This window comes from Marmota flaviventris, chromosome 13, assembly GCF_047511675.1.
Source record: "Marmota flaviventris isolate mMarFla1 chromosome 13, mMarFla1.hap1, whole genome shotgun sequence".
Lineage (NCBI taxonomy): Eukaryota > Metazoa > Chordata > Mammalia > Rodentia > Sciuridae > Marmota > Marmota flaviventris.
In genome coordinates this window covers 47,412,237-47,484,325 of record NC_092510.1, presented here as the reverse complement: position 1 = coordinate 47,484,325, position 72,089 = coordinate 47,412,237, and positions in this window count along the sequence as shown.

The window sequence follows — 72,089 nt, the reverse complement described above, 5'->3', positions numbered from 1 at the left end:
CATCATACTAAATAGTAAAAAGCTAAAATTTTTTACATAAAATGACTGAAAGAGAAGACAAGAATGCTCACTTTCATTTTTTTCTATTCAGTTTAGTACTGGCAGTACTAGCCAGAGCAATTTGGCAAGAAAAAGAAATAAAAAGGCATCTCAAATGGGAAGAAAGTAGTAAACAGTTATATTTGTGGATGGCAGGATCATATATAAAGAAAACACTAAGGACACACCATTAATCTATTTTAACTTATAGAAGAAATCACCATAGTTTCAGGCAGGATACAAAATCTACACACAAAAATAAGATTTTTCTATGTACTAACAATGAAGTATCTGAAAAATAAGGAAACAATCCCATTGTCTATATAAAAAATAATTAATCAAGGAAGTGAATTTGAACTACATACTTGAAAAGATTTTTTTAATTGTGAAATAAATTGAAGGCATAATAAGAAGGAAATATGTATATAAATTGGAAAAATGATATTGCCAATATGTCCATAGAACCAAAAGCAATTTACAGATACAATGCAATGCCAATCAAACCATAAATGGCATTCTTCAAAGAAATAGGGAGAAATTATAAAATTCATGTAGAATCACAAATAACCCTGAATTCTTCAAATCTCATTGAATAAGAAGAGAAAAAAACTGTAAGCTTTTACTAACAAAAACTATATGATACTGGCATAAAGACATATATTTAGACAAATGAAGCAGAATAGAAACCTCAGAAATTAATTCTTGTATTGTGGTTAACTGATTTTTTATAAAGATGCTAAGAAAGGAATTAGGGTAACATAATTTCTTTAATAGATAATATTGGAAATTAAGGCTCAAACCAATATACAAAAATCTATTCAAAATGGATTAAAAACTTAAATATAATACCTGAAACTGTAACATTACTTGAAGAAAATAAGGCAATGCTTCATGATATTGGTCATGGTGATGATATTTTTTTATGACATCAAACATACAGGCAACAAAAATGAAAATAGTAGAAGGATTTACATCAAGCCAAAAACCTTCTGTACAGCAAAGTAATCATCAAACTGAAAAGACTACCTACTAATGCAGAAAATGTTTGCAAGCTATACATTTGACAAGGAGTTAATATACAAAATATATCAGAAACTCAAAATACTCCATAGCAAAATATGAATTCAATTAAAAATGAGCAATAGATAAACTTATCTATCTACTTAAACATTTGTCATTTATGGAGAAACTGTCAAAATCTTTTCCTTTAGCTTTTAAAAATAAAAAGTACATTATCATTTCTACAATAACCCTAAGGGGCAAAAAACCCAAGACCTTTTTACTAATTTTTATTTAATAAAAATTTCTAAATGAAAATTTCTTAGACACTAATGTTCTACATTACTGATTATCAAGGAAATGCAAATCAAAACCTTGAGGAGAATTTGCCTCACTCCATTAAGAATGGCTATGATTGAAAAAGAAAAGACAACAAGCACTTGCCAGGGTGTAGGGAAAAGGAAATCCTTGCACACTGTTGGTGGGAATGTAAAGTAATAGAACCATTATTGTTGTTAATACAGCAATCCCTCAAATAGTTAAAAATAGAGCTACAATATGATCCAGTAATTCCAGTCATTGGTATAGATCTAAAGGAAATGAAATCAATATGTCAGTAACACATCTGTATGCCTATGTTTAATTGCAGTACTCATAACAGTTGAGAAATGAAAATAATTAAGAATCCATCAATTGATGAATGGATAAAGAAAATATGGTACATAGTCACAATGGAACACTATTCATGCATAAAAGAGGATAAAATACTGCCATTTGTGACAATCTGCATAGAACTGGAGATTATTACATTTTGTGAAATAAGTTAGGCATAGAAAAATATAGAAGAGAGAAGTACCACATGATCTCACTTGTACATGGAATACAGAAAAGGTTGATGTCTTAAGAAGGTGAGAGTAAAATCCTGGTTACACAGGCTGGGGAAGAATGAGAAGAGAGAAAAACATAGAACGGAGGACTAGTGGATTCCTAAACTGTAGTTAGATAGAAGTAAAAAAGTCTTAGGTTTTTTTGCCCCTTGCTTAGGATTACTATAGAAATGATAATGTACTTTTTATTTTAAAAAGCTAGAGGAAAGGATATTGACAGTTTCTCCATAAATGACAAATGTTTAAGTAGATAAATAAGTTTATATTGAATTGAATATACATATATTTAAATATCACATAGTAAATCATTAATACATTGATTCTTTTCCTATCTCTCCTCACTCTATCAGATACTTGAGTGTTTTCCAGGTTACTACTTGGTAATTACACCCACCCAGTTGCTTAGGATAAAACCCTATGACTCATCCTTACTTCATTCTCTAGACCCTATCTGCAAAATCAATTTCTTCATTATCTCAATTTCACCTTTCATTCACCCACCATTTCTAGACCTATCCATCCTCACCTCCACCAAGATTAACATAAAAGTTTCCTCGCTGATTTCTTTTATATACTCCTGCAATTCAATCTTTGTCAAGCAATCATTGATATCTTTTACAAAGGTAAGTCACATCACAATTCCCTACTTAAATTCTTCTGTAATATCCAACTACACTTAGAATATAACACTTAGAATTCCATCTAGAATGAAATACAATTAGCTTTGTTAATGGATTGTATGCACTGCTGTATTTGGACCTCATTTTATATGATCTGGGCAGTGTAAAATTTCTTTTCCTTCTCCCAAAAGTTTAACATCTAATTTTCCTCAAAGTAGCTTGGCCACCTCTTTTGCATTATTCCCTCAAATTCTAAATTTCTATCCCTTCTTGTCAGGAAATTTGGTCTTCTTAATCTTTTTTTTTTTTTTTTTTAATTTCCATTTATTTATTTGGTACTAGGGATTGAACCTAAGGGTTCTTAATCACTGGAGTCACATCCCCAGTCCCCTTTTGTCTATAATATATTTTTTATCTAGAGATGGGGTCTCTTGCTAAATTGCTAAGGCTGGCTTCAAACTCATGATCCTCCTGCCTCATGATCCATTTTGAGCTGCTGGGATTACAGGTATGTGCCACCATTAATCTTTTTAAATCATAATCCCATACTTTTCCTTTTCATCTAGGGATCAGACCCAAGATTGTTTAGCTTATCTCTTTATTTTCCATTTTTATAGTATTTATTCCATTTTGTTTTTTAAAAAGTATTACAATTAAAATTCTGGTTTTTGCCAGTGCAGTGGCCAATTCTTATAATCCCAGTGATTTGGGAAACTGAGACAGGAGAATAACAATTTCAATACCAGCCTCAGCAACTTAGTAAGGCCTTAAGCAACTTAGAAAGATCCTGTCTCAAAATAAAAAACAAAACAAACTCAGGGTTAAGGGACCCTGGGTTTAATCTCCAGTACCAAAGAAATAAAAAAATCTGGTTTGTCAGGTACTTACCACACAAAAAATTCAAGTTGTTATATTTCTAAATTATATGAGGATGTATTACATTTCCTACTGTTCTTAATAGAATATGAACTATGAATTTTGAGTAATTAAAATAATTCAGAATTTTTTATTCTAATGACAAAGCATTTTAGAAAAACTTGCATTTTTTAAAAAAATTTCTGTGAAATAACCTATATGTTCTTTATATTTGGTGATTATCCCTTATAACCTTTACTATGCAGTTAATTCTGACTTGGCCTCATTAAAAATGCTAATGTCACCTACTCTCATGTGTATCCAAACAGAACAAATTTTAAAAATGCCATTATCTGAAAGCACTTATATTTTCAAATAAAAATTAAAACCATAGAAATATGTGAGTGTGTCATTAAATGATCATCTGTTTAATACTTTTGGATATCTGACAAAAACTAAAAATAAATTATCCCAGAAACATATCTATCTGGAGCTTCTTCAAATATCAAAGAATAACTAACTCTGTCATCTGAAGAGTAACATTCCCTCTTATGTCAATTCAGTAAGTTCCTCTTGATTTATAAATTGAACTTCCCCACTGTTTGTTTATATTTTCCTTGTTTCAAAAAAAAATATCTGTAGTTCCTTTAGTCACTGATAATAGAAAACACATTTACATTTGAATACCACTATATTTTGTCCTTAAGATTTTAGTTTGCTTCAAAAAGTTAAGTTGCAAGGATCCAGATTAAATAAGCGGTCTTTCACAACTCTGATATAATGTAATTCTTAAGATTCTTCATGATTATAATCACAAACATCCAAAGGAGACAAATTATTCTATGTGAAATTCAGACTTAATGCAGCTAAGGGTCAATAAGGGCTAAGTAAAAATCAATTTTTAAAGGCTATAATTATTTTCAGGAAAAAGAGGAAACTTGATTTGTAGTCAATTGTTTTGGGCAAACATTTTCTCCACAACATGACTTAATTATCACTTATTGTTTCCATGATTCACTTTTATGCCTAGGTAATGAGCAGAAATTTCTAAACTGCCTCTCACTGTTATTAGGATCAAAGGGATATAGTATTCAGTAGTATTTGATGGTGTTTATTAAAAGAGGGCCTTGGAATTATAAAGAAAACAAATCTAAAGAATATTTCATGCCTCTATTACAAGTGTGACCTTACTAAGCTCACCAAGTCTCAGTCTTCTCTTTGTAAAAATGGGGATAATTAAACCAATGTCATTAAAGATTTTAATTTTATAAAATATCATAATACCTAGCAGGGATTTAATAATTGTATTTATATAAAAGTACCTTATAAACTTGTAAAGAGCTATAAGAATTGACAATTACTATAATTTCATAAAAGTACTCAGATGGAGGTTAATTTAAAGATTATTGTTAACATATTTAAAAAATGACAGTTCTAATGGTTCAGTCTATTTTCACTTGATATCATTTTTCTGTTTGGAGAAAAGATGTACAATTGTCTGTACTGTACTTTATTTATAATAACTTTTAAAAATCTTTGATGATAATTATGATTAAAGAAGCCACAAATGCTATAAAGAAAGTTCTATAATTCTAAGAAGTCTTTTCATGAGCACAGGTGACCCACTTAAAGAAAGATATTATGTGCAAATGTTTTAAATGTATTATAGCTCATGATTAAATTTTATGCTCTGAATTAATTGCCTAGTTCTGAACTTTGTCAAAACAATATCTGTTTTTCAATAATTTGGCTTCTTTAAAGCTTACAGAATTGGGCCATATTAGAAATCTTAATTTAATATTTGCAAGAGTAATTATGATATAAATGATACCAGCATGTTTTAAATGTCATAATTATACTCAAAACCAAATACATCTTGAGTATGGTTTTTACATTTTAATAAAATGATTTTTTAAAATAACTAAATGATTTTTCAAATAACTGTACATTTCATAATTATAGTAATTATATTTTATTTTGAGAAAAAAATTGATTCTAAGTTTTTCTTGAGATTTTCTTTTTAAAATGTTCTTGATGATAACACCATTACTATTTTAAAGATCTTGGTAGCTAACAACAGAATCTGTATCAAATCTAAAGCTCCTTCTATAGTCTGGTTTTTGTTCTTTTATTTTAGTGCTTTCGATTTTAAAGGAAAAGTTAACTCTTCAGTAACTTTTAAACTATATAGGCTCCAAGGAATGCTATGTCTTACACTATAGCATATATTTGACAAAAGTGAATCATAACTTAAATGTGAGGCAAAGGGTAGTAGTCTTGCTTTCTGCTGCCTGATCATCATGTGAGTTACTTTCTTTCACTCTTCAGCAATGAATTTTTACCTCACTTGGGCCCCGAGGAATGGAGCCAGCTGTCTTATGAACTGAGACCTCCAAAACTGTGAAGCCACAAAAAACACTTTTCTTCCTTAAAATTGTTCTTGTCAGGTCTTTTAGTCACAGTAGAAAAAAGAGCTGACTAACACAGTTGGTTTTATGTAAATGAAGAATGCAACCATTCCCTTTCCAGGTTGACATTTACTTATGGCTGTAAGTTGTAGTTTATTGGTCAGTGAGGGGCGGCTCCTTATTTTGGTAGTTGAAGCAGGATTATGCCAGGACAAGGGCTGTAAGTTTACCTTGTTGTCTTTTTTCCTGAACACAGCGTTCATGTATGGCCCTACAATGATTAAATGACAATCAGGATCCATTCGGAAGTTTAGACTAATTAACCACTTGAAACTCTTAGCTGCTTTTCTTAGAGCTTACAGTAGAGTTTCTCAAATAGAGTTTCTCAATTTTATACTACTAAAGAGTTTCAGAATTTTGAATCAAACTCACTTTTCTCATTTTGAAACTGGTATATGTTGCTATTGACAGACATATTCAAATATATATGCCTACATAATTTAATTTCTATTAATACAGTATGGTCATAAGCATAATAATAAAAGAAAATTATGTTTTATGCTGTTCCCCCAAATTAGTAATTTTATCTCTTTAAATTTCCTTTGCTTTAATTTTTTTGAAATTGAGTTCATATTCTTCAATATATATTTTTCAGTATTCAAGATATTTAACTATCTCAAAGTTAGAAAGATTTATATTTCCTTGCCTATAAATGCCTGAGTTCAAGTAATAAGGAAACTGTCTTCAATAATATGCAGAATAATTAATATAACTTAATGGAAAGTAATTTTTAAACTCTCATGTATTTCTCAGAATTTCAGTAATGAAATTAGTTTCTAAAGGTCACAATAATGTGATTTTTGGAAAGCAGGAATGAATTATGAGTCATATTTTCTTATGCAACTAATTATAAAAAATAATATCTATTACTTTAAACAAAGTTTATTTGTGCATTAATGTTCACATTATTGTTAACATTTAACTTTTGTAAGTCAGAAGACAATCCTTCTTGAAAAAAGATAATAAAATATGTGATTCCCTATTCTGCTAAACAAGGATCAGATCCAAGATAATGCCTCTAACAGATTATCCAAATAATTAGATTTATAAATATGTTCAAAAGAGACATGACAGAAAAAAAGACCTTTACCAGAGAATTAGATATTTAAAATACAATCAAATGAAAGCTATAAAATTGACAAGTACAACAATCAAGAATCCAATATATGTATGATTGTATATACAGTCATAGGAAATGAAGATTTCTAATTGAAAGAGATAACAATAGAAACTTCCAGTTTGAATTATGGAAAGCAAAAAAAAAAAAAAAAAAGATGAAATGAAAGGTGTGGGGAATGTCAGAAACATTGGGACACAGTGGAAGGGTGAAGAAATTGGAAAGGAGAAGAGGAGAGAGGGGAGGGGAGGGGGAGGGAGAAACCAAATATTTGGAGAAAGGACTCTACCATTTTTCACTCATGCCCCACACCATTTCTATTCTGTTCAAGTACCCTTCACCTCTTTCATCTAGTGGTTAATTCACATCAATAACTCTCCTTACCACCAGGTGTGCAGTAACATATCCATAATACTTAGCAAGGAGGTTCTTAGAATTCCCTTTTCAACTGAATAATTAAATATATAAAGATTACCACTCTGGGGAACAGATTTTTATTTCTTTATGAACTTCTTTTGCTGTAAAAAGTTAATATTTCATTCCAGCCATATGTTTTCTAAGGTAATTGGGCAGAAGAAATAAAAACAAAGATTCTGTGTTACATATCAATTGATCTAATTTGAGAAAGTAGATAATATTTTTTGAAGAGAATTAGTAAGTGATAAAGTAAACAAAATCTCTTAGGAGCAAGAAAGGAATCACATTTTGAACCATTTATTTCTTGGCAGACTACAGCATTATATTATTCCTCTCTCTCAATCTGTCTGTCTCTCTCTTCCTCCCATTTGCCAAGATATGAATTTTGAGGTTTTATATACTTTCACAAAAGTTATGGTCTGTCATCAAGGCAGAATTAAACAACCATGTTAAGAGTAAAGCACTGTTTATCTTTTTCAGAATTAAACAATTTAAAAATATCATCAATAGCATCATCGCTTTGAACAGGAAAGCCAGTGGTAGACTTTCAAAGTGAAATGAAAACAATTAGCTGTTTACTTTCATGAGGTTTTTTAAAGCCTTAAAGAAAACATAATGATTGTTAGGGTGTTCAAACTTAAATCCACTCTTAGCTCCACACAATTGAATTAGAGAACAGGAATAAATAGGCTTTGTCCTCTCTTTCATACTGAAAACTGCCCTTAAACTCACAGACCCAGTGGGTCAACTGTGAAGGTAAGCCTATGACATGTCTTTGGTTTATAGACGATTCTAACAGACACAATCAATAAAGTTGTAATGAACATGTACCCAGAATGAAAGGGCACTTGGCACATCCTACATAATTGATTTTAAAACTGATTTAAAACTGTGTGATCCATACTTTTGAATTTTGAAAACACAAAGCCATAAACAAAAGTTTTACGTTAACACTAAAGATTCTAATTTGCAGTATATTTCTCTGTCACACATAGCAGACAATTCTGTCTTTGTTATGGCATAAATTAGAAGGAGCAGGAGCAAAATTGATTATTAATTGTCCAGAGAGTAGCAGAACAAAATGAATAGTGTCACGCCTTTATACTTGAATCAGTAGTTTCTTAACACAGAAAAATAGCTTGAACTATAATCAATTTTATCTGGATTAGAAGATATTACTGGCAATTAATGACGATGTAACTTTGAAAATCAATGAAGTCTGCTAAAAGAAATTATGGCATCCACACCATTTTAACTATTTGGTTAATTTGGTTCAGGAATTTTATGAAAAGGAGCTCAGGTAATTGGAAGATAATGATGAATATATGCATGAACATGGAGAAGAAACTAGAGAATGCTATATGTAATGTATGACTTGTTTCTACTGAATTGATTTATTTTGTTTCATTACTAGAAAAATTAACTTGTAACACTGTTATATTTTCAAACATTTAAGAATCACTAGTCTTAATGGGTCTATCATAATATTTCTACTTATAATTTATAATATTTCATTATATTTTCATTTCTATCATAACTTTTGCCAAGATGAACTTTCATTGATTACATTTATTACAGCATTTTTTCAGAATAAAATAATTTTCACAGTATGACTGTTTCCTCTGAATTCAGGGTTTATAAGAACTACTGTAGCCTGAGAATAGGATTTCCTACAAAAATCAGTAAATACACATTCATTCTGACATTACAACAAAATATAGACATTTATATATTTCCTTATGCTAGGATTTTCCTCATTAGTTAAATAAAAATATTGTTACTCATTTCATTAGTTGTATTTCAGATCGATAGCCATGATTATAGGCTTGAATCTAAAAAACCCAATTAAACTTTCGTGAAGTAATGCACCTGCTATTAGGCTTACAAGTTGTCACTCATTCACAGGAAATGGAAGTTTCTTTCAGGCTATCAGTCAAAATCATGAGTCTATCTCAACTGATCACTTTTCATATAAAATCAAGCATCTGATGCAATTATGATCCAGAGTGTCTTATATCACTGTTGTGGTGAGATTGCAATAAATCACCAAGTCGATCTTAAAGCAGGAGACAGAACCTTTATTCACCAGTAAGCGGTCCAGATCCATTAGCTGGCAGGCCATCGGGCAGGCTGCAAGTCTATACCCTTCGATCCCCTCCAGGGGTTTAAGTACACCTTTACAGTCCAAAACTATATTAATCATAAGTGACTGTTGCTATGATTTAAAACCATAAACAAATGTCATGAGATCCAAAATCATAAGGAAAAGGGGAAGTGGGTCAAAAAGACCCTAGTTGAATACAAGTTAAAGAAGGGTTACTAATGTCTAGACAATCACTCTCTGACAGGGTACATTGTCCAAGAAAAATGCTAACCAAAGAGAGAACAATTTTACATTGTATAAGAATTGCCATTTTGTGTTGCCAAGCATGGTGTGCTAAGCAACTGTTGATGGGTACAGAGGCAGGGCTTTCCCACGAGAGAAGCATTCCCTACAAGGCATGGAGTCTCAGGGTAAAATGGAGTCTGTTTGGTCATTGCCCATATAGCTAGGCCCATAACATCCCCTCCCTCTAAATGAAAGTGATCTTATGTTTTTTTTCCAAATCATATCTTTGTAAATGCAGAGACAAAACATTTACTTCAAGTAACAAAATAAGTAATAAAATGTTTCTTGGACAGGGAGACACTGAGAACATGGTTTGATAATTATGTCTTAGGAAAAAAACCTGTTAACTGAGAAATGACAGAAGAAATGAGTCTTGGAGTTTATAAAAAGAGCTGTGGCATTAGTACATTTGGCAAAGGCATATTCCTTAGAAAATTATAAATATTTTGAATTAGCTTCAATTGATTATATCAGTGCCCCCAACACCAATAGGTAAAATGATATAGAAATAGAAATGCATATTTTCAAACCTCAATCTGTTGACCTCAGGATGAGAAATTTACTTGGATAGGTAGACGTTATCCATGGTTATCTATTTGTCTGATGGGAAGCAGAATAAAACATCTGGTCCTCACAGAACAAGAGGAAGCATTAACTACTTCAAGGTCATAAAGTTTCTCAGTGGCAGAGCCAGAATTAGAACGAATAGATTAGACACTACTTTTGTTATTTTCAACAGCTGACTTTTTTTTTTTACTAAAATATTAGAACCAAATTAAAGCACATTAAACATTGAACTGTATTAGTTGACAATGCGTAAAAAATAGTCTGCTTATTTCAGTTTCCAAACCAACCCATGTTTCTATTCTTCAATAAATTCTACTGTTACACTCACTCATCTTGGTCTGTGGATTTCATTCTCCAAATTCACAAACCAAGAACACTTAAAGAATAAATTGATGATGAGCTCGCGGAGTCTGCTGCAACACTAGAGGGTCTGCCATTAAAAGTTGCAACATTTATAGGCTGCAGAGACCTGCAGCTTGTGCAGACCCCACCTGCGAGCAAAAGCAATGAATTGAGTTTCATCTCAAAACTCTGGTTTCAATTATAAAATATAAAAACTTAGAAGTGGGTGATAAAACTTTTCCAGCTAATCTCATTGGACAGGTATTCACAGATGTAGTGGTACTCCACCTGTACTAACTAGACCTGAGGAAAAACTGGAGGAAATGGGACTTAGCCATATATAATAAGATGCCACAGATTACTCTTACTCTCACTTCACACAGCCTTTGAGATATTCCTATAAAACAGTGATATTCACTTAAGATAATAGTATTTGTGTGTGTGTGTGTGTGTGTGTGTGTATGTGTTGCTGAGGATTGAACCCAGGGACTTCATGCATGCAAAGCAAGCACTCTACCAACTGAGCTATATCCCCAGCATTAGATAATATTTCTTAATATCTCCATCACTGTTTTTACCACACACACACACACACACACACACACACACACACACGCAAAGAGCTTAATTAATGATCTTACTATTTCCTCCAATAATTTTTTCATAAAATTTCCTTAAATTTTATCAAAAAAAATATTGTTGATACTCTGATTCTTAAAGCAGAAAAGTTTTAGGATGGTTCAGTGTTTAAAAAGTTCACAGGGTAACATCTTTGAAAATCTGTTCCTACTCTCGTGGAGTTCCTACTCTCTTAGAATGAGAAACCACCCGAGAAAGAAGTCCCCAAGATTGTGACCATGCAAAAAGCAAGATGATACATATATTACAGATAAACTGCAATGAGACTCGTCAGGCACATGTCACTGGAGTCACTACTGCAACTACCATACTCTCCTAACTAGGCAATTTGGTTGTCTTCAATATTTAGCTTCTGAAAATCACAGATGGATCATTTTCTGGTGATTCAGCCTCTGGTTGGTCATTGCAGAAAGAAGGAATCATTTTGCCTGTAATCTGTTATTGAAAAATTCCATAGTCCTTCTCATATCTCTTCAACCTGACCTTTGTAATTTCCTTGTCACTGTCTCACATATTTACTCAGCCCAGGAGATCCTAAGATATGACGGATTATGGAATGGTTTCAGCAATGTTGTCCTATACCTGATATTTTTCTGATTAAGTATTAGACACTGGCACAGAAAATAAATAACACAACTAACCATGTACAGCTAGAGGGATGAATACTTCCAAAAATCATTTATCCTGGTATACTCTGCCACTCTGCAAACTTCTCTAAGGCATGGAACACATTTATTCTTCTCCCTTTTGGGTATAACACCCAGATCAGTTTCAGGTAAGCTGTGAATAAACATTTGCTTAGTGAATGATTGAAAGGTTTCTTTGAGTAAATATTGAAAGAATGAATTTTCTAGTTCTTATGTTACTAATATAATAATATTTATGTTGAAACTCTATTAATGAATATTATTTAAAAATAAAAACGTAGTCATTATTGGAAATTATTTTGAGATACACACTTCATTTAAATTTCCCAAATGCCCAAATTACAGTGAAAATTTGACAAGATTTTGGCAACAGTTCTTGTGAAAATGTTATAAGGCTTATAATTATATTTAACAAACTCAGAATAACTATACAATACTCTTAAAAAGAAAGTGTCAAAGAGTTAGCTAAAAATTGGCCTGTGCTGAGATCACTACTTTAGAAAAAACATTCAGCCAAAACATGAATATTCATTAATTAATGTTTCCTGGATGGATAGATGAATGGTTGGTTGAAAACTAGATAGAACTTTGAATAGAAAAAAAAATGTGATAGATTGATATCTATTCAATAATTTTAACCACAATGATGCATGTAATTACAGAAATAAAGATAAAAAACATTTATGGAAAACTAATGATGCAGGATAGAAGAGACAGGACACCTGAAGAATTATCAGGAAGCAGGTGTATTAGCTGTAGCTGGTTCAGAGGAGGCTTTTGCCTACAACATTCTTTCCTCTGAATGTGGAGTTTAGAAATTCTTTGAACCTTATACCCAGTGGAGTTGGGTGGAGGTAGCTTGGAGGTCTATAACTTTTTCCAGAAGTTTACATAGAAGTATAGAAGCAATTATTTCTTTTGAATTTCTAGAAGTGCCTATTGTCCCATTTCTTATAACAGTCAGGGGGAATTTTACAGGTAATAAGTACTACAAACGCAGAGTACACCCATCAAGTCTGTGGTTAAATTTAGTTTTTGCAAGACAGAGCAGAGCAACAGGAAATAGGGCATCTAACCACACTGAGCCCTTTCGCAGAGATCTTTTCTGATATTTTGTTAACAGAATCAATTGTGATGAGGGTCTTAAAGAAGCTTAAGAAACACTGGTGCATGAGGGAGATGCCACTACACTAAGATTAAGGTTACTTGATTTTTCACCATTTATGTAGCATGTTATAAACGTGCAAGACAAGAACAGAGCAGAATTTTTCTCTTCCTCCTCCTTCTTCACTGCCTTTTCCTCCTTATTGTGTTCCTCATTCCAAACCTTTCCTCCTTTTACCCTTCATGTTCTTTTATTTCTTCAGCCAATCTAAGACTATCTATCATCATTTTTTCCATGTAAAGAAATAAATCACAGATGAAAATTTGTTCAAATGTAGTGATAAAAAATTATTATAGACAAGGGATGGGATTCCACCAAATGGAAAATTTAGATGCAAATACTTCAAGTGAGTAAGTTTGAAGGAAAAAAGTATAAGAAATCAGTAAATATGGTTGTAAATATCTATATTCATATCTTTTTTTTTTTTTTTTTGCTTTCTTCCTTCCTGATGAACTCCTCAGATTAGAAGAAAGTCAATAGAGACTAGGATCTAAGGGCATACCTGGAAGCAACAATGACAAGATGAATTTCTTTTAGGTTTTATAATTTATTTACAAATTTATGTGGAATTTTCATTTTCTGGATAGTAAAAAATAAATTTTATTACATAGTACATTGATGTACTATGCATAGTACACTGATGTTTTTTTAATGTCAAGATGATGTTTTACCTTCAAATATTTGAGCAATTCTGGCAACAGAACAACAAACATCTTATCTTATTTTGCATGTTTTCTGGCAGTTCATTTATTTCCTACATTCTCTCATAGAAGAGAAGCATAGTAGACCAGTTTGAGAGAAATAATTAGGATATGTTTAAAACTTTAGAGAGCCTAAGGTTAATGAGACTTTTATTATCAAATAGTGCTAAAAATTAAAATATGAAAAGCAGCCCTTAGATGAAAATATTTGATGGTGTATGGTTGCAGATTCCAAGAGTGAGGACATGAGATAAAGTTAATAATTTTAACAAAATAAAAGCCAAACAAGAAAGACTGTCCTTACCAGGCTAAACAGGGACAGGTTGTCCAATTTTTTTTTCATTCCCATCTTTTTTTTTTTTTTTTTTTTTAGTTGTAGATGGACACAATAACTTAATTTTATTTATCTTCTTTTGTGGTGCTGAAAATGGAACCCAGTTCCTCAATGTGCTAGGCAAGCACACTACCACTAAGCCACAACCCCAGCTTACCATTCCTCTTTCTATACTGCTCTCTGCCATATAACTTTCCAGGGAAAGCTTGCTATATTCATTGGGTTTCTCCACATGAAAGGAACCAATAAAATGTCTACATAATTATAAGGGGGCTTTAGTAGATAAGCTCACATGATCAGAAGCCTGACAGTCCCACATTGTCTGCCTGCAGGCTGGAGAGCCAGGGAAACTAGTAGCAGCTCAATATAAGAAGCTCTAAGCCTCAGAACACAAGAGACCAACAGAGCAGCTGCAGTCTGAGGCTGGAACCTCCCTGGAGAGTTGCTGGTGTGAGTCCACATTCAAAGGCTGAAGAATCTGGAATGTTGTGTGTGCAGGCTGTGGTGGCAGCAACAAAAGCACCCTCTCAATGAGGAAGCTTTTGTTTCTCCAACTTTTTGTTCCATCTGGGTTCCTAGCCACCCGCAATCAGTGTGGGTCTTCCCTGACCCTGGTGCCAGCCGTCTCAAGAAATACTTCACAGACATACCCAGATGTTTGCTGTACCAAGTTTCTAAACTTCTCTCGATCCAGTCAACTAGGTAATAAAGTCTTGCTAAGGTCAACAGGCTATTAGTTGGAATGACACAATAAATTTCTTTAAAAAATGACTGAACAGGTAGGTTTGCCTACACTTGAACTTCAGTCATAATCTTCTGAATGTGTTCAGGCTTATCTGCTAGGGAATAAGAGACAGGAAAAGAATTACCCCATTGGCTCCAATTAAGTCCAGCCTAAATCAGCCAATAGCAGCATGATTCCCCCCAAATGTGAATGAGTTCAGTCAAGAACCAGAGAGCCTTCATTTTCCAGATCAAATCAGATGTTGAGGAAAAGAAACATATATTGCTTTATGATACTCAGCTTCTGAATTCTACAGAAATTTGCTTATACAGCAATTTTGTACTAATATATAATTGATACACTCTGCAATTTACAAATTACTAGTCCAATCAAATTCTTATGGCTTATTTTCAATGACAAACCATTCTATTCTTTGTCATTGTTGTTGTTTTTGTGCTGGGGATTCAACCAGGGCCTTAGTGCATGCAAGGCAAGCACTCTACCAACTGAGCTATATCCCAGTCCTACACTCTATTCTTTTCTAAAATATATGTATATATATATATATATATATATATATATATATATATATATATATATTCTCATTTAATCAAATTTGTATAAAAATTTCCCCAATGGAATTTAAGAAGGTTATTTTGAGTTAACAACAATAAAAACAAATCCTGAAAAAATATATATATATATATTCTCTTCCTCATAATCAGTGGTGTATGCAATGCCCGGCCCAGTGGTGCCCTCCTGTAATCCTAGCAACTCAGGAGACTGAAGCAGGAGGATGGCAAATTCGTGGCCAGCCTCAGCAACTTTGTGAGACCCTAAGCAACTTAGCAAGACCTGTTACAAAATAAAAAATTAAAAGGGCTAGTGATATAGCTTAGTGATAAAGCACCCTGGGTTCAATCTCCGGTAGGGGTGTGTGTGTGTGTGTGTGTGTGTGTATGAATAAAAAAGTATATGCATTATTCTCCAGTGTACACTTAGAAAGGAATGCGCTCCTACTGATAGCAAGGAAAAGGAAGATATAAAAGTTCAATTGAATATGGTATTTTTAATTATGAAATTATATCATAAAACACTGTCCATACCTATAGTTCTCCATTGAGAAACTTTTTTTAATGAAATTATTCTATCAAGTCATTTGTGGTTGAAATACTTTGTGCTTCAAGGAATCCCTAAAGTCTGAAATAATCTGATAAGTCTATGTGATTTGGTGTAGGTGGCCTTATCTTTTATTAAATATTTTTATTTTGATATTTTAAGCCATTTTAGACTTGATTTTATCACGATGTTCAAGTAAAATCAAGCAAAGACATTGTTACTCATTTTAATCATTTTTCAGAAAAATTTGTCAATTATTTGTGTAATTATACAAAGAAGGACAGCTGTCTTTACACACACACACACATACACTCTCTCTTTCTTAATTCTATATACATTTCTGTCTAGGTTAACATAGAGATAAATTAAGGGATAAAAGTACGGAAAGCCTGGAATTTGTGATTGGCATCTAAATTGGGGCAGTTTTAATGGGACTGAGATTGCAGTCTATAGAATCTGATGCAAATTCCAGTTGGTTAGTTGGTAAATTTGATTGAATATTTTAACATCTGTCTGGTTGGTGTCCTGGGAGTGGAAACTTGGATGTCAGTGTGGGAAAGAACCATACATGGTATCAAAAGTATTATGTGGGTAGAAAGCCATTGAGTTAGCAAGCGATCTTGGAATATGTTTGTTATTGCTGGACCCTGTACTTCACTAGTGTAAAGTAGTGTAACTAAAGTCAGTTATTATTTCTTGGTGCAAAATTAGTCAAAACACAAATACACACAATATGCTAATTTTAACATTATGGAATCCACAATTTTACTCCTCTGGTATGTTTTAAAGGCTTATACTTGCTTAATTAAACCTCCCAGTACCTTAATTATTAGAGAAAGGAGAAAGAGAGAGGAGAGAGAAAAAAAGAAAAAGAATAGGAGGAGGAGGAAGAGGAGGAGGAGAAAAGAAAAAAAGAAAGTAATTTCAATTGAATCTGTTCATCAGCTAAACTTTGGGCAATTTTCTTGTTCCCTCTTAAGGCAGATGGTTCTTTTTTCTTTTTATCATCTGGACTTTAGCTGCACTGCTTACTAAAAATGTACTCAACTTTATTATTGGTCTTAGATAAAATTTGTCTTTTCTACATTGTGTTTGGCCAATCATATTCATTCATATTGTTTAAATTATCAGGAAAAAATGACAAACTAATAAGTATTATTATCTCCATGACTTTTTCTGGTTTCTTTATTGTTATGGATTTGGACATGAGGTTTTCCCTCAGATCTCCTGTGTTAGTTCAGGAAAATTTAGAGGTGAAATTATTGTATTGTTAGAACTGCAAACTCACTTTTCTATCCTAGTTTTAGACGGACTGGTGGTAACTGTGGGCAGGTGGGACATGGCTGGAGGAGGTGGGTCACTGGGGGTATGCCCTGGAAGGGTTCATCTTCCCTACAGCTCCATCCCCTCTCTTCCTGTTTCCTTGCTGCCAGGAGGAGAACAGCTTCTCTGTGCCAGACTCTTATGCCATGATGTTCTGACCTCCAGCCCAGAGCAATGGAGTTGGCAGTCAATGGACGAAGACCTCTCTGATAAGCCAAAAAAAAAAAGCCCCCAAAACTTTTACTCGTCTCAGTTGTTCTTGTTGTGCATTTTGGTCACAGTGATGCAGAAGCTGACAAAAACACTTATCAAACTTCCTTGATATTATACATGTTATGTAAAATTTTATATTGTATATCACCTGTTATGGTATACATGCTGTACTATTATAATATATTATGTTATACATAATGACATTGTTTGAACTAATGGATAAAACATATTAAATGTCCTGTCTTTCCTATATTGAGCGTGCTAGAAGGTCACAAACATACTGAGGGAAAAATTCAACTTTGTGCAGGAAACATACTTACAAATGCTAATAACTCATCAGTGGTGAAAGATGTTGATATAGAATGTAATGGCAAATAAATCAGGTTAATGCACTTGAATTTTAAAATTGTTAAATAATAGTAAAACAAAAAAGCATAAAGTGCTGCTTGATATGATACAATATGTCTTAGACAATGCTACCTCTGATACATTCCTTCCAATTATTGAACATGAATGACACTTTTAACTCTGTTAAGAGAACCATACTAAGTAACACTGCAGATGTACAATCAGCTGAATCCAGAATGTAAAAAATTCTTCATGACAAGTGATAGGATTTTTGATAAAGTAATACCACAGAAGAAAATGGAAAAAGTCTGAAGAGTTGTAAGTCAAATATTGTGTGTGGATTTTCTTTAGATCCAAATTCTAAACAATGGCAACAAAAGGCACAAAACATATGTTTTTATAAATATAAAAATGTTTTAAAATTATTAGTAAAATACTTAATGGAAATTGTACACTAACTGATAAGCAAATACATTTAATTTTGTTAATTATTTTGATATTATGTTAAAAGACCTTTATAAGTTAAACTATACTGAAATATTTGAGATTTAATTAAATTTTGTTCATTATATACTTTCAAATATTCCATTAGGAAAGAAGTGCAATGAAATAAGAATGCAGAGTGTTGTTCTATTGAAACTGATTAATGGTCATGATGATTCGTTACAATAGTCTCCTTATTTCTGTTTGTTTTGAGAATTTCTGAAAAAATAATAATAGTTTAATAAGTATTAGTTTATTTCACTTCTATATATATTCTTTTTATTTTCTCATTTGCACAATGGTTGACATTTTGTATATATAACATCATAATTAACAGTCATTTTGGTACAGAGTTATTAATTTGTTTTATTCTCTTAGATATTGAAAGTAATAGAATGCCATTTAGTTTTTACTCATAAGATACAACTTGGAATCATTAACATAATATTGAAAATAATCACTCTCCTCCCCAAACATTTGTTAGAGTATCACAGTAAATAGAAAGGTGGTAATCAACTGAATTTATCTCCCTTTAAAAGCTATTTTCAGTGTTCATGGAAGAATTGTTCTTTTGTTTCATAATTATGTAAAGGATTTAGCAAAGAATTAAATATTAAAATTAAAATAACATCAAAAATAATAAATACAGGCTCGGGAAGCTGAGACAGGAGAATGGAGAGTTCAAAGTCAGCCTCAGCAAGGCAAGGCACTAAGCAACTGAGTGAGACCTTGTCACTAATAAAATACAAAATTAGGGCTGGGGATGTGGCTTAGTGGTTGAGTACCCCAGAGTTCACTTCCTGGTACCAAATATTAATAATAATAATAACAAACAATGGTACATTTTAAGAAAAAAATCAGTCAAGACTAATGGCATTGAAAACCTTCATTTGGAGCAGATTGTTTTTCAATACACCTGTTCCAATTTGGTAAATGGGATAATATTTGAACATTCGAAAAGTCTATTTTTGTGCTTTTGGATAGTGCTATATTAAGCTATTATGATACATGTAACTTACTCGTTAAAAAATATTAAAATGTGGAAGATTCAAACCTTTCCTCGGGCATATGCTTTAATATTTGATATTGATGAAATAATGTAATAATTTTTAAAATAGAAGATTTGGGATACTCGAATAGGTCTTATAATAATAGCCACGTGACCTTGGGCGAACTTGAATCTTAGTGTCTTCTATAGTTAAACTATTGTGAATATTAATTGATATTATATGTGTGAAAGTAATTCACTTATTTCAAAACTGATTATGAATATAAACAATTGAACAATTTATGTAGTAGGTAGCAATGTCATTTCATAAACTCCATTTGTTTTTCTTTCAATTCCTATTTCACTGGGCTGGTAGAAATGTTATTTCTATCATTTGGAATTTTTAACCTTTTTGGAAGTTTGTTTTTGATTTCTAAGGGCTCCTGTACAGTTGGACATTTGGTGGAGAAGGATAGTCATGAGTGCTGCACTGGCCATATAGTACAGACTAATAACCACTGAGATCTAGATGCTTTCTCTTACCTTCTCTTGATTAATGTAGGTCAAGTCTTAATCAATTCTGTTTTTTTCACACCCTCATTTCAAGTAATGGGCTTTAACTTCTTATCTGTCCTAATGAGTAAGTCTGAGATACTTCACATTTGCTAACCGTCATGGTCCATACCACATTCTGTAATAATTCCAATGTTCTCACACCTTGCTAACATGTGAAAGACTGGGGCCTGCTGGATTGGCAAAGAAAAGAGATTTTATTATCTTCTAGAACCAAAATGTTCCTTTCCTAGTCTTGGAAATAATTTTTATAGTTTCTTACATGGATTCTCCCATGTCTATTGCCCGTAATCTGGGTTTTATTTTTTCTTTTAGAATGAACTAAACCAGGGACTCTAACATCAGATTAGAGTTGAAAACCAGCACACCCACTTACTACATATACCATGGTTGCTCTACTGATCTACATATTGCATTTTTCATTTAATAAATAGGAATAACAATAGTATGTACCTCATAGAATATGATATGTATGAATAACAACCTTATGCTTTTGGATAGTACTATATTAATAAGCAGTGTTAATTATTACTGTCCCTATGAACTTTGTGAAGCAAAAGTCTGAGGAAAGTTGTTTTTCTCTCATTTGCATTTACATATCTTTCTATTAGGAATTAGCACAGAATAACTTAGGTGCTATCACAAAGCTGTAGTGAGAAAGGGCCAAGTGGGGAAAAGAAGGGAGTAGCAAAAGAAGACATGAGTAATATTTCATTAGTGAGATGCAGCTAAAGTTGCTGGAATGGTAGTTTGCAAACATCATTGATTTTGCACAAAGCCATTGAGTATTAAGGTTGTAGGAAAGTGTATCTCAACAAAGTATCTCAGGAACCCAGATTATTATCACCAGATAACATCACTGTTGCACTGACATTGCTAGTGCACTGTCCTCATGGACATGTAGACACCGAGTCATTGCCTACTCAGTGTTCCACCCTGCAGGAGCACTGAGGAGGAAATTCAGAGTAAATGTCCCCTCAAAAGCATCCACATCTCTTCAAGTATATCTCATTGGATGGGCCTCAGTCTACCATCACATGTACTTGAAAGAAAAGCCAGGAAACAAAGTATCTCACTGTGTAGACAGTTAACTACATAAAAATAGGAGGGTTATCTTAATAAAGGGTAAAAGAAAAAAAATCATGCTAATGGTGGCATTGTTTATTTCAATATTGTAAAATCTTACCCAACAATAGTAATGTTAACTGTTTGTTAATTAGTTTGCAAATGTGTTTTCTTTTTTTGATATTCAGTGAAGATAACAAAGAGATTATTACTGTAAAATGTGAAACGTTTCCACATTGCTATAATATTCCTTTTGCAATGATCATCCTTATGTGGAATTTTGAAAATTGATATGTTTTATTCAGGTGTTGACTCTAAGATGGTCCCCAACTTAATAATGGTTTGACTTTTAAATTTTCAGGGTTAAAAGTATTAGGTGAATTTCTGACTAAGGATATTTTCAATTTACATTGAGTTTATCAGGATGCAAACACCACTTCATAAAATAAGGAGAATCCATATATTATTAAATATATACATATATTTGATAATAGTGTATTTCAGAATTATATTTATTCAAAACTTTGCTTCCTGTGTTCAGGATTGTTAATAAAGCACTTGTCTAGGAGAATTTAAAAATAGCTTTGCTCCAAAGCAGACATGTCAGCATTTAAATTCTAGCTTTGTAAATTATTGTGTGACCTTTTGATAAGATAAGCTTTCTCTGAAAAAGTTCTCCCATATTTTAAATGGGATATTATTATCTCTAAGTAGTTATGAGAATAAAATATATCTAACATAAATTGGTTCTAATATACAGGGACTAGTACTCAATAAATGCTAGTTCTGCTCTTTTTCATGTTTTCTACTCTTTATGAGTTGAGTAGAATCATTTCCATTTTCTAGACAGGAAAGCAGGGCATGGGACGATTACACAAAATTGCTAAACTGATGAAGTCTCCCCGTGTCCCCACAGCAGCAAAGTCTTTATCACCTTCATTTGAAAATTCCTGATGAAAGACCTTTCCAAATCTCTTAAACTCTTACACATACTTTTTGTTTACACAGGTCTGAAGTCACCAAGGAGTTTCATTTTGTATGTGGAGAAAAAAGAATAAAAAGAAAGAACCATTTTACCCATCCATTTTGTCTGACATCTCCCATTTCGGATAATTTGCTGCTCTACATAACTCTTCATTTGACTAATCGCCACATCTTCTTTCACTATTTACAGTTTAAGTCTATTTCTGACTTTGTTACTTGATTTCATCAGTTGCTTCATTCCAATGTGAGGTAAAGAATGTGCAGAAATAAAAGAGAGATTTTAATTTTACAAAGCAAATGTTATAGGTTTGTATTTTATTCTCTCATGTTTTCTTTTTTAGTTTACCTGTGATCATCTAGTTATTGTGTGTAAGCTTCATCAGACAAAGTAGAGAAAACTGGTAGTTACTACCTACCTGACCTTTCTCTCCTGGTTCAACCTGCACCCCATCCTTTCACTGGGGATGGTTTGGCCCTTTGGGATAAATGCTGAACATATGCTTGGAATAGGTCAAATGTTACTCTGAAGATAACTTTTTTTTTTTTTTTTTTTTTTGGTACCGGGGATTGAACTCAGGGGCACTCAACCACTGAGCCACATCCCCAGCCCTATTTTGTATTTTATTTAGAGACAGGGTCTCACTGAGTTGCTTAGGGCCTCTCCATTGCTGAGGCTGGCTTTGAACTTGTGATCCTCCTGTCTCAGCCTTCCCAGCCACTGGGATTACAGGTGTGTACTACCATGCCCTGCTGAAGTTAACTCTTGGTCCCAGGCCAAGCTCATTCACTAAGCTGAACCAGATAAATTTCTCATTATGCGTTTTTCTTACCAGAGATGGCAAGGAGGCATTCTTTCTGCCTTGATTGAAAAGTTTTAAGCCACAACTTTCTGCAGAAATGTAACAATCTTAGCATCTTGAATATGTTCTCTACAAAGTGAAACCTACTTTCAGAAAGAGGAAGTGACAAGAAGTGGGGGGAGAGAGGAAGAAGAGAGAAAGAGCATGTGAGCGAAAGAGCATGAACAAGCAAGCCTCCTGTCCCTGGATTTATTTACCCTTGATGAAAGTTCAGACTTTTGTTTAATATCAAGAACATAGACATACACATATATTGAAAACAATATATTGTTATTAACTATAGTCACATTGAAGTTATTTAAATTTAGGTTTTGTTGCTTATAAATAAATACCCAAATATTGAACAAGAATCTCAATTGAACTTTTATTTTAGATATCAGAAAAATTATTTGAGGATTCCATCTCTTGGGTCCCCTTCTTCCTCCTGGAGAAGTCTTTTCTGCTGTCCTTTAATAAACTTCTATTTTCCACTCTGAAAAAAAAAAAGAAAAGAAAAATTATTTGAGTGGGAAATAATATCCACACAGAAAGGTCACACACTCATTTGTTTATTCATCTAAAATATATTAAGTATATTTTCTGTGCCAAGGACTATGTATTTCTGGAAATATGGTTAAACCAGTTTTACAAAAATGTCTGCCTCTAAAGTGACTGGCAATTATACAAATCCTTACAATGGAAAATTATGCATTCTTTAGGAACCAGATGCAAAATGCTAAAGAGAACATAAAAAATGGACAGTACAATACTGTCAGTTCCAAATTGCTTGCTGAAAAATTATCCAATCTTTAAATATTTAATTGAATCATCAACTGAAATGAAAGCATACACATCAGGAAGTTAAACTTATTGTAGGTTCTTCATCTATTAATCATGAACACATCATAAATTAATTTCAAGAATTTAAGATATCAGTGTGATCCAAAAGATAAATAAGTACTACTGACCAATCTCTCTTAAACCCCCTCTTGTGTCTCATGGAGATAATGGTTATTGTGTAGTTTTCACAACTTATGTTAGATACCCAGGTTTTGTGTTGGATTAAATGCTAAATGACATGTCTCCTTTCTTTTTGCTCTTTTTGGTATGCTGCAGAATGAAATCAAACAACTACTAACAAGTTCATAGAATATTTTAGTAAGACACAACTTTGATGAGTTTTGCTGAAATCTAATAATTGATTTTGTATGTATGCATGTATACACAAACACACCCTTTTGAATTTTATTGTTAGGAACTACTAGAAAATGTGTAATATAAATATATATGTGCTAACATTTGTACTATTTATTTTAGTAAAGCTCTTTTCCTTTTTGATTCTCACTAAGTATATATATATATATATATATATATATATATATATATATGTATATATACACATGTAATGTGTAATATGAAATATTACTCTTTCTATATTCCTTTGAAACAGTAATAAGATACTCATGTAAAAGCTCAATTTGAAAGATTTATTTTTAATTCAAGAGAATGTGAAAAAATATTCATATACACCTTGAAAATTTTCATAAAAACATTCTCGTTCTAGAATTCTAAACCCAGAAAAATATCAAACAAGTAGAGTTAAATAATGAGCTTTTCAGTTATTGAAAGTCTAAAAGTTTATGTCTCATATTCTTTCATTGCTTCTGAAAACAATAAAGGAGAATATGAGCTATCAAGCAAAATAATTCTCTATGAAAGAGAAAATATAGAATCCACACAGGAGAGAAAGAAATGAATTTCTCAAAATTAAATAACTCATATAAATACCCATGTGTGGAAAAAGTATTGAAAGATTTTTTTTTTTGATGTGTTGTTGATGTGCTTGGGAATAACAGGTAATATATACCTTGAAAATTAAGTAAATAAATAAAAGGAAAATAAGAACAGATATAGTAGACATAGTAATATCCCAGTCAATGACTAAAGAGTTGAAATTATTTATAAATTTGTGACAAATTGAAAGCTGGATATTGATTTGATAAACAAATACTTGCAACAGTCCTAGTAAGATGGTAAGGGAAAGTGAGATGTGGGTTCAAGTACATACTTTCAATTTCTATAATAAATGTAAATATAATTAAAGAAAAATCAGGTAAAGAAAGTATAAGCATATTATTGAGGAATGTAGCAATAAATAATAAAAGCAATATCCGCGAGTGCTTAGAGTTTTCATCATGTGACCTTGGGCACTCTGATGAAGCCACAGTGTAGGCATGGAGAGAGAAATCAGAAAGGAAGTATCTTTATGTCTGCTCCCTGTGGAGAGCACAGTTCAGGAGGCAGGACCACTAGATGATCCCTGAGCTGGTCACAGGGCTAGGGAACAGGAGAAAACTGTGGCAAGTTCCCAAAGGCCCTGTCTCTAAAGGTCACAAGGATGTTAGGGGTTAGTGTTTCAACATGAATTTTAAGGGGACAATATTAACTGTAGAGAAGAAGAAAAGGTTCTGGCCGCGATTAAAATTCATAAATATTGTATGCCTTGCTTAAGGTGCTGGTTATATTTCTATGCATTCATTTATTATTTTTATTCTTTATCTCATCAAAACTGACTTTTAAAAGGGGGTGTGAGCAAAGAATGAATCCAGAGCTCTTTCCATACAAAATTATCAGGGAAAGATTTATCTTAGGGTATCATTTGAAACCCTTTATAAAAACCTCAGAAAATTCTTAAATAGTTTCCTCATAGATCATTTCAGAGGTTAAACTACCAACCATGAATCTTTGAATATATCTTAAATGTGCCCCTCAGTCCTTTTATTGAAACAAACAATGGCTTCAAAACATCTTCAGGGTTTTGACCCTCCTCAGCAAAGTATACAAAAACTTCTATAAGATATTTGTCGGTGTGTCTTTTGTGTAACAGAATGAATTTAAACTAGCAATAATAAACCTTCAATGAAATTATACCATCTTGGACTCAAAGGGAGAGAAAATATTTAAAAACATAAAAGGACTGTGAATCACCTAATGTTTATGAGAAGGAAGCAAGAGAATAAACCCACTGCAAACATGAGCCATTTTCAATAGAACAGGAATTGTGGCTCAAATTTCAAAACCCAGAGTCCATAAGACATGGCCTGGGACATGGAAAACATGACAAGAGAACAGGAAAAGGCCCAATTAAGAAAGTTATCAATATATATCTAGCTAGATTTTAGAAGTGCTCTGGGCCAGTGATTGGTATGAATGTACTATATTCTCCAATTTATAATAAGGACATATAAAATGGTGTTTCCATGCACCATTGAATGTTGGGTGTATGGAAGGCAATAACTTATCTCTTAGTTTACAGGTATCAAGACTATACCTAAGGAGTGATACCTGAAGAGCCTAATCTATCTGCCCAAATTTGATTTAGTTATGGAGATTACAGAGTTTGAGACTGAGCCTCTTAATTAAAAGAAATGGAAATTTTAAGACGTCTTGGGAAGTATATTTCATATGTTAGAAAAACACAAATAAATTGGTGCAAGAGTAGACAATGATGCTTTTTAAAAAGTCCTACAATGTTTGGTTATTTATTTATTTAGAGACCGGGGATTGAATCCAGGGTTGCTTAACCATTGAGCCATATTCACAGCCCCTTTTGTATATTTTATTTTAAGACAGGGTCTCCATAAATCCTTAGGTCCTCACTACATTCGTGAGGTTGGTCTCAAACTTGTGATCCTCCTGCCTCAACCTCCTAAGTTGCTGGGACCACAGGCTAGGACATTTTCCATCAAGAATAGGCTTTGTGTTTCTAAACAAGTGTAGAAGGTGCAAAACTGCATTTTAATCCTCTTCAGGTGCTTGCAAGGTCTAACAATTAGTCTGATATAAGGCAGATAAATAAGTATAAATAAATAAAAATTTAATAAACACAAGTTTTATGTGACATGGAAGCAGAGTGAAACATTTATGTACTGAATTGAACAATAACTGATCATTTATGAAATTTAATAAGGCAGAATACTTGCCTAGGTTAATAAAGTTGTTATATAAGTGACTAGGAGAGAAAGGGTTAATTTAACAAGGTTTGCTTATGAAGATTTCCCTTAGTTTCAAATTTCTGTTCTTGATAGAATGCTCTTTTATAAGAAGGACATATTACAAAAGAGAATTTCATCTCCTGTTTTTTTTTTTTTTTTGGCGCGGGGTTGTGTGTGTGAGGGATACCAGGGATTGAACTCAGGGGTGCTTAACTGCTGCAGTCCAGCTGCAGCCGGCTGCAGCAAAATAACGGGGGTGTGGGGGGGTGAAGAACAACTTGTGTAGCCTTTTGTTGTAATTTTTTCCTGATAATCCTTCTTCCTCTGAACTTCCTTTTTCTTTCTGACTAGAGTTCCTGGGCTTTCATCAACACATGCCCTAACTATTTTTGGTTTCACTGGGGTGTCTCTTTCCCTTATCAATTTACTTAACACCCCTTCCATATTGTCATCACAAAGACAATACAACATTTCAAGACAAAACAAGACACAGCAGGAGTGGAAGCCAGTTTATTGTAGGACAACAGAGGTATTTATACATTCCACACAGCTTATCTTAATTAGCATAAACTAGATACATCAGTCAACCAATAAGGAATCTCCACACTTAATGGCTCCCTGGTGTTACTTCACAAACCACTCCCTCTTGCAAAATACCAGGCGCCATCCTGACTTGTTTACAGACCCTAATATTTAACCACTGGCCACACCCCCAGTTTTTTTTTTATTTTTTAGTTTGAGACAGGGTCTCCCTGAGTTGCTTCAGTCCTTGTTAAATTGCTGTGGCTGGCTTTAAACTTGCAATCCTCCTGAGCTGCTGGGATTACAACTGTGTGTCACTGTGCCAATCACATCTCCTGTTTTTAAGAAACAGATGAGTTATCTTGTGCTTGCTGTTGCTTTAAGTACTTTAATTTAAAATAGCATTCCAGAGCAGAATATTTTGATGTAAAAAATTATTTTACAAATAACCATAATTGTGATAAAATTCATGTATCATATTATTTACCTCTTTGAAATGTACAATGAAATGATTCTTTGTTCACTAAAAGAGTTGAACAGCAAATAATTAGGTGCAGAACATTTTTACATCCAATAAAACCACCTCTACATAACTATATGTGATCATTCCCCATTTCTCTTCCTTTCTTCATCTATCCTTTATCACCTTAACCAGCCTGATACTGCCTATCTTTCTGTAGTTGCCTATTTTGAACATTGATTTGCTATAGACTTCCCTCGGAGAACTAGTATTGCTTTACTCCACACATTTTGGTATGTTGTATTTCCATTCTAATTTTTGTCAAACACATTTTAATATTAATTTTGTTTATTCCTTGACACATTGGTTATTCAGAGGAATTTTATTTAATATCTCTGTATTTTGAAGTATGAACTTATTTCTATTATTGATTTTTTTGGGAAGTACCAGGGACCGAACTCAGGGACACTCAACCACTGAACCACATTCCCAACCCCATTTTGGTTATATTTAGAGACAGGGTCTCACTGAGTTGTTTAGCACTTCACTTTTACTGAGGCTGGCTTTGAGCTCGTGAACCTCTTGATTCAACCTCCAGAGCTGCTGGGATTACAGGCATGTGCCACCACGCCTGGCTTTGTAATTGGTTTTTAATTTAGTGCCACTCTGGTCAAAAAACATACCTGATGTTATTTTCGGTCTTTAAGTTTGTTTTATGGACTAATATTTGATCACTCAGAAAATATGGGTGCATTTGAGAAAAAATGTATCTACAGCTGTTGGATGGAATGTTGTCTAACATTTAGGTCCATTTGGTCAGATGTGTACTTTACATTCTCCTTCTATTTCTTCCTTTTGATCTATTAATATTTGCTTTATATATGTAAGGTACTCTAGTGCTGGGCCCATATATAAGTGTTATATCCACTTGATGAAATTAACTCTACATTATTTCACAATGACCGTCTTTGTCTCATTTTATGTTTTTTTTAAAATAAATTTTATATGACCTAGTGTAGTTATTTTTGCTCTTCTTTGACATCCCTTTGCACGGAATATATTTTTCTACTCCATTTTCAGTCTGTGTATGATACTACATTAGAAGTGAATCTCATGTAGGCAAAAACATCTGAGTTTTTCTTTCATTTCTTTTTTTCTTTCTTTCTTTCTTTTTTGTTTTAAAAATATACATTTATCCAATTAATGTCTCTTAATTGGATAATTTAATTCTTAATGATAGGTAAGGACATACCACTGCTACTTTGTTAATTATTTTCTAATTTTTATTTTTGTTTATTTTTTTGCTAATTCATTTTTTCCTCTCATACTGTCTTTCTTTATGGATAAGTGATTTTCTCTACACTATTTTACTTTCTTGCTTTTCATTTTTTGTGTATCTACTTTAGGCTGTGTGTGTGTGTGTGTGTGAGAGAGAGAGAGAGAGAGAGAGAGAGAGATCTTTTATCATATTTTTTTTAAAACAGGCTTTAATTCCCTGCCTACATTTTGAATTTTCTTTTGTCATGATTCACTTATTTTTTATTGTGTATCCATGAACAAACTATTGTAGTTATTATTACTTTTGTTTTATCTTTTAATATTTTTACTCAAGATGTAATGGTTTACATATCACTAATATAGCATTATAGTATTATGAGTTGCACTATGTTCTCATTGTTACCAGTTTTATACTTCCAATCATTAGCATCCTCTTCTTTAGGCTTGAAGAGCTTCCTTTAGCATTTCCTACAAAACAGGTGTGGTGGTGATGAACTCTGTCTGCTTGAATTTAGGAAAGTTTTTACCTTTCCTTTATTTCTGATGGATAGCTTTGGGAATCCTTTGGAGATGATATATTCTTAACTTCTCAGGTTTGTAATTACTTGACCAACACAGTAGAGCAGAAATGATTTCTGAGGTTAAGGCACAAAACACATTGAATTTTTAAAATTTGTTCTCGGAACCTTAAGTCTCCCAAGAAGCAGCCTGAATATCTAAGTATTTCACTCAAGGGAGGCATGTATGTACATGAACCATGACAACTGTCTTAGCTTAGCCCAACCTTCTAGTCCTATCCACCCAGGAGCCACATACAAAGGGATGTAAATGGAATCTCCTTACACCCTCCAGACAAGTCCTGCTGAATGCCATTCAGTAATTTCATTGAACACCAAGTAAAACAGAATGATCACTTAGCCAAATTCTGCCAAATTTCTCATCCATAAAATCATGGTTTATTATAAGATGGTTATTATGCTAAATCATTAATTTGGGGGGGCAATAATTTTCTTTGTAGTAATAACCACAGCATTGTTTAATTTTCTTTAAATGAAGTTGACTATTTGTGATCCTAGAACAGTTTATTTTTGCTCTTCCTATAGCATTCATAGAGCAATAAATTATATAATTATATTTCTTGAATTGCTGACACTAGAATTCCACACAAGACAAGAATTCTCTCAGCCTCTTTCATCTGCCTTTTTAAGGGGAGAGGAGATATAAAGCAAAAGAAAAAACTAGATTACTGATTGAGTAGAAAATAAATTCCAACTTTCCTACACCCTTCTAATTGGTTTGATGCTCCAAAGATAGAGAGAGGAGAAGAGGATGGAGGGAGGGGGGACAGGAGAGGGGGGGAGAGAGAGAGAGAGAGAGAGAGAGAGAGAGAGAGAGAGAGAGAGAGAGAGAGAGAGGTGGAGAGAGAGCGCACATGCATATTTGGTAAAAAAAAAAAAAAATCAGTAAAATATACTAAATGAGTGGGAAACTTAAAAAGTATCTGAGATCCATGTTGAAATTCATATGATACTACATAAAGACAGCACAATTGAGCCAAACCACTGGAGTGGTTCTTAAGTGTATCTACAGATGAATGTCACTGGTAAAACTTTAAAAAAAAAAATACCTATACCTGAAAACTAACTCAAATAATTTTTGTCCATTTAATCTTCAATGTGACTTGAGGGTGGCACTTAAGTTGCTTAAAAAATGATTTCATTGAACCACCAAGGTAGACAATTGTTTATCTAGAGTCCCAGTATGCCAGGATAATTAAAATATTTCTTGGGAAGTTAGCAGAAATATGTGAAAGGGATTTTCCTTTTATTTGTAGTATTTAGAATTCAATGCTTATGCACTAGAGTTTCCATATGCAAGAAGATACAAACCTCTGACATTGGTGTTTTGTTTATGTTGATCACCATAGTAGTCTATTAAACACACTGTTCATTTTCTAGAATTTTACCTGGTTTTGATTCGGGCACTGGACCTGCTTTTTACCTTTACCTAGAAGAAACAAATGTGGGGAGGCATTTAGAGAATATCTAACTATGGTGTGCACTGCAACTGTTTATTTGAATGTATTTATATAAATATAGGGTTAGTCTATATTTTTTCTTAATCTAGACTTAGATATGGATATACAATATCTAGTACTAGGTGCAGTTATCAGTTTTTCATGCATTTTACCAGCCTAAAATTATGCTCAGCTATTTCTCCAAAAATTACTAGTATTATTTACTTGCTAATGTTAGTTGCAAACCAGGACCTGAGAGCTAGGTGTATTAATTGCTTCCAGTGTATCATTGCTTCTAAAACATTTCAGTGAACAGATGTATGATAGGTTTAATAAATTTTAGTTTTAGAACAGGTTTAGATATACATAAATATTATAGAATACATGTAATTTCAATAAACTCTATTCTCAATTTCCCTTATAATTAATTTCTCACATCAGTATGCCATATTTATTATGCTTAATTTACCACTATTGAAACAGTTGTATACTGAAATATATATCTTAGTCAGATTTTCTTCTCTCTGTTTTTTTGACGGACCATGTTTGTTATATGATCATTCTAGATACAATATTGCATCATGTTTCCTTAAGCTCCTCTTGACTGTAAGTTTCCCAGAATTTCTTTGTTTTCAGTGGACTTTAAAGTCACACAGGGTTCAAATGTTTTGTGAAATGTTTCTCAATTAAAATTGTCTCAATTAGAAATAGAGAGTCTGGCCCGGGTTCGATCCTCAGCACCACATACAAACAAAGATGTTGTGTCCGCCGAAAACTAAAATAAATAAATAAATATTAGAAATAGAGAGTCTGATGATTTTTGCTTATGATTATTCTGGGGTTATGGGTTTTTGAGAAAAACCAGAGAGGTAAAGTGCCTCTTTTCTAACATCAAGTGCGAGTATCATCATAGCCCTGTGATACTGATCTCCATGACTTTACTGTGGTTTGTTATGGCTCTCCATCTCCAACGTCCTCCTTTCTCCCCTTGTACACTGTACTCTCTGGAGAGATGTCACAATGTGTAGAACACACTCAGGGAGTGTGGAGTTCTACCTCCTCCTATCAGAAAATCTATATGAATTATTTGGATTTCTTCTGAATGGGAGATTTGTCTTTTCTATAGTATCTGTTTATTTATTTAAGAATTTATCACAATTTGGATACATAGATATTTATACGCTATTTTAGGTTGAAATGTAATATGTTATTTTATTGCTTATTTGTTGTCTGAGAGCTCTTACAGTTGACTTTGGTTTGCTTTAACTTCCTGATTATTGTTTGATTTCACCTTGTGTTGTTTTTTAGAACTTCTTACTTTCTGACACTATAAGGTTTTCCAGAGTTAGTCATTTGTCCAGAGAGCCCCTATTTCCTTATACTGGTGAATGGGATTGAGAATCATGATCTGGGAAGTAGGATATACTTGATGCTACTGAGGTGTATGTGTCTCCAGTCTTCTCAGCAGTGAGAGAAGGAAATAGGTGTGTGCACACTAACCCATGCACATATAAATATCCACAATTATTTATATAGATAAACATTTACATCTATGTTAAGCTGTATATGAGTTTATACTATTTTCCATTCTAATATACTACCAAATGGATCTTTCTCATTTCCTCCATTTGCTGATCTGTATACTCTCACTACAAAGTGAGAAAATGTCTTCTTACACTCACCTTTCCTTTATTTAATTCCAATATTTATATAAAGAATTATTAAATTGATATTTCAGCTATATTGAGGCATAATTGACAAATAAAATTGCATACATTTAAGGTATACAGCATAAAGTTTTGGTATATGTGGGGCTGCACTTGAATCTTGGATAAGTGTGGCTGCTGGGTCCACAAGGTCCAGCCTGGTTGGTAGGGTTTAGTAGAATGGGCTTGGTGCTGGCATCTGTGAAAGTTAAGGGTTAACCTAATTCTCCCTTCCCCAATGAGAGTGTATTTCTCCATGATGTGCTGCAACAGTTTGCTAGGGATGGGTGTGATGTGGGTAAGTTAAAACTTTCCCTCCTATTCTTTCAATGTGTGTTTTCCTTTTTAAAAATTTCTGTGCTCTACCCTGATGCCATTGTGTCTCTCCTGGGCTCATTAGAGCTTGTGAAGGTATTTTCATGCACAGATGATGGTTTTAAATGATGTTCCTGTGAGAGGACAAATGTTGTAAATGACTATTCTGCATCTTGCTGATGTCCCTCTAGAAGTATTAGAATTAATAACCAGTACCCCATGAGGTACAACTTTATGAACTAAAGTTCAGTGTTTATGCAGATTTTCCTTTAGTTGTATAGATGCCATTAGTTCCAAAGTTATAATAAAGTGATATTATTTCTCCTATTCCCTCTCCTGTGATGTTTCATATGTTTGTAAAAGCGATTAAATTGGCTGGGCACAATGGCATATGCATGTAATCCCAATGGCTCAGGAGACTGAGGCAGGAGGATCCCAAGTTCAAATCCAGCCTCAGCAACTTAGCGAGACCCTAAGCAACTCAGTGAGACCCTGTCTCAAAAATAAAACATAAAAAAGAACTGGAGATGTGGCTTAGTGACTAACCCCCCTTGGGTTCAATCCCTAGTACAAAGAAGGAAGAAACAAGAACAAGAAATTGTTTTGTCACATTTTGCATTCCATTCTGGGACTGCCTGACCTATTAAATGATTTAAAAAAAATTTTTTTCAAGTGTTACAGTTGATACTTTGTACTATTTTTCATATGGTTTTTTGACAAATATACACAATTATAAATTCTCCTGTGCTTCATCTATTCAGCCCTTCCTCTCCATATTTCAAATCCCTGGCAATCACTGATATTTTTATTACTATGATTAAAAACATTTAGCATAAGATTCATTTTCTTAATAGGTTTTTAAAGTGTCCAATGCTGTATTATTATCTATAGGTACAATGTTGTATACTAGATCTCTAGAACTTGATGATTTTGTACAACTAACATTTTATACATAATGCTTTGTCTCTCCTCATTTGCCTCTCCACCCATACTCCTTCAGCAAGGATTCCATTCTTTGATTCTATGAGTTTGATTATATCACTTACCTCGTAAGTGGAACTGGGTAGTATTCATTGTTCTTTCACTGGCTTTTCATAAGAATCTGGTTTCTTGATGGTGCAACTATGGAAGAGTGTGCCTCACTAAGTCTGCAAACCCTAGGAGTTTCCTACTCATCCTCCTCTGGACATTTATTAAAATTATCTTTTAGTTGTCCTAACCAATTTACGGCTTTAGCTTTTTCCTCCTCTGATAAGGAGTTCTCATGTATGGCTCCCCTCATTTATCTCTCTGAATTTGAAAGCAGTAGTAGTCCTACAACCTCAGTTTTCTGATGAGTCCAGGATCAGTCCCTGATTTTCAGTTTGTACAGATGTTTTTGACTGCATGCAAGTTACAACTTTTTAAGCTCTTAATATGTAGGGGTTTAATCCAGAAACAACTGAATTTATATTTTTTTAAAAATGAAACTCATATTAATATTTCCAGTTTGAACACAATTTTGTAAATTTCCCCCAACTTTTATGATTATACATTTATTATCTCTAATATGGAATATCTCTTATATTACATTATAGTTATAGTATTAACATTGTAGTTTAAGACTCCTTGATAATTTCTTTTGTCCTTAGATGTCCCAAAGAATTCTGTGTTCAGAGTACTGCATTCAAATTGATTATAAAATATTTGTCTCTTTGTAGTTATGTTATCTGGCATATAGGTTGATTCATTTTTCTCTATTTTTTTTAAATGTAGTCTTGTTTCCTCTTAAAGTTTGAAATTTATTTTTTATGTGTAAAATACTGACATGGTTAAAAATGAAACCCCTCTAAAATTGATAAATTGGGAAAAATATTACTTTCATCCCTTCTATTCTCTCTGCCTGTCCTCATCATAAATCATTTTCAGTATTTCCTGCTTTACCCCTTTTTTTTTTTGCAAATACATATTCTTTTTGTTGCCCTTTCTGAAGTTTTATACAATTTTGGTAAGATATAAAAATACCTGTATAGCCTCTTAAAAAAGAATATATTTTAGAGAGAATTCCACAATTAAAATCTTTCTCTTTTTTCTACATATTTTAATTATGTACATTTTCAATTGTGTAGAAATATTGAAAGAATAGTAAACATCTATGTAACTCTCATTTAGCTTTAGCAATGTATATGTAAAATTTTTCTGAAACATTCAAGGCAAGTTCTAGATATTATAATATTAAACATAAATAATTGAACATCCATCTCCTAAGAATAAGAACATTCCCCATATAACTGGAAAATCATATCAATTTAATTCTATAATATATAATACCCAGTTCATTTTCACATTTCTCCCATTGTCCACAAATTATATTTTTCAGCTTTATTATAGTATAATTAGCATTTAATAAATGGAACTTAATATTAAGTATACTGATTGATGAGTTTTGATATACTTATGCAACTTAAAATAAAAATAATGAACATATCCACTTCCACAAAGTTTGTTATGCCTCTTTGTCTTAGAGCCACCTCTCCTTTCCTTATCCAAAGGCAACTACTAACTTGTTTTCTGTGATTATAGACTAGTTTACATTTTTCACACTTTTATATAAATTGAGTCATACCATAGGTACTATTCTTTGTTTTTTTTTTCACTTAACATAATTATTTAGAGATCCATTTGTGTAGTTACATGTATCTTCATTGCTTTTTATTGCTAAATAATATTTTATTGTGGATATGCAAAGTTGGTTTATTCATTCATGTATTGATGCATATGTAGTACATATTTCTTTTTCATTTTTACAATTAAATGGCAATCTCCTGTATACATGCATTGTACTTTCTCCAACTACTTTTCTATTTTGATGTTAAAGTTCTGGGTTGTTTCAATCTTTGTTATTATAAATAGTGATAAAATGCTGTTGTGCATTATATCATTTTGTGTTTGTAGCAGTGAATCAAACTCCACTCTTCATAGGTCACATTTTGCAATTTCCCTATAACAAATATTTTTTTTAAAAAAAACTACTTTCCACAACATAGACAATAGAGTGTATTATCAGTCTTGGATTTTTCCGATTTGGTAAGAAATGAATTGGTATTACTGTGTAATTTTATGTGTTGTTTTGTTAAGTTAAACACAATTTCCTGTCCATAGGGCCATTTTCTTTCTTTTGTATCCAATGTCTTTGTCCTTTTCCCTGTCAAATTGTTTTATTTTTCTTTCTACTTTTCAGAGCATTTTATATAGTGGTAATTTTAAGGAATTGTGTATGATCTCAATGGGAATACTTTGGCCCAAACCTCTCCTTGGCTTTGCCTTTTCTGTATTCAATTTTTATTTTCTGGATTGCAGATTTTATCAATTTTCACTTATCACTTCTGAATTTTAAATCATACTCTAGTCAATAAACACATGAAAAGTAGGCATGTTTTCTATTACTAGATTATAGAATTGGATATATCAATAAGAGCTTTTTATTGGCTTACTTTTTCTTGCATTTCATCTTTACTCGATATTGGATCCATTAGAATCAAATTAAAATAGTGCTCTGGAGGGTTATCAGGAAGTGCTCTCAGGATCAATGCTTATTGACAGAAATGGAAACATCCAGAGTTGGACAGAGGAACTAGTTGGACTCTGATGCAGTCCCCACAAAACTTTCAGCCTGCAAATCTAAGGGGAGCTCCGAGCATGGGAGTTTTCCTGTGTTGCATTGAGGGGAGCAGGTGTTCATGCTCTTATATTGATTGATCTCTGAATATAATCTATGACCAAAAAAGAGACTTGTCCTTGGAAGAGTCATCTCTCTCAACTCAAATCAATTTTCAGAGAAGGCCAACAGCTTGGAGCTGGCTTCTGGTAGTCATACAAGCAACTAAGGTAAAGGTCTTTCAATCCTGAGGAAGAGTTTCTGTATCCATAGGCTGTCCTTGTAGCCTCTGTTCGTCCAAGGGAGATGCTGAGATTTTATGAAAATTTACATATTTCTAACGTTTTTTTTTTTTACTTAAAAAACAAGAAAAATCTGTCTGTAGCTGTTAATAACCTCTGTTTTAACTGTGGTTGTTAAAACATGAGATGTTCCATTTATCTCATTTCATATTCATTCATTTTTGTCAGATGCAAAGTTTCTACACTTAAATTTTATATCAATTATCTATTTTGCCCATTATTTTATTTTATACAGTCATAATACTTTGTTATTAGTATATTTTGTATCGAATGTAGAATGATGTTTTGCACTTTTAGTCATTTTCAATTTTGTTTATTCTTTTGGTGAATTGACAATTTACATTTATTGATAGATCAGATATGCTTATTCGAAGCTCTCTTATAACATTACATTTAAAAATTACTGTATGTTTACCATGTATTTTTTTTAACTCTGACCTGAATTCTTTCACAAAATATTTGTGAAAATTTTTCTGAATTTATTTTGGCTTTTAAAATGAATTCTTCTCTTACCATAACGGTTACTTTTATACTAAGGCTCTTTTCTGGTACTTCACCTTGCTTTTCCTCATAAAATCTCCCACTATTTGGTTTGTATCTTTCTGGTTTGGTGTTCTGTGTACTTTATTGCATATTGGATATCAGTGAGTTGATTTCACTTATTTCTGTCTTCATCCCCCAAGAGTGGGTGTTTTTAAGCACTTTGTCACAGTCTATATAATTTATCTTCACTCTTTTTACTTTGAACTTAATCTTAAATTTACATATTTCTAATGCTTATTGCAATGTTATTGTTGATGTTTTCTTATCTTTTGACTAAATGAAAATTTATTCTTTAGTAGGAAGGGCTCCTGGAAATAGTAAATTTTGATTCTTTAGTTGTTTTTTAAAAAATATAATTACTGATATATGTGAGATTAAATACATCATCTCACTATTTACTTTCTATGTGTTTAATGTGTCTTTTGATCTTTTACCTTACTTTATTTAGTTTATTTTTGACTCTTTATTTAAACACTTAAAAATTTCCCCCTTTTCCCTGGCGTTTATTCATGTAGCCTTTCCTCTTCTTTTAATGGTTTCCCCAGAGATTAAGTTATTGCAATTTGTATTAACTTTGAATTTGAAATAGTGTTCTTACCACTTCCTGGATAATGACTGACCTTAGAACACTCAAGTCCCTGTGTGTCTTCCCGACTCATATGTGTTTGTTATTATGCCCTTTAATTGCCTCAATGTCATCAAGTTCACAGACATTTCTATTACTGTTTTATACAGATGATATTTCATTTGTTTTTGTCATTCTGTTAAAACCTCCCACTACTCCTTATTTGTTCTTTGTCTTCAAACTGCCTTTTACATTGTTTTCTTCTGAGAGATTCTATTTTCTTGCATTACTTTAACATAATTATGTAAGTTTTCTTCAATTTGTTTACATGAAAATTCTTTATTTAGCATTCATGCTATCTTGAGAGTTATTATTTTTTTTTTCAAACTTGGGAATCTACTTTACTTCTTTAGTGCCCGTGTTCATATTGTTTCTCTTGAAGCTGTAACTTTATCAGTGTTCCTTTGAAAAGCCCAACACCCTGCCTTTCTGTTTTGAGATCAGCAGTTATACAACATTCCTGGGGTTGATTTATTTATATTCATCATTGTTTAAGGTTCTAAGGTTTCTTGATTCTGAGACTGAAAGTTCCTTTTACTTATTATTTTTGTAAACTTTCAGCCATTATTCTTTTGGAATATGGTTTTTGCCTCATTCTTACCCTCCTCTACATGTGGAACTCAGAAGATATGTTAGTCAGATCTTCCATTCATTAATCTCCTGTTCTTTTTCCTGAATTCTAATTTTTATGTTTATTGATGTGTAATTATGGATATTTTTTTCAGAATTGTATTAAAGTTTACTAATTTTGTTTTCAGTGGTATGTAGTCTGCTATTAATGCTGTACAATAGGTTTTTAATTTCAGTAACTTTTAAGCCCTATAATTTCTCTATAGTTATTTTCAAAATAGCAGTTTTTTTGTAAACTTATTAGTGTCCTTTTGTATTCTTAAAAGTACTAAACATTATTATTTTATTACCTGTGTCTGCTTGCTTCATGAAATTTACTAAGATTTCAGTGTGACAAAATAAATCATAAGTTTGACTGATTCCAAAGAGAATGGAAGGAGAACACTATGAGAAGCAAATGGGAATGATTTAAGGGGTTTGCTGCAATTTTTTAAAAGGCATTATTATTGTGGTAGCTAGAGAGTCAAATGAAATCATTTTTCCTAAGTAACACAGGGCACAGAGAATGTCTCAAAAACATGTGGCATATATACACAATGGAATATTACCCAGCAATAAAATAGGATAAAATCATAGCATTTGTAGGTAAATGGATGGAGTTAGAGAAGATAATGCTAAGTGAAGTTAGCCAATTCCAAATAACCAAACGCTGAATGTTTTCTCTGATATAAGGAGGCTGATTCATAGTGGGGTAGGGAGAGGGAGAAGAGAGGAATAAATGAATTCTAGATAGGGCAGAGGGGTTGGAGGGGGATAGAGGGGGCATGGAGTTAGAAATGATGGTGGAACGTGATGATAATTATTATCCAAAGTACAGTGTATAAAGACATGAATTTATGTGAATATACTTTGTATACAACCAGAGATAAGAAAAATTGTGCTCTATATGTATAATAAGAATTGTATTGCATTCTGCTGTCATATATAAATAATAAAAAAAGTATTTAGAACTAAATAAAAATAAATATGCAACTGGTCAAAATTTGTGAGACAAAGTATGAAAATTACCTTCAAAAAGTTTATATCATTATGGGCTGGGGTAGGGGCTCAGCAGTAGAAAACTCATCTTGCATGTGTGAGTCCCTGGTTACAATCCTCAGCACCACAAAAAAATAAAAAATAAAATAAAATAAAGGTATTGTGTCCAACCAACACTAAAATAATTAAAAGTTTATATCATTAAATGAGAAAATAAGAAAAATTAAAAAGTATTATTTTAAGGAATTAGAGAGAAAGAAGAATTTAAATAGAAAGCCAATAGGAACGAAAAGAAATAAAAACAGCAGAAATCAATGAAATTGAAAACAAGAAAACAATAGAGTTTTTTAATGGAAGAAAAAAATGGATTTTTAAAAATATCAATAAAAGTTGTAAACTTCTAGTCAGGTTTAGTAAGAAAAATAGAAGACACAAATCATCAAGATCAGAAAAAAAGGATGGGTCCTCATTATTGATATCTGTCACTAAAGGATAGCTGTGTTAGTCAGTTTTTTGTCACAGTGACCAAAATATCTCACACAAACAACTTAAAATGGGAAAATTTATTTTGGCTCACAATTTTAGGGTTTTCAGTGGTTGTATGACATCATGGTTTCTGGCATGAGTTGAGACAGATCATCATGCCAGAAGGGCATGGTGAAGAAAGCTGCTCAGCTCATGCTAGCCAGGAAGCAGAGACAGAAGAAGGGACAGGGACAAGAAGAGGTCCCAGAAGAACACCTCCCAAGGACACTCCCTCTAATTAGGTCCCAGTTTATACTTCCTCCAAGTATACCATTAAAATTATTAATTCATCTATGGATTGATTCATTGATAAGGTCAGAGGCCTCGTGATCCAATCACTTCCCCAGATTCCTACCTCTGAATATTACTGCATTGGGGACCAAACCTTCAAAACATGAGAATGGAGGTACATTCCAAATCGAAAGCATTGTAATAGGAGACTACAAATGAAACTATACTCATATATTTAACAACTTTGCTCAAGTAGATAGTTGAAAGACACAAACTACCAAATTTTTCATAGGGAGCTCTAAATAATATGAAACAGCTTATATCTATTACAGAAATTTAATCAATAATTAATGATATTGCATTTAAAAAGCAGAAGGCTTAAATGATTTTGGTAGAAGAAAAAAAATTGCCCATGTGTCATTTGTCTTAACAAACTCTTAATTAATAAGGTAAACAGAGATGTGTGATGACCAGATCAAAGGAGAATTTTTTTTTTGATTTTTTATTTATTTTTTTAGTCATACATGACAGTAGAATGTAATTTGACATATAATACATACATGGAATGTACATACATCAATCATATTGTCTATTCTATTCTGCTGCCCTTCCTATCCTCCCTACTCCTCCCCTTCTCTCCCATCCTTGCTCTCTATCCAACCTAATGTGACACACTTTTTTTCTTTTTCTCATTACAACATCATATATGTATTCCGCATAACAATGAGGTTCTCCTTCCATCTTCCGTGCAATCCCTCCCTCATTTTCCCTCCCACCTCTCTTCACTATTTAGTGGTAGTCTTCTTCTCATGTTCTTCCTCCCTATCCCATTTTGAGTCACCCCCCTTATATCAGAGAAGACATTCGGCATTTGTTTTTTAGGGATTGGCAAGCTTCACTTAGCATAATCTGCTATAATGCCATCCATTTGCCTGCAAATGCCATGATTTTATTAGTTTTTAGTGCTAAGTAATATTCCATTGTGTATAAATGCCACATTTTTTAATCCATTCATCTATTGAAGGGCATCTAGGTTGGTTCCACATTCTAGTTATTGTGAATTGTGCTGTTATAAACATTGATGTGGCTGTGTCCCTGTAGTATGCTCTTTTTAGGTCTTTTGGGTATAGTCCGAGAAGGGGAATAGCTGGGTCAAATGGTGGTTGCATTCCCAGCTTTCCAAGGATTCTCCATACTGCTTTCCAAATTGGCTGCACCAATTTGCAGTCCCACCAGCAATGTATGAGTGTACCTCCCCACCACCCATCCTCTCCAGCACTTATTGTTGTTTGACTTCATAATGGCTGCCATTCTTATTGGAGTGAGATGGTATCTTAGAGTAGTTTTAATTTGCATTTTTCTGATTGCTAGAGATGGTGAGCATTTTTTCATGTATTTGTTGATTGATTGTATATCCTCTTCTGAGAAGTTTCTGTTCAAGTCCTTGGCCCATTTGTTGATTGGGTTATTTGCTTTTTTGTTGTTTAACTTTTTGAGTTCTTTGTATACTCTAGAGATTAGAGCTCTATCTGATGTTTGAGGGTAAAAATTTGTTCCCAGGACGTAGGCTATTCACCTCACATATTATTTCTCTTGCTGAGAAAAAACTTTTTAGTTTGAATTCATCCAATTTGTTGATTCTTGGTTTTAACTCTTGTGCTATAGGTGTCTTATTAAGAAATTTGGGGCCTGTCCTCACGTGATGAAGATTAGGACCAACTTTATCTTCTATTAGACGCAGAGTCTCTTGTCTGATTCCTAGCTCCTTGATCCATTTTGAGTTGACTTTTGTACATGGTGAGAGAAAAGGATTTAATTTCATTTTGTTGCATATGGATTTCCAGTTCTCCCAGCACCATTTGTTGAAGATGCTATCCTTTCTCCATTGCATGCTTTTAGCACCTTTGTCTAATATAAGGTAGTTGTAATTTGTGGATTTGTCTCTGTGTCCTCTATTTTGTACCACTGGTCTACCAGCCTGTTTTGGTGCCAGTACCATGCTGTTTTTGTTACTATTGCTCTATAGTATAGTTTAAAATCAGGAATCACGATACCAATTTCACTCTTCCTGCTTAGAATTACTTTAGCTATTCTGGGTCTCTTGTTTTCCCAGATGAATTTCATGATTGCTTTTTCTATTTCAGCAAGGAATGTCATTGGGATTTTGATGGGAATTGCATTGAATCTGTAAAGTGCTTTTGGTAGTATGGCCATCTTAATAATATTAATTCTACCAATCCATGAGCAAGGTAAATCCTTCCATCTTCTAAGGTCTTCTTCTATTTCTTTCTTCAGGGTTCTGTAGTTTTCATTGTATAGCTCTTTCACCTCTGTTGTTAAGTTGATTCCCAAGTATTTTTTTTTTTTGAGGATATTGTGAATGGAGTAGTTGTCCTCATTTCCATTTCAGAAAATTTGTTACTGATGTACAGGAATGCCTTTGATTTATTGGTATTGATTTTATATCCTGCCTTTCAAAGGAGAATTTTTAAAAATACATATACATATATGTTATCAGAAAGATGAAATGAATTTTTAAACAGTTGTTAATATCCACAAAACAGTATTTAAATATATCTTTATGAAACACAATTTTCAATTTTTTGACCAAAATAATTTCCAATGTTATTGATATTCTACAACTCCCAGAGTTTTAAAATAACTAGAAGTCCATGAAAACAGAAATAACCTGTAGAATATATGCAATGGGACAGAAATCACTTTTTATCATTTCAATGACTTTTACAATTTTTCCTGACACTTTCTAAGAATTGAGTGGTAGCTCTTGCAGAAGCTCAAAGAATTGTAGAAAATAAAAGTGATTTTTTTTTGTAAAGCAATATGTACATTTTGCAACTGTCAATGAAGTTACCTTCCAACACTACTAATATCATCTCCCACTAATATCAATCTGAATTGTTCCTCATTAATGTACTGTAGAACCGAAGGCAATGCACCAAGTTAAACTCTCCAATACTTAAGCATAAATTTACAACAGCACTCATGCAGGTGCTGCCAGAAATTTTTTATTAGAGCTTTGTAGTTATACATAGTAGTTGGGTTCATCCTGACAAACTCATACATGCATGAAAACTGATTCCAGTTCATGCCAGGGTTTTAATTGTGAGCAAGGGAAAATACTTCTGTCCAACCTCAGTTTTAACCTCATTTACATGAGGACTCCTTAAACCATGCTCTGCAGGATCATAAAATTTTAGAGATACTGCCTTTTGTTTTAATTGGATTACCCTTACTCTTACACTGAAACATAAGTTCTTGAGTCTTAGGCTTACTGGCCAGATGAGTGGCAGAAATAAAAAGAAAAAAATCCAAACATTATTTTGACAATCTTGGAAGCCTTCAGCTTGTGATACTATTCTGTTTGTCTATCCCTCTACCCAACCATCCAATAAAGACTAGGATAAGCTTAGTGTCATTGCTAAGTTATTGTGATATGCTTATCAAAAATTAGCAAAATGTTCTGAAATCCAGTCATATGATAACTTACAAGGGGTTCTGTATGCCAATCCACGGAAGTGGCAAAGTGTTTTGTGGAAACAGCAAGGTGTTGCGGGGGGAAAGAAACACAAATTTGTTGGTTGCTTCTCTTCAGGCAACTACTATCGTGTGTGAAACATGGGGGTCTAAACTCCAAGCCCTTCATAAATATATTGTGAAAATTAGGGCTGCAATTGGCAAAAAATATTCAATCACTGAATGTTCCTTATTGTCAACATTTGGTTAATTCTCAGATTCAGTTCAATTGCTGTTAACAATTGGTCTCAACTAAACACTTACATTCTCATTTTATTTACACTTCATAAAAATTCATAAAAGTTGTCAGACTTCAGATAGTTCTGATTGGTGTACTAAAATAATAGACTCTTGTAGCTTATGATAAATAATATAAAAAATAACTGTTGACCAATTTATAACTCATAGAAAGTATTTGGGGCTATAAAAATTTTTATTATTATATTTTTATTTTTGGGTTATCTAATTTTTCTCCTTAGTATTCATTATGAATACTTTCATCTATTTATATGTTTTATAACCATATAAATAATATGTGTATGTATACATTAACCATATATGTGGTTTTATATATATATATATATATGTGTATATATATATATATATATATATATATATATATATATATGGAGAGAGAGAGAGAGAGAGAGAGGAGAGAGAGAGAGAGAGAGAATGAGAGAACAGTTTCATATGTGTGTGTATGCCCTAAATAATACTAGGTATACATTACAAAAAAATTATAAGTTCAGACCAATATGTTTCCTATAGACTAATTCAGAAATCTTCAACAACAAAATATTAACACATTGAATCCAAAAGTACAAAAAATATTTTCAAAAACATTATGCTTTCCAAATTCCAATTTATTTCTTGTTCCCCAAACAATTTTTGTGTTTCCTTCTGTCAGTAAACATATGTTTGCCTAAAATAATTCTGTGGGGGTGAGAAAAGCAAAAAAAAAAAAAAAAAAGATTGTAAATAAATAAAAATATAACAAATATTGATTGTGGTTATGTTAATTCATCTAATTTTTACTAAGCCTGAAAAGAAATTAAGTAACTATGTGTTGTTATAACAAAGCACAATTAAGTTAATGCTGTTCTATTTGGTTACATAACAATTCAATAAAATATCCATAAGCATAAATTATTAACAAACACAACTCAGAAACAAAAATGAAAAGAAATTTTTTTTAAAAAAATGGTTCAAATTTTAATTCAGTATCATACGTAGAAATTATTAAAATTTGTTTGAACAAGATACTGAATAAAGGAAGTTTTAATCACCATTATCTTCATAGGAGATTAGCAAGGGCATTTTGCTATGAGGAAAACTGTAATTTATTAAGTAATTAATGGGCCCCAGGAGATATATTCATATTCATTTTAGTTTAGTGTTAATATCAAGCCAATTGGCTAATGTTCTACCAAGTGCTAGAGAAGAGGAACAGGAAGAATTAAAAGTACAATTTCTGAAGTCACATATTTAAGTACACTTTAGAATTCAGAGCATCAGATTGGAATCTATCTCTGCTTGATAATGGAGATGTAAGAGCATTTGACATCAAGGACTAAACATACATATTTTCTTTTGAATGTCAGGTGGTTATCAAATACAAGATGCCAAGTATTTGGTCCTTAATGACTTAAACAAACAGGACACTCCTACTTTCTTCTCTTTATCCATTTCAGTTTATTTATACACACACACATTCTCTCTCTCTCTCTCTCTCTCTCTCTCTCTCTCTCTCTCTCTCTTTCATTTGTTCATTCAAAAAGAGAAAGAAGGCAATATAGAACAGCTGAACTGTTTAATAATATTTTGGAGAAAATAGACTTTTTTTTCCAGTTCAAACATGTTTACTGTGTGGAATCTTCTTGCTCCTGGTCTTGTGGTCCCTGCAGTATACCAGACATTAAATTTTTGTATAAGGAAAGAAGCCATGGCAAGAGCAATGAAGCAAAATTTGGACCTGCTGTATATATTTTTGTTGTGCTGTATTTTGCTTAGTCAGTAAAACAAAATCTTTCTGAGAAGCTCACCAAGCAATGAAATCTACTACTTCTTAGTATATGGATATTGGTAGACAATTTTTCATGAATCTTACATTTTGTATGTGTAGAGTCATCAACAATATTTTGTTTTATACAATCTCTTCAAAGTTATGTATAGGGTATATAACCTAAGAAGATAGAGATAATATGCCTTTCCAGGGCAGAAGGAAAATTTGTCCTTGTTCAATAAAATCAAAATAATATTTCCTTCAGGAATAATGTCTCCTTCTGGGAACATTTCCTTTCAGCCTATTAAAAAATGTCAGGATTCCCTAAACTGAGAGTTCTTTGATGTATGCCATGGTGTGCATGTCTAGGATTCACTGGGGTATCCTGCTATTGCCTGTGTAAATTGAAGTTTCAAGAACTTGAGAGAGTTGACTCTACTGGGTCACACCGACAACCATGCACATGTCTGCATAGATGAAGCAGGCAAGCCTTAATTGCAGTTTGTCTACTTCTTGGAAGAGTGCATTTCTGAAACAGGAGATCTGGGGAAGTTTATACAGAGTACTTAAAAGCTTATTGTCTTTCCCTGAGAGATTGTCATAAGACATTTTTTCATGGTCTCTGGTTTCTTATGAGTCATGATGCTTTCTCACCTCCTTAACATACAATTATAAGCACTAACATTGCTTAGCTAAAGCACAGCATCAGCTCCTCAGCGATAGGGTGTCCTAACTCATGTTATATTGTCATGTCATATGCTCGTTTTTGTTTCAGTGCTGTTACATAAGACAAAGGACATGAGAAGCAGGTACCTTTGCTTACTATCTCAGAACATGTGTCTATAATTCCCTTACATGACTCCTGGGTCACTGAGGTCACTTACTACTGCTTGCTATCTCTATATGAAATAAGCTGTCTTAATTGAAATAGATCTCATCTTTTCCTTACTGGTCAAATCTGTCAATTTCTCCTTGACAAGCATTCAGCACAAGAACATGATGATAATCCAGCTATTCTTATTAATTTCAGTTGTAACAATCCTTTGTCTCTGAGCTAAAGACTTGTTTCTTTTGCTAGCATCCATGAAAATGTATCAGGTACATTCATTGTCTTGCAAGTTGTATAAAATATTAGGTCTTTGAGAGTTCATAATCATGACATTGGTTAGAATTATGTCAAACATGTACATCCAGCTGGAAAATGGTGAGGAAAAGTGTGGTATCTATATCTTGGCTTCTCAAACAATAGTGCCTATCATTAATAGCTAAATACCTGAAACATATAGGAGATAACTGTAAAGCCCTCATTTTAATTTAACAAATTTATAGCTTTTACCATAATCTTTCCCTATCTCTTTACCTGTCACAACAACAACAACAACAACAAAAAGAAACCCTATATCAATTACATAAACAGTTGGCTATTTTCCATGAACATAATCTAGAGGGGATCCATAAATATGGTTCAGAACATTTGGTTTCTTCTGTGCGTAGGAAGTCATTCTCTGTCGAAGTTGGGAGTACTTAAACTGTTTTGAGACTTTAAAATACAGATGTTAAAAAAGTTATTAGTTTAAAAAATGATCCTTTTAGGAGTTGAATGTACTTCAGTGCTAATTATAACTTTTAATGATTGTAAAATGTCCTGGGAGACTTTAATGCAAAAGACTACGTTTTCACTGTAAATTTTCCTTTCCCATACACACTGTAAGGATAAGGAAAATGTGTTTGAAAACCCAAAGGACAGAGCTAATTGTGTAAAGTTCACTAAATGCTAACAGTTTCTCAGTGACCCAGGAGTCATGTAAGGGAATTACAGACACATGTTCTGAGAAATCTTTGGCAGTATTAGTTCTCTAGAGTTAAAAAAAAATGCACTGAGAAAAATTTCAACACTAATATTGCTTGCCTAGCCTATAATAGATGTTAAGTCAAAAAGAATGGGAAAAATATCCTATAATTTGCAATTCTAATAGGGGAACTTCCTGATTGTTTCTAATTGACTTGTTGAAAACTGTGTGGTTTGCCAGAAACTTACCTCTAAAATAAAATTGCTCACAAATTCTAAGAAGTCAGGGTCATTGGCACTGTAAGTTGTGAGTTACATAATTAGTGGTTAAAGTAATGCTCACTGAAAACATTATTTCTCATTCTAGACTTGAAATACTTTATCAGAATTGCTTCATACAATAGTTCATTTGTACTCAATAATTTAACATTTCTTTCTCTAATTCTTTGCTCTCTTGTGGTTGCTGCAGTTCAAGGGGCTTAGTGGTGCCACTTTTCCTAATTATTGTCAGATGTGTGAGCATCATGTTATTGCTCCAAGAATGAATGAAACAGGGCAAGGACCTTTTAAAAATAAGTTATCTCTTCCACAGAATCCAATGCTTGTCAAAATTAGGTAATTTATCTCCAAAATCATTACTTCTGATAATTAGTATGTCTTTCCTCCCTTGTTTAACCATTTATCCTTAAGACATAAGAGTCTTGATGTATGTCCCAAAGAATTTCTTATGGACTTTTTCTGATTTTTTTTTTATTTTACATGTATAAAATGAAGATTAGGGAAGTGACTCAGTGGTAGAGAGCTTGATTACTATGCTCATGGACCTAGGTTCAGTTCCCAGCCCTGCAAAAATAAATAAATAAACAACAATTCAATAAAACCTATAAAATGATATGGGGCAAACATATAGATGAATCTTGACAGAAATTAAAGTCCTAACTGAATTATAAGATGGTCAGTAAAATTTTTGAAATACATGAATTTGTCACTACCAGGGGCCCTTGCCTATGTTCTTGTAAGAGTTTACAGAATTAACTATATTAACTGCTACAATTTAACAAAAAATTCAACTCCGAGAAACTTTCTAAAGTTCATTTATTGATGTTAGGGTTCTAAGAATTAGGCCAGATTTATGAATTGATGATGAAATTCAGGTTTTCTACAATTCCTACATTAGTGGTAAAGTACAAAAAAACCTTTTCTATAACTCAAATAATCCATTTCATAGAATTAATTTGAAAAAACTAATTAATGAATCAATGTTTTGATAAAATAATGCGATGGCTCTTCAAGGAGGACATATTGTAAGATAATCTCAATCCTGAATATTTGTTCAATGGTACCATGGATTTTCATAAAAACAAAAATCAATCTAATACAATAAAAATCAGGATTAAGGTGTAATAATAGTTTTATGATTCTTCACTTCTTTTTTCTCTTCAGGTTTTCTTTCTTTTTAAAATTTGCTTTTCTGAGGATATATGTGAAAAAAAAAACTGTCTGTTGGTTTATGATAAATGTCTATATCTTATTTTTGCAGGGATGTGTAGGAGCTATGTTTTAAAAAGGGAGACTGACATCAAAATTTGAACAAAGCCCAAATATATTATGCCAAATAAACACATTTGGCTCAATTTTTTCTTAATTATATATTTATTAATGTATAAGATTTAGATAGATTAGGAAAGGTATCACTTTTGCTTCATAGTCCTCTTGAAATTTGGCTTTGATGGCCATCTGTATTGCTTTATTTAAACCTATTTGTTGTGGTGAAGGTTTTTAACGCAAACATGTTGGTACACCTATCAGATTTCAAGATATCAAGTCATAGATAACAATGGAACAGACACACACACACACACAAACACACACAAAATTGAGATAATAAATTCAAAAGATGTGGAATGGAACCATCACATAACCCAGATCCCCCATTCCAAGGTATTTATTTAAAAGAATTAAGGCCAACAATCTATAGAGATTCAGATATGCCCATGCTTAAAGAAGCGTAATTCACAATAGCAAAGTAATAGAACCAGACTAGTGTCCATCAATAGATAAATGGATAAAGAAAATTTGGCATATATGTGTACATATATTCATATATATATATATATATATATATATATATATATATATGAATATATGTGTATATATGTATACACATATATGTGAAAATGAAATTTTATTCAACCACAAAGAAGAATGAAATTGCCCCTTGTAGAAAAATGGATGAAACTTGAGAACATACTGTTAAGCAAAATAAACTAAACTCAGAAAGCCAAGAGTTGAATGTTTTCTCTTGATATATGGAAATTGGAGAGGAAAAAAAAAAGATATCATGAAAATAAACGAGAGGCCAGTATGATAGAGGAAGGAGACCAAGGGGTGGTAGAAGGAGAGGGCAAGGAGAGGTACTAAGGATTGACATTTATCAAATCATGTTATTTAGAGTGAATATATGCCAAAATGGAGCAAATTATTCTATAAAATTATTATGTATCAATAAAAATATTCAGAATATATAAAGAACTTAATAAACTTTAGAAAGAACATATAATCCAAATAAAAATTTCACACTAGTAATGCATGAGGTGAATGCTTAGTCTTGTATTGAAGCTTTCAGAGATGGGTGGGTATTCATATCTTCTGATTAGAAATAACTTGATTGAAGGGATTAGCAAGTGGTCTAGTTCTTATTACATAAAAGGGGAAGAATGAAGGTTTTGTGGGCTGAAGTTTGCAGGCTTTGAACTTCCACCCCTGTTTAAGTGAAGGAGAGAGAAAGCAGGCATCCTTATCTGCCTCCCTTATCTGCTTCTCCATGTGTGGGGCAAAGGAGAGGGTAGAGAGCAGGGCCAAAAAGTGTCATCACTCCTACATAAAACAGAGTAAGACAAAAAAGATAGATAAGGAAATACTATTCTATTTGAAGACAGAAATATTGGGAATTAAATTAAAAGTCGAGCTCTATACTACTGTTTTCATTCTGGTCATGAACTCTAAAAAAAAAACTTTTATAAAATGATCCCCTTCTCCAGATCCAAGTGAGGTATACCTACACATCCTCCACAATCACTGCAAATGACAAATGTTTTCTATTCTAAAATAACCTACCTTGAGTGTCCAAATGGAATTTGATTTTTTTCTGCTATGTTTCTTTAGTGACTTTTTATATTTGTCATAACATTTTCAATTTTGTGTAATTGTTTGTTATAGGTTGTTGAATTCCACTTTTTTACTTTCCAGATTGTTGGATGAAAGCTTAAAGCTAAGAAAAAAAGCGTTCCTAAGAATTGTGTTGGATATCTCTCATTTGTCCCCTTCACCTTCTTCATCTTTCTCTATTCTTCTCTCTACCCCATGGAAACACAGTGGATTCTCTTACCCTCTGGCTCTTGTTCAGTTTTGCTCAGTGGGGACACTAGCAGATATAGAAGGGAATAGAGTGAGGTCAGATCATTTATTCCTCTGGTTCCATCTCTATGGTTCACCTAGGGGTCACTATAGCCTTCATGAAAGTTCACAACTCCCCTTCAGGGGATCTCTCTGAACTTCCTTCTCCAGTTTCTGAGAAATGCTTCCTCTTCTCATTTATCAGAGGCCTAGCATGCTACACCAGCATTTATGATTCCCTTCACTCTGCACATCTATGTCTATAGTCCTATTATCAAGATGGTCTTAAAAAGTCTTGAATATACCACTTATTAGCTTTTGGAGATATGTATAAACACATTCCCAAATTATTGAAAAGTCCTCTACACACTTATACAGGGATGAGCAAGGGATGGAATAATTGGAATTGGAAACTTCATCTTTATTATTCTGTCAGACTTCTTAAAAGGGTACCAGAAATTCAGAAGAAGATTCATACATTAATTTCATAAGAACAGAAAGAGTTTGCCATTTGTCTCTACTTTCCAAAATATAGGTATATAACTTGATTACAAAAAGGGAAAAGCCTGGCAATTCAGTTTTGAGTAACAAAATTGTTATGTTGCAGAGCTTCTCAAACCGTCTCCACATAGCCTCTTGAGTATGGTGTTATGTACTTATTTTCTATTTCTGCTGTAGCAAATTACCACAAACTGTGTGCCTTCAAAAATGCATTTTTATTATGCATTTTTTGAAGCTTAGTCAGGAGTTTAGACATCCAACAAGAATTCCACAGGGCTAAAATCAAGGTATCTCCAGAACATCCCTCTTTATAGAGGTTTTTAGAAACCGCTTGCATTCTTTTCAGTCTTCATAATTTTTAGTTTTACAAATTCCTCAGAAAACAAAGTGCTTACAAAAAAATAACTTTCTTTCCAATATTCATCATTCATCGAATAGAACATTGGTGAATTATTAATTTAAAATACACCTTTTCATGCGCTAAAGGATGAAGAGCGGGAAACAGAGACCTGATCTATCACACTAAGATGACTAAAAGGAATTTCTGTTTTTTTTGGATTTAGAACCTATAAAATATACAGGTAGATAAAAAGAGACTTGCTAACCTGTATAGTTTTATTTTATTTTATTTAAAAATTATTTTGGTTTGATAGGCCAAAAGCCATATATAAACTATTTTTTTTTCAATATCCATTGCCTTAAAATATGCACACTCTGATTTTCTATCCCAATCTCTGAGCTTGTTTAGGCTGAAAAATGGTGCCTAAAATATATCTATGTCTTAATTTTAAGACCCTGTGATTATGTTGCCTTATGTGGAGAAGAGATTTTGCAGACATGATTAAGGATCTTGAACAGATTATACTTATTCAGTGTAATATCGTTTCTTTTAAAGAGTCAGTGAAGGAGAAGAGGATATGATAATGAAAGCAGAGGTCAGAATGTTGCCTGTCAGGTGCCATCAGTAGCTTAGAGAGAAATTGTCTTAAAACTCCTTTCTTTAAAAAGATAAACAATGAAATAAAAGTTAATGTGTTAAATTGAAGAAAACTGCTGAAGAAGCACTGGGATTTTGTTGTTCATCTTTTACATGTTCAAGAGACTGAAAGACATTTTTGTCATTGCATTGAGAATCAAAATTATAATTCTATTTATTCATTCTATGTTTTCACATATGAAATACTTAATCAACCTTCATATATCTGGGTTGTTGCTCTCACGCAAGATTATACCACCTACTTGCTACCCAATCATTCTGTGCTCTGAATTAGGTGTCTAAAATTGCCTTTTGTCTTGTTTTCAACATAATGTTTAAATTCTCTGCTAAGCATGCCCACATCTTCTCTGCTAATTGCTTTCTGGCTTTATAGTAAGTTCGGGATCATTGTGAATGCAAAGACTAAGCAATCTTGATTCTTAAATAATGTACTAATTTCACAGGAAAGGAGTCAAGGAAGGAATCAAGATCTTTGTATGTGTAGACTTCTCTCTAAAATTAAATGACTGGCAATTTTGAAAGCTATAGAGTGAAGCACAGTAATTTTCTTCCTTTTGGTCAGAGCAATCTTGGGCCTCCTACTTCCAATACTGACCCTTTCCCTACTCCAGATCACCTTCAGTCCTCCTTCAGGTCTCTTTTATGTGACCTTGTGCTGACTATGATTGCTACATTCTTTATACTTCAGTGGTCTGAAAGGTTAGATTTTGCACAGAGGGAAAATGATATTTTGATCTTCTCATACCTTGCACCAATATGAAATGATAGCCTCCCTTACTAGATTGCTTTTCAGACCAATGAAAGCCATTTGCTCCTTTGCTCTTTTTCTTCATTTTCCTCATTTTTAATATGAGAATAACAGTCTTGTTTTATCTATATCTCAGCATAGTCTTATTTAGTTCTACTAGTCAATACTGTTATAGTGTTGTGAAGCCTTTAAAGATTCTATCATGTTGATGTTTATTTTGTTATCATAAGTTCCACAAATATATATAATTCATTCCTTTTTTCTGCATATAAGATATCTTATGGGAGTTATAAATTAGTGCTTGTCTACTCATTCTATTCTGTATTAGATTATGATACTCAGTTCTTATCAATGGTAAGCAATGAGATCTGAATATTACGTCTCATTCGTGTTTGAAAATGAGCATCCTGTTTAGAGAATACAAGTGAACATAAATCACATTGCTCTACACATAGGTCAAAGGAATAATAAGAAAACTAGAAAATGTACTTTATGAAAGCTAAAGGATGAGGATTAAACCTTGAGGACAGTTATCTCTAATTCAAAAGGACACAGAATCTGCACAATATATATGCAACATGTATTTAAATATAAAAACATTTGTAAATGGTAGCAAAGGTCTTTCTTTACAAAGTTTTTGTTTAGTAATATGATTAAGTGGTGATATGAATCAAAACATCCTACCAATTCTTCTATTGAATAAGAGAATGCCTTTTATAAAAAATTTAAAAATCCATGTTTAAATAGTTTAAACAGCAATTCCCAGGATTTGAGGATTTTGCCTCTCATCCCTATTTTATTATAATATCTAATATTTTAAAAAACCCTATTAGCTTTTCCTATTTTATAAGTTGAATTGAATAAAAATATTTCAGATATCTAACAAATTCTCTTTATGTAACTGTGGATATCTGAGTTCCAATATGTAACTGAACAACATAAAATATAAAACCCTGGAAGTTCAAAGTTGAAATTATTTCTGCTTCTTTCAAATTTTTTTTCAAGTCACTACTTTTACCTTGTTTTTTGTTTGTTTTATTTTTCAAATGCACTATTTGTGCTGATCCAGCAATTGTGAAGGTGGCCTTTACAGACAGTAGCTTAAAGAAACTATAATATCAGGAAGTTTAAAAATCCAGCCGAGCAGAAAACAGTCCATTAATTCTCATAGAGAAGCAAAACAACAACAGCAAACTTTAGTGAGAGAAGTTTCTTGTTTAAGAAGCCATTAGGAATGCTGTGCTTTCTGATGAGTTTTTTCTAATACACAAGTGGCTTTTAAAAATTAACCTGATATAATATCAGTCAAAAACATTAAAATTAAAATTATTATCATATGATTGGAAAAAAATAATAGTTTCTAAAAACATGAATTATAGTTTTTAAAATACCACATATATATATATAAATATATAGAATTTTATCTTACTAATACACACTGTAAATGTACTTAATGTAGTGCCATTGCTTTTTTATGGTCTTTATCATGAAACTGCCTTGAACTGGAATGAATGCTTCATATATTTAGGCAGTTAAATAGATGGGCTGCTTTATCCTGACCTTTGGAGAGTCTATATTGAGTTGGGGGCTCATTTCACTGCTTTTACATTTACAACTCTGTCTTCCAATGGCAAGGGTATTTCAAATGTTTTCTAATCAAGCATGCACCTTTACTAAAAGGTCAGCATACTAAAATGCTATATATCAGGGATTAAAATTATGATTCATCTCTCCCATGCAAAAAGTCTAATTAGAAATGCAGTACATTCATTCTCTTGGGTCAAAGTTGTCCTTGAATATCACAACTCTACATTGAGGGTTATGGCATTCTCTTGATCAGGAGGCAACATATTCTCTAAACCTTTGTTGACAATATCATTTCTCTTAGTATTTTGTACTTTCTCTTGTGAACTTTGAAATGCCCTTTCAGATTGTTCGTCAGAGGGTCTTTACTGAAAGGCTAAAACAGCAGCAAACCAAAAGAGTATCATGCATTATTTTGTAAGGAACTCATTTCCCTAAAGGAATACATCATTTTACAGTTTTACTCAATTCCACAAACAACAACAATAACAACAACAACAAACTGAGCAACACATGTGCTAAAAGCAAAGAAACACAAGTCCACAACCCTACTGGAGAGAGGCAAGCAGATGAAATGTTGGATGTCATAATGATGTTAATACTCAACAAAATAAGAAGCTTCTGTACAATCATAGGGAACAAAGACTTTTAATAGTTACATTTTATGGACTGAACTTTCTTACTTCAGATATATTATGTAGGTAATTCTATAAATTACATATAGAGCTGAGCTGTCACACTCTTTTTTAGATTCTTAAAAGTATTGAATTGTGTGGCTCTACCACAGTTTACTTATTCTCACCCTTCCCGAGAGGCCTGTGTTATTTAAGACTTTCAATATTATTTTTAAAAGTGAGAGTAAATGTTGTAATGTGTGTTTATTTAAATGTTTACTTACATGCACTTATATTTGGGTAGACAAATTTTCAGAAGTAGATTTATTATCTCAACAACAATATAATCTGAAAATATTGCCACATATTACCAAATCCCCTCCCAATAATGCTAAATAATGGGTTTCCATTTATAATTAATGAATGTTCATTTCTTTTGCCTTGGCCACTTATTGTTACTTTTATTCATTTTATTTTTGTCAGGACCTTATTAGAAAATTGTTCAAATGCCATTTATAATGCATAAACATGCGTAGTATACCCACACTGCACATTGTTCTTTGTAAAAACACGAGTTTATATTTCAATAGAAAACTATGCATTGCCTATAGTGTACTCATCCAGGTTATCAGTCTCTAGCCCTGTTCATTATCTTTGGGCTGCTGTGCAATTTTTTGTAAGTCTTAATAATTAAGAGGTATGTAATTTCTGTCTTCTCTCTTAATAATTTAATTGACTTGCCATTCCCAAAAGTCAGTTTTGCCTCCATGGCAATTCATCTTGATATTCTTTTACTCTATATAAATATGGGCTCTTTTGACTTTTCCTTTGAAACTAATTAAATATTCTGCCTGGTTCTGCAACATCATTCAATGCAACAAATTCTTTAATAGAGTTCACTTTTATATATTCATATGAATCATGATTATACCTTTTTTGGAAAATGTCTGATACATATATATAACAATATATATATATATATATATATATATATATATATATATATATATCTCAGACATATTATACCTATATTGAATTATCTGTATTTTAATTATTTTGTCAAAGAAATGATATATCAGATGGAGTTAAACTTGCAAAGAAGATTTTATTCAAGACTAGTGCAATGAAGATTCATCATAGAGACTGAACTCTATTGAGTCAAGTGGATCAAAACTGGGTCGGTTTTATGTGCTATAATGAATAGTGTGAAAGTACTAGAGCATGTTGGGGGCAGGGTCAGTGTGATTAGACCATTTTGGTTTGCTTAACACTTGGCTCCTATCCTCCTGTAGAGACTGCCATATAGAAAGCTATGTTATAAATGGACAGCTCTCAGTTTCTTCAAAAAAAGGCATCCTGGGTTGTGAAACTTGTGGGATGCTGAAAGAAGATAAGCTTTTCAAAGGGAAAGTTAAAAACTTTATATTTTAAAGTTTTATAAAGCAAGTACTCTAATCAAAGAGAGATATAGGTGCTGGGATCAGAAGGAAGCCTGTCTAAAATTTAATTAAACTGAGGAAAACATTAATGCCATCTTGGTCATTGGCCCTTTGTACCATTCAGCAAACTAGTAATAGAATCATAATTCCAAACTAACTTGCAGATCATTTTTCAGTCCTGACTGCTGCTGTTGACATCATTCGTTTCACTGACCAACATCTGATCTCCAGTTCAACATTGGTGATTCTGCACTTTCCATCATTAAAACTTATGGTCCCAGTTCTTTTCTCTCTTAGTCAGTCTTCCATATTTGTAAGACTTAGTACATTATAAATGCTTGACAAATCCCTTATGCCTATCCCATGATCGAAGTAACAACTTAGGTGGAGAAGCAGAGGATTTCTTTCTCTTTTTTTTTCTTTTTTTTTTATTAGTTGTTCAAAACATTACAAAGCTCTGAATCAGTCCTAAGAGGCAGCAACAGGAACCATGTCTAACTGTGAGTAGGCATGGTATGGTGGCAGAAGAAGATCAGCTTTGTTGCTTAGTGTCTGGGAGGTGGTGCAACACATCAGGGCTGAACTCAAGGATGATTTGATGTTACTTTAGCAATTTTCCTAGCAACCTATCCTTTAAAGTTGATTCTTTGGTTCTGCTAAATATTGGTGATTCAGTTTTCCCCTTCAATAATTTCTGTGTGTTTAAATTAGCTAGAGTAAGTTTCTAATACTTGCAGTTATGAAACCAACACTACTCTGCATAGCAACTGCATTCACAACAAAAAGGAAGATAAAAACGTCTTTTTCACGAAGGAATAAGAAAACATCTACATAGTTTTCCTTAAGGGATTTATGACCTTAAGGGAGGCAAATCTATACATGAATTCCAAAACAATTTTTTTTATTTATGTAACATATTTAATTTTTATAATCATTTTGCCTGTCTAGATTTAAAAACAAAAATGATTTACAGGTAACTTCTATAATTGTATTTTTTAAGAAAGTAACACAATATCAGGATAACAACTTGAATAGCCAATGTTGCATTTAGTAATTAATTTGCTGGTTTATTTTTAAAGCACAAAGAACACAACAGACTTCTACTAGAAAGCAAATTATTCACAGTGTTGGCTCTTGGTAAATAAATCCTTCATGTGAAATCTTATAAGCAATCTTCAAAGTTGTAAATATGGGCAATTCTCCTGATGACTCAGCCATTCAGCAGTTACTGGGTTTTCTAAAAAGCCAATAGAGAGACTATTTGAAATGAAACCACCTCTTGGAAGCTTAATTCTATTTTAATTACCTAAGGACCTGAGAGGCTTCAAAACATTGACCCATCTATATTCCACCAGCTTTGAACTTTGTGCCATTATAAATGCTTATCTTTGCAGTATTTGATATTTGTTGTTTGAATATTTTAAAAAATAAATTTCTATAAATATGTAACATAGAATTTAACCTTTACCATTTGTAAGTATACCATTCATCTCCATGAATTAAATCCATATGTTTGTACAACCATTGATATCATCTGGAGTTTTTTATCTTACAAAATTGAAATGTATCCATTAAATCATGACTCCCCATTTTCCTCCCCTTAGTCCAACATTTCATTTTCTGTCTCTTACAGTTTGGCTATACTATCTGTATAAGAAGAATCTTATATAAGGTTTTTATGTATGCAGAAATATATAGTGTTTGCCCTTTTGTAACTCATACATTTAAATTAGCACATTGAAAGGATGATAAAGTTTAACTCTTTAATATATATATATATATATATATATATATATATATATATATATATATATATGTGTGTGTGTGTGTGTGTGTGTCACAAATATGGATATATACATATATATACACATATATACATGAAAAATAATCAAAATTCAAGTTTTAATAATATTTTTCTATGTGTATAATGCATTTTGCTTATCCTTTTGTTCATGGAGGGATACTTGGGTTGGTTTCAATTGTCAATTGTGATTAATGCTGCTATAATCATGAGCATACAGATATTTTTTTCATGTCCCTCCTTTCAGTTTTTTGGGGTACACACAAGAAATGGAATTTAGGTATCATATGGCAGTTATGTATTAAAGTTTTTGAGAAACAACCTTACTGTTTTCTATAGCCACTGTACCATTCATTTTACATTCCCACCACGGTGTACAAGGTGTCCTAATATCCATATTCTTACCGACACTTATTGTTTTTCCTCTCTCTCTCTCTCTCTCTCTCTCTCTCTCTCTCTCTCTCTCTCTCTTATAGCCATCACAGTTGGTATAAAGTGGAATCTCATTGTTTTCCATTTACATTTCTCTAAGGCTTACTGATACTTTTCATAGACAATTGGTATATCTTCTTTGAATAAATGGTTATTTCCATTTTCTGATTGTGTTTTAATAGGGTATCTTCTTTATTTTGGTTTTGATTTTGAGTTTTAGAGATTCTTTGTATATTCTGTATATTGATCTGTAATCAGATATGCAAGTTATAAACATCTTTTCCCATTCTGTGGGTTGCCTTTTCACTTTATTGATAGTATCCTTGAAGGATAAAAAGCTTTAATTCTGATGAAGTGAAATTTCTCTATTTTCTTCTTTAGTTGCTTGTGTTTTTCATGTGCTATCTTAGAAATTATCAAATACAAGTCAAGAACTTTTCAGCTGTTTCTTTCTAAGAGATGTTTTGTTGTAGCTCTTGAGTTCAGGATTTTGACCCAATTTAAATTATTTTCAAAGATCCTATTAGGTAAAGTTCCAACTCATTCTGCATTCTGCATGTGAGTATCCAGTTTTTCAGCTCCATTTGTTGAAAAGACTATGCTTTATCCATTTAATAGTGTTGGTACAATTTTTGCATATTATTTGATACACACTATGGTATATTTTCAGTTCTCTGTTTCATTTTCTTTGGTGTTTATCCATCTCATTATGCCTATAACCACACAGCTTTAATTAATATAGCTTCATAGGAAGTTTCTGTATTGCAAATATAAACAATCCTATTTGAAATTCTTTTTCCAAATTATTTGGTTATTCAGGGTTCTTGTTGAAGAACAAATTTTAGATGTGTATTTTTGTTTCTGTAAAATATCATTTTGATAGAAATTTTATTGAACCTGTAGCTCAAGGAGTTCTACAATACAGTATTGACATCTTCCCAATAGGAAGTCTTCCATTTAATGGACATGGTATGGATTTGTATTTACTTCTGTATTCCTTAAAGTCTTTTAGCATTTTTGAAGAGTTTTTTCTTCAAGTCCCTTACAACTCTGGTTACTGTAACTCCTAACATGAATGCTGTCTGGTTCATGAACTCCTAAGTTTTTGCTGTATATTGTGAAATCAGAATAAATACAAGTTTATGAATTTCTCTATGAGTTTAATAGATGTCTCTGTAGTTCAGCAACTCTAATGCAGCATATAAAAATAGAGACATGACACAAAAATTGAAGTTCAAGTTTTCTAAACTCTAAACCACTATGTCTCCATTGAGAAAATCCTTAATATTTTGGGGTGGTATATTCAGGAATTATTTCATTCTTAGTTTAATTTTTTGTTATTATTGGAATACAAACAATGCTACTACAAAATTTCAATTACATTACAATATAATTGATTTTACTTATCTCTGTACTAAAATGAATAACATATAGCACAATGGGCATTTTAGAAGTAACATTTTTCAAATGCTCCAGAACATATTAGAAATAAGTAAAATGTGTTTTAACAGTTATTAATTTAAAAATAAATGCAAATCTTTTGTCACCTACAAAATTGTCAAATACATCTGTAAATGATCATATGCCATGTTTGCTATTGTTTGCTGAGTTTTTGTCAGTAAAGCCAGTGAAAATTAAAAGTTTGCAAACTGTGCTAATATTAACACGGAAATATGAGTCAAGAGACTTCATAAAATCCAATAACTCTGTTTGAGAAACACAACATTTAGAAATATTGAGAAACTGATTTTCTGAACTAACTGCCTTTTATGGGAAACATAATGGTTTCTGTTTTGGAATAACATAAATTGGGAACCCAGAATTTGAAAGAGATTATGCAATTATTAAAATGATGGTGTTTAAAGAATCGGCAGGGGGAAAATGACGAATTTATAATTAGGCAAAAAAAATAGAATACATACAGATTATTCTATTTTGTAAAAGAAGTTAAAGTAAACATACTACACTATATGAACATAGAAACCCATGTACTGAGGGAAAAGACCTGGAAATTGAATGTGAACAGGATGACAGGTATATTTAAAACATAAAATTATATTATCTTTTTATATTGTGTCTATAGTTCATGCTAATTTTAGGTTAGTTTAATACATTTTAGAAATCTATTGAAATAATTATATCCTGTGTACATATCTGAAAATTTTATATGTAAATTTTTATTTCATAAGTAAATCTTTTTATATTTAATCAAATTAAATTCATCTCAGATAATCCTAAAATCCTTTCATATATTACGCAGAATCTCCTTATAGGAGGTTTTACTCTAAATAAATACATAAAATGTATAGTTTGGAAACTAAGAATACATTTATTTCCCATAAATATAAAATACAACATGGTGAATCTTTAGTTCTTGACTTTCCCCAATATTATTTTGATGATAATTCAAAGATTTTATTAAAGAATAGTTTTCTACATTAGTTATTACTCTTTTCATACTTTTTCCTCTTAAATATCTAATTGCTAAGAGATATGCAGACATCATGCTATTTATTTTTTCATACTAATACATTTGTTCCTACTTAATAGTTGGCTGATTGTGGTTTTCTCTAAGGAGGGATCTTACAATTTCCCTGAAGGGTTTTAACAGCAGTCCTAGGATTCAGTATTTTTAAATTGAGGTTTCTGTGCCAGCCCATGCAGAGTAGAACTTCTGAATATTTAATAAGAAGAGCTGATTAGTTGCAAATTGTAGTAAGCTTTAAAATACCTTTAGAGTCTTTTATAATATATAATTAATTATCTTTCCTCACATTGCATTTAAATTTAAAGTCAACTTAAGAAAAATATAGTATTTTAGACACTTCTATATATGAGGAGAAGGGAAACAACAATAAAGAAGCAAGTAATTCCTTTTAAAAGAGTTAGATTTTCTCCAGTACAATTGTGTGTGATTGAATGAGAAGGCCTCACTTAGGTGAGGCATTTTTAACTAAAAGACAAAGAGAAAACCAGACATGAAAGGGATGATCACATGCTAGATTCTGAATTAGCTGGCATCCTCAAAGTTCCAATTTTAGTACTTCAAAAACTTTGTCATTCTGTATAGACAGGGACAAAGTCATGATATATGAGAAATGGAGCAGAGCTCAGGCAGTGTGCATTTCACGTACTTTGTCCTATAGATGAGCCAACTGAAGTTCCAGAAAATAAAATAGCTTGCATTCTTTAGTATTAGTGTTCTAAAGAAAAACAATGCTTTATTTGCAATTTAGTTTTGAAGTTTAGTGGTAAACCTAGGGAAGCAATTTATGAACATGGTCATTTTAGGCACCAAGCATTTCTATCTTATTTGATGCAGTTGAGATATATTCAGTGAAAACACTCTTGCTTCTGTCCAGTTTTATCTCCTCATCCTACTGAAAAGAAAACTTACAAATGATTCTAATTGAGAAAAGGAGTACTGATCTGAGCAGCTTTTGAAAGACAAAATATAAAAAGTAACAATGACTTGACCATACACATAATCAGAACTCTGACCCACATCCAGCTGCACCAGTTACGGAGATCAAGTCATGAAGCCTCTAAGTGGTGAGGACTTGGTGTGTAACCCATAACTACCAACTTCCCTAATCCCAACCTCCACTTCTTTCTATTTAGGACCAACCAGGGAAAGTCAAATAGACTTGGCTAACCAGTCTCATAGGTATTTGTTCCTGTTCTGTTTACCTCAGTCTTCCCCAGCCAACAACCCTCAGTCAAAGCGGGACTGAACTCTTTCCCATTTATTTCCACTTTAAAATTTTTAAACTCCCCTGCTACCTTTGTATCGCTCCTGAATGCAAATGACAGTGATTGCTCCTTTGCTATAATAAGCTCTGAATTAACAATCTCTTCTTATTTTCATTAAGGTGGTCTTCATTTATTTCCACATTATTTTTAAATGACCAGATAGTTGTCAAATTCTGACCAGTGATGACAGTAAATAAAGAATGTTATTCATAATGACATTGGGACAGTAGGTGTAACCTTGGAGAATCTAAATTACGTAGGTTAGTTTGTCTGACCTAGGTAACAACCAGAAGCTTGAGGCAGATCCACATTGTGTTTGATTACATGGGGTTAATCATAGAAGTTTTAGAGTGAGTAAATTTCTCCACATGCACAGATTTTCTGGTTGGCAATCTTATGACTGTGTGTCTTATACCCACACGTGTATCCTCTTTCATTTGCCAATGCATGTTTGTTGCCTGAACAAGTCTCTTGAATACCTTCCTCTTGGTGTCTCTCTTTTCTTTTCTCTTTTACCTACACCATCCTTTCTCAGTTTGTTTCCTTCCTCCTCCCTGCTAGCCTTCTTTTCTTTAGCAATATTATGTATACTTTAAAAACAGTCTACTGTTTTTATTGAATAAAATTAAATACTCTATTGTGGAATTAAAATATATTTGTACTAAGTATTTTATTAATAATGGTATTAATTTTTAACAACAATAAGTATTTGCATTTACATTTTTGCAAACGTAAGAGTCAGTAGAATCCAATCAAATAATGAAAGAGAAACTGAAAGAGAGAGGAAGACAGAGATGAAGAGAGAGAACTCACTATACTATGAAATAGTAATGTAAGCATCCTCTGTTCTGTGAATGCACATACCACGTTTCTTCTACACTCTGAATTCAGGGTAATATTATGTTTCTACTCTTTTGCTTTGTTTTTTTTTCTATAATCATTTTAGGCTATAGTGAAGAAAAGGATGGACAAACAATTCTGCCATACTGCTTGTCCATGAGTCCACTTCCACTTCTTGTGATAAAAAAATACTAGCTATGCATTATAGCTGCTTATAGCAATGCTTACATTAATGAGAGGGTTATTACAGTCTAACTCTTCTGTAGAGTCCTATTCAATACAAAGGTCATCAGCACATTCTGACACTCTAATTAGTTTAGAGGACTGAAGTTTACAAAAGCACTAGGGTCAGCAGGAGAACTTCCAGGGCTTGGCTTTGCAAAAGTAACTCCCCTTAATTAATCACCATCTGTTACAGAAATAAAATGTTGGGAGATGGAAAAGGAAATGATTAAGTGAAGTAGGGTCACGTGGTGTACAATTGAATTAGGATCTATTTTCAGACCAACTCAATCAAGGATTCTAGTTTATTTTATCATCTCTGAAAAAAAAAATGTTTATCTCTTCAGACCATTACAGGATTTTCAGAAGATGTTATCAAGAAATACATGTGAAAGAGCTGCCACCAAGAAGCAATTCATATTTTTTGCTTCTGGTAGTGTTTCAAAATGTCAATTATTCTGTGGGAAATAAAAGTCAAGTTTCAAATACTTCTATTCAACTTACTTTGACAATTATTTAATGCTGAAAGTAATATATCTTCTCTATATAATTTTCTTGTTTTCATAAATAACATAAGCTTTAAACTCTAATTGGATAAGTGAATTACATAAAAGAAAGTTTGCTTTTTATTATTATTGTCAAGCAATACTTAATAAGAGAAAAAATGAACATTTCATAGTAATTTTATTTCTCAAAACTGTTATAGAATTGTTACGAAGGTGGTATACCAGATATTACCACATGAGTAGGATGATTTTTGATTTGTAGGGGAATGATCAATTTATGTAAAAATTAGAAATTAAATACTGAAGGGTAATATCTGTCAGGCACTCATCTTAAGTAGAGATATTCTTCAAAATTATTATTATACTACTGAACCCTGCTGTATTTCTTCATAAATGCTGGAGAAATACAAATAATTCCTAAGTCTTTATTTATTGTATTATTGGGATATGCAGAAATATGTAAGATTCTGCCCCAAGTTTTGAATTACTGCAAAGCTGTTTTTTTCCATATACAAAAACAAATATATTTTACAAGTAATGTGAGTATTAGGTCAACCTTTCAGATTCTTTTTTCATATGGAATTTATGAAATATTTTCAAAGTTAAAAAATGGAAATTACAGATGAAAGCATGCAGTGAATGCCAAGTTTTATCCTCTTCTTTAATCTGGCACAACTCCCATAGTGTGGAATTGCTTTTGCAGTCAATACTTAATGCATTTTAGACCAGCTTCTCTTTTAAATCATGCCATGAGTAAATCACATTAACTCTTCAGAACTGTTCAGTTAATTCAAGGTCAAGAACTCATGGTATTTACTGTCTAATACACCAGGGTCTCAGGCACACTGCCAGGCACACCAACCAGTGTATTGTGGGTCAATTGAAAGAGAGTTTAGAACATAATGCTTTATCTCCCACTCCCTGTCCTACTCTCCTGGGAGATCTAAACTTCTGTAATATGATTTTGGAGGATCCTAGCAAGTCTCTAAATGGACTCAGCCTACATATATTTTATGAAGTAAGTAACATTGATTTTTAATAAAAGAAATGACCTTTCTTCTCTAATGTACCTGAGATCATTTAAGATTTTCATCCTCAAAACAGCCAGATGTACTTCAAGGAGACATTTGGTTCAGCCTGTTTCAAAAACTGAAAACTTGCTCTCAAATGGATGTTCTCATGACCTAGAGTTCATATGTACATTTTTCAGACCATGTAATTTGATAAAGCTATGATTTTGTTATTTATTGAATACTCTAAGTAGCTAAAAGGACTTTGTGGCCTTTCAAAAGAGTTTATGTGGCCTTTCAAAAGATTTGGAAGCTATTCATTTATTACTTTAAATAAGAAATGAAAAACAAACTATGGTTTAAAGTAGAATTTTCAAAAATTACTTGTTAGCTCATTTTATTTATAAATCAGAGCTTTAAACATATATATATATATATATATATATATATATATATATATATATAATTTATGAATATATATTATATATGAACAATATTTGGTTGTGACTTCATTTTCTATTCATTTTATTATTATTTATAACATAAAGCAATATTTATTTATTAATTCATTAGGCTAAGAAATAAAAAAGTGATGTATGAATTAAAGAAAATCTATTTTTTTCCTTTCATGCATCAATTTTTTCTTTCATTTTATTTTGTAAACCATAGTTGGAAAAATATATCAGACATATGTTATGGTTTAGATATGAAGTGTCACTCAAAAGTTCATGTGTGAGACAGTTCAAGAATTTTGAGAGCTTACATAATCAGATGATTAGATAATTGGAGGTGTAACCAAATCAGTGAATTGATCCACTGATATGGATTAGCTGGGTGATAACTGTAGGCACTTAGGTAGGATGAGTCTAGATGCAAAAGCTGACTAAAACAACATACATATGTTATTCCATTATATGTCAAATATGCAGGAAATATTCAGTATAATTTATATTTTATCCTAATATGCTATAAGCTTTTAAAATCTAGTTATTTCACCTGCTCATTGTAGTGCCATCATCTACTACAAGTTAGACAGAGACTTTGCAAATGAGGCCCTTCCCTTTGCAGGGAGGAGGATAGAGAGGGGAATATACTATGGAAGCCTAATTCATAGAAATTGGAGATTAGAAGACTAAGATTTTATTGTCTTCCCAATGGACACCGTGATGAGAAAGCATATCATTCCTGTGGTGTTTCTTGAAATTTATAGCATATCCATGTTTACTATTTTTGTTGATTTGTATTCAGTAGGAAAAAAATTATTAAAAATTCTAATTGACTACATAATTGTAGTGATAAAGATATATTTCATTCAGCAACTGGGTTCTGCTCAGAAACAAGGTAGCACTATGAAGTTTTTTGAATGCTATTTAAATGCAATCTATTGGTTTTGTTTTTGTTTGTTTCATAGAGTTACAGTGTGATATATTATCATATGATTATAGTACATCAAATATACTATCATATTTTAGTCTATAATGAGGTCTAATTATATTAATATAATATACTTGAATTAATGAAGAAAGATTGAAAGTAAAATGATAGGTAAATGATACCTATATACTATGGAAGGTGTTAAGACTTAGATGTGAGGTGTCTCCCAAAAGTTCAGGTGTGAGGTAATGCAATAAAGTTCAGAGGTGAAATGATTGGGTAATGAGAGCATTAATCCTCTTGAGCAGATTAACTGGGAGATAACTGTAGCCAGATAGGTTGTGGCTAAAGGAGATGGGTCATTGCTGGTGTGCCTTTCTAGGTTCATATTTGTCCCTGGTGAGCAAAGCACTCTCTGCTTCCTGTTAGCCATATCCCGAGCTGCTTCCCTCTGCTACACTCTACCATCATGGTCTTCTCCCTCATTTGGGGACCAGATCAATGGAGCTGGACATCTATGGACTGAGACTTCTGAAACCGTGAGCAACAAATATAATTTTCCTCCTCTAAAATTATTCTTGTCATATGTTTTGGTCACAGCAATAAAAAAGTTGACTAAAACAGAAGCTAAATTGTTTGGTCATACAGTTAATTTTCAACACCTGTAATTCTAGTGGCTTGGTAGGCTAAGGCAGAAGAATTGAGGGTTCAAAGCTATCCTCAGCAATTTAGCAGGGCCCTAAGCAATTCAGTGAAATCCTGTCTATAAATAAAACACAAACTGATTAAAACAAATTAAAAAAAAATAAAATAAATAAATAAAATACAAAAAGGGCTGAGGAAGTGGCTTTATGGTTAAAAAATCAACTCTCATGGCAAATTAAATTTGTAAAGTTGAATTTTACCTATTTATAGTTTTATTTCATGTGCTGACTTGTTTTAATTTTACCACTGTCAATGATTCTTTAATTATAAAATTAGCTTAGGTAATATTTTACATGTACAAATAATAATATGATACTATCCACATAATATATTTGGATTCTATTTTTCTTTTTGATTGAGGATGCTACTGAAGTACTCTAAAAATAGATTAAATAGGAAAAAAATTACAGAAATACTCCAAAAGATAAAGTGGACACTCTTTACTACCACAAAAGAAGAAAACAGTGGGGATCTTAGGCTTATTATAAAGGAATAGTAGCACAGAGAATTGATTTGATCTACAGAGGGGTCCCTGTAGAAGATATCACTTTATTTTTGAAAAACACTTAAAAATTTATCCATAATCTACTGCTTACTTTTTAATTATTAGAAAATGAAAAAGTTACTCATTAGTAGTCTTAAAAATTGGGGAAATTAAATTTCCATCATTTTACTGTGAGAAAATCCTAGTGATTCTCTGAAATAGAAGGTCAGCATAAGAGATAAAATCTCAAACAATGACAGTTTTCAGGAAGTGATTTGAAGTTTATGCTCAGTTTTGTTGCTTTCTTCTTTACATTGTATCATCCTGCAGTTGCCTCTGAAGCCAGTTACCAAGAAATAAAACAAACTTCATTGGCCCAAGGTATAGTTCTCAAAAGTTTGACTTCCTTTCAGACAACTGCTAAATTATTTTGGTCACGCCTACATTTTCATATGGCTACAAATTTGGGGTTCCTGCTTTCCACTCAAATTTAATAATTTGCCAGGAGACCTAACATAACAAAGGAAAAATTTGTACTTAATAATACATTTGTAAAATAGACTTTAATTTTAAGCAATTTTGCATTCACATCAAAATTGAGCAGAAAGTACAGAAATTTCCCATATGCTAGATGTTCTTCACCTACATACAACCTTCCTCATTATCAAAATCCTGTACCATAGTGCTTCATTTGTTATGACTGATAAATCTTCATTGAGCTAATGTTATCACCCAAAGCCTATACTTACTTTTAGGATTCATTCTTGGTATTATACATTGTATGGGTTTTGAAAAATGCATAAGGAGATGTATCCATCATCATAGTATCATACAGAGAAGTTTCACATCTATAAAACTTTCTATTCTCCACTTATTCATTCTTTGTTGTAACATACAACCACTGATATTTTCATTGTCTGCATGATTTTAAATTTTCAGAATGTTTTAAATTTTCAGAATATAATTTTAAATTATAGTTGCAACAGTACAATATTGTAGTCTTTTCAGATTAGCTATTTTGACTTATAAATATGTATTTAGGAGTTTTCAAAATGTTTTTATATATCTTGATAGATTAATTTTTGCATTAAGTAATGTTTCATCGTATGTATGAAATTTAGTTTTCTTTATCTCCTCCTTCTTTTTCTTCTTCATCTTCTCCTTATAACTCATTTACCTACTGAAGGACATCTTGGTTTACTTCCCAGTTTGGGAAATTATATATAAGTCTGTTTTAAATATTCATGTACAGGTTTTCATGTGTACACAATTTTCTAACTTCTTTGGTAAACACTAAGACGTATGATTGCTGGATATAATTGAAGATTACGTTTAATTTTGTAATAAACCACCAAAATTGCCTGTATAAGGGAATGTACTATTTTGCATGCCCATCAGTCTATCTTTGTCAGATTGTATGACCTCTGTTCGTAAGTCAAAGAACGATTGAGCATGTTTATGGGAATCTGTTTGGGCTCTTTATTCTGCTACATCATCCTATTTGTTTATTGTTTCTCCAATATCATGCTATCATGATTACTGTGGCTTCTTACCAATTTTTGAAGTTATGTAGTATCAATTCTCTGATCTTGTTTTTCTTCAAAATTGTTTTATCTATACTGGGTCTTTTGCCCTCCATGATAATTTAAGATTGGTTTGTTGATATCTATAAAATACAATTGTTTCCCTTTTCTGTGATTTTTACTTTTCATGGCTTAAGCTATCAACAATGAAACACAGTCCAAAAATATTAAATGAAAAATTCAAAAATCAGCTATTCATAATTCTTAAATTACATTATTTGTAATCATGAAATTTCTCAAAAATCAGGCTGCATCCCACCTGGGACAGGAATTTCCCATTTGACTGGGGTATCCACATTGTATAGGCTGTCTCCCCATTAGTCAGTTTAGTTCCCAACTTCATAGCAGATTAATTATAGAGATATTGCAGTGTTTGTGTTCAAGCAGCCTTTATTTTACAGATTAATGGCTCCAAAGTACAAGAGTAGTGATTTTGGCAATTTGAAGTTACCAAATAGTTAAGGTACATCCTTTAAGTGAAAGTACAGAGATACTTTAATAGAGAGAGGGAATGGGAGAGAGAGAGAGTTATAACATTAATACAACTTTTATTACATTGTAGTGTTATAACTTTTAAATTTTATTATAAGCTATTTCTACTAGTTTTTTATTGTGCTTAATTTAGTAATTAAATGCCATCATAGGTATGTATGTTTAGGAAAAAAATCAGTATATATAGGACTTGGATTCACGCATCCACTGGGGAATCTTGAAACCTATCAAGGATAAGGGGAGACTACTGTAACTTGCCAGGTTTTTATTGGGATTACATTGCATTTTTACATGTTGAGAAGAATTGACACCTTCACAGTAAGTTTCCTGATAAGTGTTTCCTGAGAACATGAAATATCTCTTTTTATTGGGCTCTTTGATTATTTGATTTTCATCAGAGTTATAGTTTTGCTCAGATAATTGAGAAACATATATTGTTAGATTAAACTTAAATATTTGGCTTTTAGGTTAGTGAAGAAGTGGTAGTTTGGTCTTCATTTTCAAATTTCACTTTTGCATTGCTGATACATAGGAAACCAATTGACTTTTGCATATTAACTTTCTATACTTCAATTTTGCTATAATCAATATTTTATTCTTAGAATCTTCTTATTGATTTTAATATGCTTAAAATTTATTGTATATAATAATTATATATAATAGTAGGATTCTGTGATATATTTATACATGCACATAATATAATTTGGTCAATTTCATCTCCCACTACATCCTTTTTCCCTTCTTTTCTCCTCCTTCCCCAGACCATCTTCCTCTTCTTTACTGGTCTCCCTTTGATTTTTGTAACATCCTCACCCACCTTTTTTTTTCCCTTTCTTTCTAGTTTCACTTATGAGAGGAAGCATATATGACTCTTCTGAGTCTGACTTATTTCACTTAACAAGATACCAATGTCTTCTTAGTGTTTTTTTTGTACATAGTTTTTTTGTCTTCTGCAAAGAATAATAATTTTCTTCCCCTCCCTCCCATGCTCCCTCCCTCTCTTTCTTTCTTTTCAATCAATATACCTTTTATTAAATCCTTGACATATTGTGTTAGCTAGGACTCCTAAAAAGATGTTGAAGAGCGGTAAGAGGGAACTTTCTCATTCCTTGCTCTTGAGTTTATAGTAAAGGCTGAAAGTTTTTCAGCTTAATTATTCTATTGGCTTTAAGCTTTTTTGTAGATATTATTTATCAAATTAAGGAAGTTCCCCCATTACTATTAGATTGCTGAATTTTTTTAATCATGAAAGGTTATTGGATTTTCTCAAATTATTTTCAGTATCAATTGATATAATCATGTGATCTTTTCATGTCCATCTTATAGATATGATGGGATATATTAATTAATTGAATATTAAACCTTTATCTTTCTTACCCAGGATAAATCTAAATTGGTTGTAATATGTATTTTTTAAAATAAATTGTTGGATGCATAAATCAAAGGCATTCCTGTATATCAGCGACAAATCCTCTGAAATGGAAATGAGGACAACCTCTCCATTCACAATATCTTCAAAAAAAATAAAATACTTGGGAATCAACCTAACAAAAGAGGTGAAAGACTTATACAATGAAAACTACAGAACCCTAAAGAGAGAAATAGAAGAAGATCTTAGAAGATGGAAAAATATACCCTGTTCATGGATAGGCAGAACCAACATCATCAAAATGG